This window comes from Amblyomma maculatum, chromosome 1 (assembly GCF_055883805.1).
Source record: "Amblyomma maculatum isolate TAMU_Amacu chromosome 1, ASM5588380v1, whole genome shotgun sequence".
Lineage (NCBI taxonomy): Eukaryota > Metazoa > Arthropoda > Arachnida > Ixodida > Ixodidae > Amblyomma > Amblyomma maculatum.
Genome location: NC_139344.1, coordinates 395,622,348 through 395,679,644, shown reverse-complemented (window position 1 = coordinate 395,679,644; position 57,297 = coordinate 395,622,348). Strand labels below are relative to the sequence as shown.

The 57,297-nt window shown below is 46.1% G+C and overlaps 2 protein-coding genes, 1 long non-coding RNA gene and 2 pseudogenes across 4 annotated transcripts; 3 read left to right on the top strand and 2 right to left on the bottom strand.

Annotated features, from left to right (window-relative positions):
- Positions 1–5,636: 5,636 nt before the first annotated feature.
- Positions 5,637–44,064, bottom strand: Ifrd1 (Interferon-related developmental regulator 1). Of its 2 annotated transcripts, none has more exons than XM_084595525.1 (12): positions 43,860–44,064; positions 35,221–35,352; positions 34,647–34,734; positions 34,470–34,550; positions 32,116–32,317; positions 29,708–29,761; positions 28,591–28,751; positions 24,194–24,302; positions 22,220–22,351; positions 21,117–21,245; positions 17,704–17,793; positions 5,637–7,558 (listed from the first exon to the last, which is right to left on the bottom strand). In XM_084595525.1, the coding sequence occupies exons 1-12, from the start codon at positions 43,888–43,890 to the stop codon at positions 7,475–7,477; spliced, it is 1,293 nt and encodes a 430-aa protein (XP_084451651.1). In that variant the 5' UTR covers positions 43,891–44,064; the 3' UTR covers positions 5,637–7,474. The 2 variants fall into 2 exon arrangements, with proteins under 2 accessions (XP_084451651.1, XP_084451656.1); XM_084595530.1 differs by having other exon boundaries at positions 24,194–24,299.
- LOC146208632 (uncharacterized) lies at positions 7,602–11,667 on the bottom strand (annotated as a pseudogene).
- On the top strand, positions 10,631–13,382 carry LOC146208631 (uncharacterized; annotated as a pseudogene).
- A 1,016-nt stretch (positions 44,065–45,080) lies between the features above and the next one.
- On the top strand, positions 45,081–47,967 carry LOC146208628 (uncharacterized). Its single transcript, XR_014705230.1, has 2 exons — positions 45,081–45,442; positions 47,645–47,967. It is a non-coding gene; the product is annotated as an uncharacterized LOC146208628 (long non-coding RNA).
- On the top strand, positions 45,441–46,851 carry LOC146208629 (uncharacterized). Its single transcript, XM_084595508.1, has one exon. The coding sequence runs from the start codon at positions 45,605–45,607 to the stop codon at positions 46,568–46,570; it is 966 nt and encodes a 321-aa protein (XP_084451634.1). The 5' UTR covers positions 45,441–45,604; the 3' UTR covers positions 46,571–46,851.
- Positions 47,968–57,297: the final 9,330 nt, after the last annotated feature.

Below are 57,297 nucleotides of genomic sequence, written 5' to 3'. Positions count from 1 at the left end.
GTGCTGGTATTTTTAGTTCTAGAGTAAAAACTATCATTCGGCACACACTCTGGTTTTGGAGAGTTCGAGACACGGAAGACACACCGGAGAATTTCCATGAATTTTTTGTTCTGCATTTCCACCATGGCTTAGCGATCAATCCTCTTTGCCACATTTTCCACAGCTGCTGGCAACATAATGCAATCAATTTTCTGATGAGAAATTCTTGAAGTATAGACGCAAAGTTTTGGTTGCACTGTACTCGTCAATGATGTGCAAGATATTCCTGTATATAGAACACCACATAATTTCTCGTACGGCTGTTAAATAACTTATAATTGAATTTTCTTCCCTTGCCTTTTCGGTTTCGGTTGCAGCAGCACAGCTCGCTGTGCTCGGGATGAAAGCAAACAGTGTTATAACTGTTGACTGTTCACACGTTGTGGTTTTTGCTCTCGAGAAAATAGAAGCTGGCTTTAGCATTTTAGTGAATTCGATCGGCAGAGTAATGATTATATTGCTGGTCTCGTCCTCGCATGACCTAGACTTGACTTGGCTGTGACGTCAAAGTCAAGCTGCTGAAGCCAGAACCGAAACAGGTAAGAAAAGAAGTTCAATTATAAATTATTGTAGTCATAAGCAAATATTACGTGATTCGTGTACGGTACTTGCGCATCATTTCAAAGGATAAAACACAAACTCAAAAATTAGGTGTCTGCACTCCTTTAAGCTTTAGGAACTGTATTTCATAACTCTTCAAAAGTCATTCTTGCCATTGTTAGGCCCAGCCTTTGATTCTGCAGGTACTGACCACCATTGCTTGGTTTAGCTGTCAGTGACATCACGAATCTTAATCACCAATGACAAAGGATGAAAAAATAAATTTCATAAACATTTCTTGCAAAGTATGACCTCAAGTTACCATGTGAAAATTGACACGGACATGCATTAAATGCACCTAATCCCTGTATACATGGACTCGACAGAGTCAGGTCGAGTAAGCCTGTCGAGTAAAAAACCAGTTGTCGGGTTCATGTATACCCAGTCGGGTCGAGTAAAATAGCCGCGGAGCGGGTCACGTTAACTCGCTAGCAGGGTGTAGGTTAACTCGCTTGACCCGCTTGTCTAAAAGCATGTAGACGCTGTCGAGTCAGCGAGTCGAGTTATGGCGAACTCTGGGATTAAAAAGCAACCGGAGCGGCGAGGAGCGTCAGTGAAGTTGAATGCTTTTTAGCCCTCATCAACGATAAAAAAGAGTAATCGAAGCTCTCAATAGTAAAAGGCAACGGAATCAAATACGAGTAAGAAACTTGCACAATAACTACAAATCTCGACGCTACGCGCCGCTACGATACTTACTCGCTAGAAAGCGAGTTCATGTAGACACCAATCGGATCGAGTAATGGTGACCTCACTTACTCGACGCTTACTCGACCCGGTGCTGTCGAATCCATGTATACAAGGCTCTAGAGAAGTATGGAACTAAAATGGGTCTCTTGTCTACTAGGTCACACCTCTTTTTCCATCCCATTTGCAAATGCGGTTTGGGCTATGTTGCAAAACATGAAGCACACCAAGTGTTCAGAAACAAGAAACTCAATATTGAGAACATTAACAAAGTGTGGTTTTACTAAATCACGCGTGAGCACCTTGACAGAAACACAATTCAGAAGCTTTCCACCACGCTGCGTGTTGCTGCTTGAACATGACATTCTTATGTATAAATACCCTACCTCTTTCATCTCCCATTCCTTAGTGCAGAGTATGTGGCCGGGTCACAACCCTTGATTATTTGAGAGGGGATTATTTGATGGATTATTTGAGAGGTATTCCATTGCAGTTTGGGCATGTTTATTTGTAATATTTTGAAGTTCCGTGCTTATTGTTTTAACATCTGGGGAGTAGTTAAAATTATCTTTATTTTAAGCCATGGCTCATGCTACTACTGAAAGGGTATTTTAGCATTAATTACCAAATCCCCATCAAAGACATTAAATTTCTCACATATTTCTGGGAATGGTGGGTGATGCTTAAAAAAGGCTGGTGGAGTGCATGAAGTTGCAATTACGAAGGAACTGCGGAAATATGTTTGTCACATGGAACCTTGGAATTGATGAAACATGAAGCTCGGCAGTCAAGAGAGCTGCTGACTAGACATTAGCTTAGTCATGCAGAAAAAGTTTTAGGCCACAAATGACATCACATTGAAATCAAACAGCCTTAGAAAGACTGCAAAATAGAAGATGCAGGAGCTTGGAACCGTTGACCGTGAATCAGCAGAAAAACTTCCTTGATGTACTTCTCCAGCAGCCAGCTCTGGATTAATGTTGGGGCAAAAGAGGCAGCAGCCCAGGGCCTCTCCTCTATAGATATGAGGAGGGGACCAATTTATTATAACCTGCTTCATATATGTAACCGCAAACAATGAACTAATGAGAAAAAGGTATGAAGAGAAAAAAACAGAATAAGGAGACGGAGCCACCGCCTAATCCGACTTTGTGCACTTACTGAGAGACCCTGTCGAGCTAAAAAAAAAAATTGTGGGAGTTTAGGCATGGCTTGAACCTAGTGATAGAGCGAAAGCCAGGTAGCACCGAACATTTATGTAATGTTATAAAATTGTTATCTAAGTTGCTTGAATGTTGCCCAACATTCTGTGACATGAAAATATCATCCATAAAACATTCAAAAGAAACATTTTATTTATGATGACTTTTGAATGTTATGATAATGTTATATAATGTTTTATGTTGCATTATAATCACTATTTTAATGTTACAAACGTTTCAATATTGTCTCCTAAATGTTAAAGTAATATTTAAATCACAACTATAGAACAACATAGCATATATATTTCAAACACAAAGTCTCAGCACTTTTGCGCTGTTTCTTCCAGTAACCATGTTTTTTTCAATAATACTTCTTTGCAACTAGAACTTTGAGATGATGCACACTGTAGAATGCAAGCACAGCCCTAATATTTTATTAGAAAGTCTTCCTTATCACATTTGCCACTACTATCACTCATGGAGCACCTGTTGGCAATGAATATAAAAGGTTGACTCTATGCTATTTGTTCAGAGGCGAGTGTAGGAATGGTGCTGTATTATGGAGTTGCGTGCAAGCTGTGTACCATCACAAGTGGTGGCCCTACATGCTCATGAAAGGTTGCTCTACATTTTCACGAATGTTACATGTTACGTATTAGGCTTATGTTGTTTAAATGTTTATGGAAACATTATACCAATCTTTATATGTAACATTGCTAAAGCATTACAAAAAAAGGACATTAACATCAAAATAAAGTTAGACTGAAACAAAAATGTAACATTGCTTTAATATTTCAGTGCTACCTGTGATGAGTTGCATTGATAGCCTCCTTAAAACCTCAACACCCCCTTTTAAATTGTTCTTTTTCATAATATTTATTTAGTGGATGCCATAAAATTGTGGGCACCTAACCTTGACCTGGTTAGGTGTCCACAATTCTATGGCATCCACTCAAAAGTATAAGGCTCCTTCCTTTCCCCAAAAGCCAATAAAACCTATCATGTTTTCATATTTTTTCTTATCATAAGGAAAGGAGCAGTATCTGCCAGATTTGAGAGAAGGAAGATGGGAGTGGAGAGAAAGGGGTCCTGTAGTGGGGGGGCTGCACAGTATTATAATTTGGTCACTGTGGACATTAGCCCAGGGCTGCCTCCGTTGAGTTAGGTTTTGGGGCACAGTATACATTTGGGTGAATGCCAAATCATGGACACCGACACTACATTAGGGCAAGGTCATTTAATAAAATGATTGATTCACAGGAAATATGTGCAGTATCTGTCAAACCTGTCCTGTGGACACCTACACCAGGCCTTGAGAAGGAAGTGAAAGTGGATAGAAAGAGCTGTAGTAGAGGGCTCCAGAGTAATTTCGAGCCCCTGGGAAGCCAGTGGTCACACGCCTCCATTGCCACCTTATAAACCACAATTTCGTCATACCCCACGAGCTCCTCGCTGCCCATAACCGCTAAGAGCGAATCCCTGATATGACTGATATATACACTGACGCTTCAATTACTACCGAATGTGCATCTATGGGCTGAGTATGCGATGACAACCCTTCCCTTTCAGGCGCTTATGCCTGCCACCTACCTCAAGGTACCCCTCTTCATGCTAAACTCATCGCGATTGGGGGAGCCTTGGCAGGAGTGCCTTGCACTGGAACTGATTCAATTCGTATTCTCACCGATTCCTATGAAGCCTACAAAGAAATCGCTACTCCGGGTTCGCAAGATGCAACTGCTATGGCCATACACCGGCTTCTTAAACACCACCAACTTGCGATCAGAACTGTCGTTATTCAGCGGATCCCAGGTCACTCGGACAAATCGGGGAGCAATACGGCGGCACACGTCACGGCTGCCTTGGCAGATGGGATGTCCACATTTACTTCCCCATCCCCCTTGCTTCATCCTTACTCGACCTTGGGCGGGCAGCACACCCATTCTCTTGCCCTTATGCACTACACACGGACCAGTCTTCGTAGCCTCAGTCAGCACCGAATGCAGGTGGCCACACCAGACCCACCTTTTACGCGAAAAACCCATCTCACCCAAAGTCAAGTCTTCTTGAATAAGCTCATCGTCCATGCGGCTTACACACCACATACTATGACCCGCTGGTGTCAGTACACAGAGGAAATGATTACGTGCCCCCACTGCACGACTCGGAAGCGCGGCGGCATATCTCATCTACTCTGGGATTGCCCTGCTTTATCTACTGGACGCTCTAAGTTCGAACCCTACTGCCTGAACTACCGTTTCCTTCTAGGAAGTGACGCTAACACACAAATTATATTTGCAAAGTATGGCTCCCTTAGTGGCCTGGTCAGAACAATGTGATTTGGCTGACGACCTGTGCAAACAATGAAGATTCTGCCCACTCCCCTTTACCCCCTTACATGGCTATGAGCCTTCCTATTCAATAAAGGGCGTTCAAATCAAATAAATTTGTGCACAGACATGTCAAGGTCACAATTTGTGCACAGACATGTCAAGGTCACTTGAAGTGCAAATTTGTGTCACACGAAGACCTGCTATATTAAACTGGTTTATAAAAAAAAAAGGCGCAGTATGAAGGTCACTTGAAGGTGAAAACCTCTGACAACGCTGACGTAGTGAAGCTTCTGCTTCAAAAATGAATTCCTGATCATTCCAAGACGTCCCTTTCTTGCGAGGCAACCTGCACTTGTCCACTTGTTAAGTGACTGTAGAGGAAGTAAAATATGCTACATTTTAATTACTAGTGTGCTTCAAGGCAATATGTGCCTTATTTCTATATTTTTATATAATATTCAGGGAACATCTCAAAGGCACCAAACAAGTAACTCGACTCCTTGAAATTACGCCAGGGCCTGAGAAGTCCTTGAAAACTTTTTTTTAAACTGCTATAAAACCTGGTCGAACCACTTTTATTGTTGAAGTAGCCATGGCTGCCAAAAGCATCAGAACCATGTCAAACACAGCTACGTGGACTGGATAATAATATGGAGAGCCAGGAATCGGTTGCAACTCTTCATACTAGCCATTTTCAAATTATACACTTATCATATATGCAGGTTCACATTATATGTGGGTTTCTATGGTGTTACTACATAAAAATTGCCTCCAATCCAAGTGACATTTTGAAGTTTATTATAAGTTTTTCTTCACAAACATGTACAACATCCGATCTGCATAGCAAGGCAATGCAAGAGCATTTCATTAGCCGCCTGTGCAGACAAACAAAAAGGCATTAAAACCTCTAAACAAGCGTCCATTATAAGCAATATAGTATACAACATCTTAAAAAATAACAAAACAATTTTTTACTCAAACAAGCTGTACACAATTAAGTTCTCACAAATAAAATGAGAGCACATGCACACATCGCAGAATATTTGCCAACGCTTTAAACTTTGTTGCAGCTAATAAGATAAATTCTGTGCACAGTCATGGTCAGAATAATTATTTGCTCGACACGAGCTGGTGCACACAATTAACTAGTGTACTAATTAATACACTAGTATGGCTGGTTAAGAAGGTGCCCTGGCTGACAAACTGATTGAAATGTGCCCTACTTGTTAAAAACTAACCAGGCATGATTTGTGCAATACAAAATGCGCCTGTGCACTAAGCATTTGAGCTGTTTTTTGTTCGTAACATTTTTACAATGACTGTACATTCGTTGCTCCCAGAATTTTTATTTTCTAGTTAATTTGAAACATCAAAACGCATTGCATAGAACCGCAGAGTTTTCCAAAATAGTCAAGTTTCCCTCAAGACTAGATACACAAACTGAAAAAAAAAATTATCAAAAGGTATCTACACACCACACTAAGTGCATCAGTCTTTGCTAAGGGCTCGAAAATTTATTCCACACCATGAGAACAATGTAGAAAACTCAGCTCGGTGAAATTTTATGCTCACCAATCACAAAGCCATTCAAGCTACTTTTGCTTCCTGCTTTAACATATAAGCCGAGATCTTATTTCACAGCACAAGATAGAAATAGCACTTTTTTTTTTTTTTCAATTTTAAAGAGCCCACATGGAAACAATTTTTCAGCAAAATACCAATGCCCTATTGTCTTCAGTGACATAGTTGAACAAGGTCCCTTTCCTGACAATGGAAGTGCACAAAATTTAAAAAAAAAAAAAAAAAAAAAGCTAAAGGAGAGCCCACTGCAACAAAAAAAAAAAAAAGTGGCACAGTTTCCTCGAGCGGGCTGCACCATTCAAAGTCCGTCAGTATCCTTAATGTCAATTGTGAACAAGGTACAGCACTCTTCGCAATGTCTTCCTTTCTGTACAAACAGACAGCTGCTGTGAACAAAGCATGCCAACTGCAGCAATGCCTCGCTGACTTACGTTTTACGTCGTCGGAGTCTATCACAGAACTACCGGCCTCTCTTGTCAAGCCAGTTCACCACACACCTCCCGCATATAGAGTCCTTACACTTTGCCAACAATGACATCAAGGTCGGCAAACAGATTGCGCTCATGCTTCCTTCCTCACGATCAACACGAACATGTCACCGGCAATAACGCAAAACTGTTTCTTTCACCAACACTTCCAGTACAAGTGGCTACATGTGCAGACCTAGTAATGCGACAGCTGTAACTTGTTTAACCTGTGCCATGTCCAAACATGATATGCACAGCCCCGTATAGATTGGCTTTCAATTTGCAATGCTACACAAAGAGCTCATGCCACAAAGGAATGCAAGAAAAAAAAAACCGCGTTGACAATGCTGTCAGGGAGCACTGGCTGCTGCTTAGTAGAAGCCCTGAGAATGGGGTACATCCATTTCTTCGATTTTGCACGCACAATTTTGACACGGGATATCAATTTTTGTGGGCTGATAAGGACAAAACAGGTCAGCGCCACGGAGCCCATTCCGCAATGCTGCTGCTGCTGCTGCGAAGTTGAATTCCTCCTTTCCCCAGCTCTTTCCGTCCACAGCTGCCGTCAGGCATAAACATCTGCTCTCTTGTCACGCAGCCTGTTGCGGGTCTTCGTCCGCGCACGACAGCTTGCCATATTCACCATGTGCTGCAAAGAAAAAGGACCAGTTGACTGCACCACCACCCATGAAGACAGCGTTCAATCTAACCCCATCCAAACAATGTATGGCCCATAATATTTCTAGTGCACATACAAGGCAAGTAAACATTATAAAACTAACTGGCATTCACTAAACAATGAACAATGCAGTGGCTGAAAACAAAATGAGAAATATGTTAAGGGGGGACACCCCTCTTTGGACAATTTTTTTTATTTGTTATTTGCAGATCGATTGCTATGGAACTTTACTGTTTTATGAAGTTTTATGCGCTGATTCTAAATCTGCACTTATTATTTATTCGCAATTTTATGTTTCTCATTGGGAGTTGGATAATTTTCTAAACAATTGATGCCATGATAAAATTTGGCATACCAAAGTAAAGCTTAACATCTAAGGAATGCAGTAAAACAAGAATGAGCCTCCTAGGCCAATTAGGTCTAAAGCTAGAGGCTGCCAAACCCATTGCAACAAAAGTTCCCGCACCTGCCTTATACAAAGTATCTTTTTTAAAAATGTTACTGACCAATATGTGCAGTGAAATTAGCCTTACTACTGAGAGTAAGAGTTCCTGTCTTCAGGAAAAAAAAATTACTACGCTAGCACAACTACAAGCAAAATTATATTCACTCCAAAACTGCTAGTGTGTCAAAATTGTAGTTTTGAGAAAACGAAGAAAAACGGTTTCAAGCATCTTTATGAAAGCAAAAGCTCCTCAAATCACTAGAATGCACCTGGAGAATAATCTGGGTGCATCCCAGACTGGTGCTTCTTTTTTGCCATCATCTGGAGGCCCCAGTGATAATTCCCGTTTCTTCCTGGAAGCAGTGGTGCGACGCAAGTCTTTTTCTTTGGCTCTCTTTGAGCCAGAGTCTGTTATATTAACATTCATTTCTTGAAGAATGGCTGTTGCTGCATATTCAGTTCCAGTGTTGAAGCGTAGCACTGCTTCTGCAACGGCTGCCTCCACAGCAAAAAGGGAGAAATGCTGCTCTTTTGAAATCATACTCCAGATGACAAAGTGAAACGATTCATTAAAGTTTTGTGTTCTCCCTCGCTTGCACCTCTCCAGCAGCTTTCCATCTGCTAGGCGCTCGTACACAGGCAAAAGTGCCTTTGCCACATCCGCTGGCAAGTTATACTTGTGCCTTGGTTGTGGCTTACCTTTTGCTGTTGCCGCATTATGACGGCACCAAGAATCCTTGCCACTTGGGCACAGGCTGTGGTCAGAGCGGCTGTCAGTTGACGTGACATGGTGGTAAGTTGCCATTACCGCTCTCTGCATGGCGTCAACATCACCACAGTGAGACTTGAGCGTTCGACCCATAATAGGCACTCAGCTTGTTGGTGAGGTCTGCTGTGAGCCTCCCCTTCCTGCCAAGGCCCCGCACGGCTTCACTTTTGTGCTTCTGGACCAGGTTTCGAAGCGCTGCACCCATACGTTTTTGCACATGATTGATGCAGTCTTCTTTCTCTACATCCGTGAAGCCGTACACCTTTGCATCCTTTATAGCATTAAAAGTGCGCAGCATGGTTGTGTATTTTACTTTGTTGCGTTCTAAAGACCGCTGGAACAAGATCAATCCAGCCTCAACTTCCATTTGGCCAGATTTACAATCAGTAGTCTTCTGGCACTGATGGGATTCCCTCCACCCAGCATACTCATCAGAGTCAGGTTTGGGTCCAACTTCACAGCCCAAACAAAAGTTTGAAAGCACTACGTAGTCCAGGATGTAGCCAGTAAATAGCTTCGCCACTGCACCTACTCCTATATGCGAAGAATGGCCCCGCGTCATCCAGGTGCCGTCAAAGCAAACAGCAATGTTTCCTTTGTGTCCAAAACACAAGTTTTCATAGACTGCAACCGCTTTTTCTGCGCACCGCACCATAACAGTCTCAGCTGCACGCGTCGCACCGGGGTTCAAAGTTCTTTTTAAATGCCGCTGAAACGTCTTGTTGTGGAGACCTCGGCTAGACAGGCCCATCGCTGAGAAAATGTCATTCATGGCTGTCTGGCCATTACCTGTTGCGAGCATCGCACGCCCGGCAAGGATATTAATTTCAAACGGGTTGCATTTCTTTTCACCTCGTACCCGTTGCGAACTCCACTCAGTCGCTATCTCGCCGCACCGCTCGCAGATCAGCATCAGTTTCACCGCGAGGCCGTATTCGCGATCTCCTCTCACCATCTCCACGCGTTCTTGACAAGTCTGGCAGCGCAAAGCTCCGAGGAGGGAGTTTACCGCACGCATGTCGACGGCGGTAAACGCTGCCTTACGTTCGTCTGTGACCGATGCTGTCGCGCCGCTCAGTTCCGTGAATGGCTCCATCTTACGCGTCGTTGCTGCCATTGACCCAAGCTGCTCGAGCGAAGCCTTTTCACGTGCGCTTGCCTCCCTCACGTCGCTGTCGGTGACATTTTTTGAATAAATTCTCACTCGGCCGGAGACTGCAGACGTGTTGGGTGCGCTGTCCGGCGATGCAACTTCCAGCGGGGCGTTGTCTGGTTCTCCGCGGCAGCCGGGCGGTTGCCCGTCCGTGCGTTGGTCGGAGAGCCTGGCGTCCGCAAGCGCGTTGGCGTTGGGTGCACTGTCTAGCGAAGCATTTTCTGTTTCTCCACGGCTATCGTGCAGCTGATGATCCGCAAAAGTGATGGGTGCACTGTTCAGTGATGCGTCGTCCAGCGAAGCATTGTTTGCTTCTCCGCGGCTATCGGGCGGCTGTTCGTCCGCACTTGCTCCTCGTCGATCGCTGACTTCAGACGGAAAAGAAGACGATTCCCGTACTTTCCTCTTCGTTTTCCTTCATCTCCGGCTGAAAACATACACCGAATGGTGCTTCCTCGGTCCCCCGGGCATAGTTGCGTTCCGTGCCGTAGCGTCAGCGAGGACTCGCTCAAAATGGCGACATGTGCAGCTCTCATGCCAGGTCAATGGGCCTAAGCCTATCAGATGATGCCATTCAGGTCACGTGCTTTTACCGACCAATAAGAACGCGCGTTGAAGAAAATTTTGCGTGTTTTATTTCATTGCTGCTGGCACATGGTGGCTGGCTGAGAGAGGATGGAAAGCCGGACGCGCGAGCTTTCAAACAAGACCAAGATGGCATAGGTGCGGCTTTTCGTTTTTGCGCGGCACGCTGTCGAAACTAGCGCTGTCTGTCCTCAATTTAAAGGGCGCTTTTGGAAACTACACATTTTTAAATCGACATTACTGCGCAATTACGCATCAGATTTAAGTGAAAATTTGCTCAAAGGTGAAGAATTATGTCAGGAATCCAAAAATGAAAAGATATAAGATCGGGTTTTTTGACCGATTTTCGGTCCCAAAGAGCCGTGTCTCCCCTTAAGGGGGGACACGGGTCTTGAAGGCGGAAAAATCGCCCAAAAATCAATTTTTAGAAAACTGAAGTATTAGAATCTACAACTATTATTCTCTGATTCCACCAAGTTTCTCACCTCTCGTGTCAATATTTGAGGCGTAATATCAATTTATAACAAGTCGGCTGGCTCATTTCAAGCTGATGTTTTCACTAAAATAGCGCATTTTCAAAAAAGTATAGCTTCCGTTCCACGGCCGCGCTCACGGCGATCTTGGTCTCTTTCGAAAGAGTGGCTTTTCGCCTTCAAATTTCGCGCTCCTGCGCGTCGTTTCACTCATTGGTTCGATACAAACAAAGAGAAGAAAAAAAGCCACAGCACACGTTCCTATTCGTTGCTTCGGTGCATGTGACAAAAAGGGACCCTGTGATTGGCCGTTCGCGTCTCGCGTCGTCTGCTGCGCGCGTCAGGGCAGTCGGAGCCGTGCCCTTAGACGCCATCTTGCCTAGTGCTGTCAGCCTCGAACGCCTCGGAGATCTCGCAGCGATGTCTACGCCAACGAGAAAGTTTGCGATGCGTCATAAATACGGCAAAAAAAGGAAAAAGTCGTCGATCGGCAATGCTAAGAAAGGTGCTTTGGTGTTGCGAGACGCCGAAAACGAGCAGATTCCTGCATCCAGTGACCGTGCCGACGAACCTACGGATCAGCTAGGCCTAGCGGGCCCGTCAAGCGAGCACACTTCAGACGTCGTCAGCCGCGTTCGTCCCGATACAACGCTTCTGACGCCTTCCGATCTGGCAAGTGAAAAGAGAAAAGCCGACGCCAAACTGCGGGAGTTGGATTCAACGCCAGCAACGAAACGTAAGACAGACTTTGCCGCCAGCGATGCCGCGATCTGCCCGCTTGATGAGACGAGCTTCGCCGTGATTTGCATCGAGTCGATCAACAGCCTTCTCGACGGTGCAAAGTGTAAAACGTGTGGAGGGAGTGTTAAAATCGGCCGAGGTGATCGCGAATACGGCCTCGCTGTCAAGCTTTTCTTGACATGTGTCAACTGTGGCGACAAGGCATCGGCGTGGAGTTCGCCGCGTGTGGACGGAAAGCAAAGTGTAAATCCTTCCGCTGTGAACATTCTGGCTGCGCGCGCGATGCAAAGTACCGGCAACCGGCGGACTGCATTCAACGACATCTTTGCCGCGATAAATATTTCCCATCGTGGACTGTACACGAAAACGTGGCAGAGCTACGTAAAAGAAAAGCTGACGCCTGCCGCGACGCGTGCAGCCGAGAAAGTGACCGTTGAATGCGCGGAGTCAGTCCGGAAGCTGTACGATGAACTGAACATTGACAATCCTGGCAACGTAGCCGTGTCCTACGATGGGACTTGGATGACTCGTGGGCATTCTTCCCACATCGGAGTCGGCACTGTCATCGAGCTTTTTACGGGGCTTGTCCTAGACTGCGTTGTCCTGAGCAATTTTTGCACAGGTTGTGAGCGGGGACCGAAAGTGGACGACCCCACGTACCAAGAATGGAGAGCAAGCCACATCTGCCAGAAAAATACTGATAAAAAGGCTGGTGAGATGGAAGTAGAAGCAGCCCTAATCCTATTTAGAAGATCGCTCCAGAAGCACAACCTGATATACAACAGTGCTGTCAGACGGCGACAGCCGGTCCGTTCCTCGCCCTGAAAGATGACCAAGTGTATGGCTACGTTGAGGTCACCAAAGAAGATTGCATTAACCATGTTCAAAAGCGGATGGGGACAGCTCTCCGCAATCTGCTGTCAAAACAAAAAGGGTCAGGCTCGGAACCACTTGGTGGTAAAGGCAGACTAACTGGTGATCTAGTCAACAAGCTAGGTTCTTACTATGGCTGGGCACTCAAGTCCCACAGTGGCAACATAGAAGAAATGGCAAAAGCGGTGATGGCTACCTATTATCATGTGACATCAAATGATCAGGAGTCGGATCACAGCCTTTGCCCAACAGGTTCAAGTTCCTGGTGCCGGCAAAATGCTGCCAGTGCCAAAGGAGAGCCAGCCCCAAGGCACCGCTACAGCCTTCCTAGTCATGTATGCAAGGCATTGCGACCAATTTATGAGCGCCTCTCTGACAAGAAGCTCCTTGAGAGATGTGCAAGGGGAAAAACCCAAAATAATAATGAGAGCCTGCACTCTCTCATATGGGCACTGGCACCAAAAGAAAGGCACGCATCCCTCTTCAGTGTTGAGGCCGCAGTTGCAGAAGCAGTCTTGAAGTTTAATATAGGGTACCAAAGGACCTCGGTAGGAATTTTGAACGAGCTGTGTTTGAATCCTGGCCAGAGAAGTGTGCGGCGTATGGTACAAAAGGACAAGCTTCGGTCCGTTGCATCCACAAGCAAGCGTGCATCGGCAGAAAATTTGCAGCGTGCTCTGAAAAAGCGCCACAAAGGTGGTAGTGCTCAAAATGACTATGGCCCTGGGGCATATTTAACAATGTCTGGTAGTTGACATGTACATATTTTTTACTTTTAGTGATTAAAAATGACTTCCGTTTGTTTTTCTCATTTTCTCAAGATGTGAATTTTGGTCTCCTGTCAAGTTGGTGAATGCGATATCTCAACACCCATTGCAGATACAGCAATGATTCTTGTTTCAGCATTAAGCCAAATATGTGGAGCACACAATGTTGCAAGCAGATTTCTTAATTATTGCTTTAAAATTTTTTAAAATGGCACTTTTTGTGACCACTGTGTTTCCATGTTACGACTACTAAACTTCAATGTGCAATAAAATGAAAAATAATCATTAAATCAAAAATCTGCTTGAAACATTGTGTTCCTTATTCATTCTAGTATATAGCTATATGCTAATAAGAAGTTTTTGTGAAGTGGTTTTTTTCCTATTGTTTTCACAGCAAGTGCACCATTGTTCTTAATTATCTCAATGCCTAATTGGTTCAGAGAAAAACTAATTATATTTTTGGAATCAGCACCAGGAACTGCACACGTGTGCCAAGTTTCATCACTTTAGTTTAAAAAAGTAAAGAAAATGGCTTTAAGACCAGTGTCCCCCCTTAAGGGGAGATGCGCGTCGAAAAAGCGAGTTTTCCGAGTAATTTTTCAGTTTTGAGTTTTTGCCTGTAAAATTATCTTTGAACATTTAGCTACAACTTTCTAAAAGATCAAGGCAAAATTCGATCGTGAAGTTAGTAAAAAGTCCATTTTATTCAACCACGGTGGCTCGAGAAAGTGCTATTTTCCGCGCAAATCGTCAATTTTCGTGCGCCTATACCTCGAGAACGCCGCGTCGCCCGCCATTGCCGTTTGCTGGGAGAGGTTGAGCAAGCCTTTCTCTTGTAGATAGCATCTTCGCAGTTTCGTATCTCGGCTGCAAATAATAAAAAAAACGTTTTCCGCGCACGCTTCGAGCGTCCCTACTGGACCTTTTAAATCACGTGGTGCTCTAGAGAGGCCGCCATTGGCCTAGACTGATACGACGCTGTGGCGAAGCCTACCTCCTGCTTTCGTTTTGTGCAGCGTCTGGATCGCGCTACATCGTGCTCTGCTAGTTCTTTTCAGCGGCCTTTTAGCATTTGTTGAGTTCGCGATGAACGACACGCAAAAGCGCAACTTCCGAGCTCGAAAGTCTCGGTCGAAGAACCCGTACCGAGGACGCCGTCGCGGACCTCACCGGAAAACTGCAGCGGGAGACGCAAGCTAGTCCTAACCAGGCCAACGTGCACTCGGACGAGATCGATGCCGCGGTGAACTTTGTGAGCACCTCGGAGGTGAAGATTGGACTCTTCAAGGAAGATAGGGCAGCATGCGGTCATCGATATTCTAAGAGTGTTGCGATATGCGAGATTAGCACGCTTACGGTGCTGGTAAGCGGTGCTGCTTGCCCTACGTGCCGCACCTGTACCCTTGCGGTACGCGAACCGGTGGAAAAGCGAAAGGGGATTTCGGCCTTTCTTGAGCTGCACTGTGAAAGTAGCGAGTGCCTAGCATCAGTGCTTTCTGCTGTGCACACCTCGAGCCGCATTGTGCCCGGTGGACTTGCAGATAGCGCCAGTGGAAATCGGGACTATCGGAGTGGAAGCTCTCGCGACAGCTTCGCCGTCAATGTGAAGGTGGTGGTGGCTGCGCGCGCGATTGGCATCGGACACGAACAGCTGTCGCGATTTTGTGCAATTCTTGACCTGCCGAACCCATTACAAAACAAGAACTTTGCTGCTATCGGCAAGAAAGTTTATGGTGCGGCCATGAAAGCAGTGGCAAGAAGTTTCATGTGCTTTTGTTGTGTTTATGAAAAAATAAAGATGTTTGAAACTTTCAAATGCAATTTTCTCCATTCATAGTTTTCAGCATTTTTTACATTTTGTGCAACAAATTTTGAGTACTTTTAGTGGTCAGATTTGGATGAAATTTTGCGCACAGCCTCTTCAAAGTGTGTAGAATGTTGTTATCTACCTGGTTATAAAAAATCTCTTGAACTTTTTTTGAAAAAAATTCAGAATGTTGACACATGGTGCCCAAAATATACACATTGGTGTTCCTGAATTTTTTTTACAATTATAGGATAAAATGAATAAATTTGAAGTAGCTGTCGACATACTGTATTACCAAAGCAACATAATGAGCTACTGCAAGCTGGTCTAAACATGCATTTCATTATCAAAAAAGTGTGCACAAAAGGCCCTATATTGTGCTTTTGCCGACACTTCTACACAAAAACTAATAAAGATATGTGAAAAGTAAAAACATATTTGGAATCAGCATTAAAAACTCTATAAATGGCCAATGTTTCATAACCTTAGGTTCAATATTAAAGAAAAAGTGTTTTCGAGGAGCATCTCCCCTTAAGGGGAGACACTGGTCTTAAAACTATTTTCCTTATTTACCAATCAAAATTTATGCAACTTGGTGGGTTTGTGTAGTTCTTTGTGCAGATTCCAAAACTGCAATTATTTCTTTTGTGATACAATTATTTCATGAGATAATTACATCAATTAGTCTAATTCTTACAAGAACAAATACAAAATGACCACTGAAGAAAAACTTAAAATGAACACATTGCTGGACACTAAAAAGAATGATGAACACAATGTTGCAAGCAGTTTTATGATTAAGCAATTATTTCTTGTTTTATTGCATAACAAAGTTCAAAGGTCAAAATATAGCATATAATGGTCACAAAAAAAAAAAGCCATTTTAAAAATTTTGAACAAGAAATTAAAAAATCTACTTGCAACATTGTGTGCTCCACATATTTGTTGGCTTCATGCTGAAAAAAAATTATTACTCTATCTGCAATAGGTGCCGAGATATTAAGGCCGCAAAACTGCAAGTGGTCGACAATGCATGTTTTGAGAAAAGAGCAAAAAAGAAACAGGGCATTATTTAACAGACATTCACTGGTGCAATGCACACATTTACAATGTAAAATGGCTAGAAACCTCCAGGAATGTAGTCTCTTTGCTTTCCAATCTCCAAGTGTCGCCTCTTTCATTTTGATTTGCAGTTGCAGCACATTCATTTGTCACTTTTTCGGCTGCGCGAGTCGCATGCAGGCAGCGTTTTTTTTTTTTTTTTTACGTACGTGGTTTTGCTATGTTCTCGCATCAAGGCCACGGTTAGGAACGTTTATTGCGGAAAAGAAATGTAATTTGGAGCTGTTTGCTGCTTCCCAGTGCTATGCATTGCACTGGAAGCAAGTGCATTCACTAAGGACTATGAATGAGGTCCGATCGGCGCAAACGCGCGGCGAGCTCTACAAAGACGACGTGTCCCGCAGTTTACGCATTGGAGAATAAGTTTGACGGCGATTTCTTTTCCCCGTTCACTTTTTTAAATGCCAATATCGCCGCTGTATGTTTTACGCTTCGTCAATCTCGGCAAACTGTTTAGATCTGACGATATGATATCGCCTCGCCAAGCGAACAGCCCGCCGCGCTGCCGACATCGTCACGAAAACAATCCGTCTACCGCTTCGTTGCTGGAGTTGGCGCGAGGTCAAGCTTTTTCCGTTTTGAGCTTATCTTTCTCCTCATCTGCGGCCAGCGATATCACTGTCGCGGCGGGTGCGACCGCTGGCAGTAGCAGTCTCCCGTGCCGGGGAACACGCTAGGCCTACTTCAGGCTCGTACATACGATCGTTCGGCGCACGACTTTCGTCAGCCTGAGCGCGCACAGCCGGGGCAGGGCATCACTTGAGATGATTATTCAACTATTTTGTTCACTTATTTCACAAATTCTTGCCGTGAACGCACCTCGCGGCTCGGAACCAAGCGTGGCCGGCGTCACGTCTCCGCCGCCTCCCCGTGGCTCGGGCGCGCCGAGCAGACGCAGTCATCTAGCTCCACCAATGCGGTGACGCCTTATCGTCACGTGCACCCCGAAAGCCAATGGGATTGCAAATGCCACGTTTTCTTTTTCTGCTATTTTTTATGCGACCAATGGGCGAATGTAAGCAGCAGAGGCGGCAATTTGAAGACGAAAGACGGATCTTTCGAATGAGACCAAGATGGCTACGGTGCCGCGCACTAAATGGGAGCTACGCCTCGCGGAAAATGGTTGTTTCTGGGGTCGTTTTCGGCCCAAATTTGGGTGACATCGATTATATAAATTGGCATTGTGACTAAAATACCGACCCTAGAGATGAAATACTTAGCAGATAGGTAGATAAAGAGCTACTGATTTCGCAAATCACATTTTCTAAAAAGTGATTTTTTCGCGATTTTTTGGTCCGAAAGACCCGTGTCCCCCCTTAAATGAAAGTATGCTAGGCTAAGCAATGCCAGCAACCAGATTAAAATGAACACCCTGCTTACCCTCTCGAACTTCGTTACTTTAGAAATGATGTGGTCATCAGCAGCGATGACAGGACCCAATTCAAAAATGTCTCTCAGCAGCTCATTAGCCTGCAAAGACAAGACACGGGTCAATATAACCTCACAAAATCACATTTCAACACAAGGAGCAGCAAGCACAGAATTCACTAAAAGCAGTCTAGCACGTCGTCCCCACTTCTGACACCTTCATGTACAGCTTCATGTACAAATACAAAAAAGCCGGAAATACTATTCCAGGTGGGTGTGTCATGAAGCCGTGCAGCTACTGTACACTTTATCGCGCAGGCATGCACGCACGCGCACACACAGGCACATACACACAAAGGAATACTGCCCTAATGTATTTTTTGCATTGTGCAGCAAAGTCGACACAGAAGGAAATTATTCAGGAGTCTTGAGCGCAGAGTCAACTATCATAGTGATAACCACAATTTGCAAAACTTGTTGTCTGCTGAACACTCTTTGAATCCAGGAACTATTATCAAATGTCTAATGCTGTGTGTGGATTAACTGCAGTAGACCATTGCAATTATATTCCTGCCCATCGCGCTGTCTCGGCTGCTACATTTTCCAGACCCAATCTCATCCAAGCTCCCATAAAAACCTATGCAACGCAAACTTGGCTGCTAGTTGCAACTGTGGCAGCACCATGAGACACTAGCTCGCCATAGTGCTTTAGCCTGCGCCAGCATTTTTATGCTGCGTACACTTATGGGCAACATGAATCTCATTGCCGCTACCACAGCAGTTCCTTTCCTGCTGCGGCATGAGCACAGATGACTGAAGATGCGGGAACAAAACTATACCGCGGCAACCACCTCACCAGCACCACTGCACGAAATGCAGTTAGAGAGTTGACTCCGACTAGTGTTTGTATCTTTCCTTGTCGCCACACCTCTGCTAGATTCCAAACCGACAAGGATGTGGGATCAGAGGGGCCACAAGCAGAGTTGCAGCGAAAACACAAGCCCCTCCCCTCCTCTGTTTCCTTTCTGCCAACAGCTTGCTCAGGCAAACAGAGCCATTGCACTGTGCTCAGGACATTCTGCACACGTGAATGATTGCGTGAGCCACACAGTCTTGCAAATTCCAGCAGCAGAGAAAGAAGATGAGGTATGTTTTTCACATGTGCACTTCCCAGTTACTGCCGCATTATGTGCAATACCACATGACAAACATGCAAAGCTCCGCCTTAACCGAGCCCTATCAAGCTTTCCAGCTGGGATGTCTTTTTTTTTCCAAGGTCCCACAACAAACATAATGGCAAGGTTCTAGCTCTCAAGGCTTCTTATGTTGGACACCACAGAACCACTGGATTCCCGGAGTGTTGTTTGGACTGCGCGCTTCTGTCCCAAGTTTCTTTTACCCCCTTTACTTTTTAGTTAATTGCATCGTGATAGCTTACAGCGGGCCCTTTCACTACACAACCAGCCATCATTACATAAATGCGGTTATTTTTTAAGGGTCGCATGTCTACACACTGTTCGCATGCATGCCTTGCACACAGAGATGGAAGCAAAGGCATGTAGGGTTTCTGAACGTCATTTTAAACAGGCGGAAGTTCCTCTAGGTTAATAAGGTTCAGAGCCTGTGAACTGGCTCGCTCCTGCGGAAGAAAATACCGTAAAAACCCGCGTATAATACGAGTTTTTTTTCCAACTTTCAGCGTTCCAAATTTCCGCCTCGTATTATTTGCGGATCCCAACCAAAATGTCAAAGTTTTGCGAGAAGTTTTGGTTTCGTTGTTGCCGCGTGGCTACGGCTTGGCTTTGTTATCGATGTGCGGCTACGGCTTGGCTTCGTTGCCCTAACGTGGCCGCACCCCGCAGTGGCCACGACGTCGAGGTGTCGTCTCTTTGTTGTTGAGTCGTCGAGTGCGCACAGCATCAGCGCATGTGCTCTCGTGCAAACCACGGTTCGCGAAAAAGTGCACGCTTTTTTCTTTAAGTGAACGAGCAGGATGCCAGGGTCTCGGAAACAGTACTCGGCTGCTTTTAAGAGAAAGGTGATTTTAGTTGCTGAAAACATCGGCAACAGTGCGGCCGGGAGGCAGTTTGGCGTCACCGAGGGAAGCATCCGCGGATGGCGACGACAGAAAGAAGCCCTTTTCGCGTGCAAGGGAATGCGAAGAAGCTTTCGCGGGCCAAAGAATGGCGCATTCCCGGAAATTGAACTCGCTCTGACGGAGTTCGTACGAGAACAGCGAGCATCGCATCTAGCTGTGAGCGTAGAGCTTATGCAAGCAAAAGCTAGGGAGCTTGCAAGGGAAAAGGGAATTCCGAGCTCCGCCTTCAAAGCAAGCAAGCACTGGATACATCGCTATATGTGCCGTGCTGGATTCTCGCTACGCCGGCGAACCTCGATTTCACAAAAGCTGCCCGAATCCTTCGAAGAGCTGCTGGTGGCTTTTCAGCGCCACGTGATTTCTTTGCGAAAGACCAAAAACTTTCAGCTGGGGCAAATAGGCAATGCTGACCAGACGCCGGTTTACCTGGACATGCCATCGCCCCTCACCGTCCATGAGAAAGGCTCTAAACAAGTTTGTATCCGGTCTACTGGAAACGAGAAGACGCGGGTTACAGTCATGCTATCGTGCACGGCAGACGGCCGCAAGCTCCCGCCCTATGTCATCTTCAAGCGCAAGACAATGCCGAAAGGTGAGGAGCTGCCGAAGAATGTCATCGTGAGATGCCACGAAAAAGGTTGGATGAACGAGGATCTTGTCCTCGACTGGGTGAAGTCAGTGTGGTGCAAACGGCCCGGTGCACTGTTGTCCTTTCCATCCATCCTCGTGCTGGACGCGTTTCGTTGCCATTTGGCCGACTCGGTGAAAAGGCTGCTAAGCGACTGCCGCACAGAACTTGTTGTGATTCCGGGTGGGATGACCTCACAACTTCAGCCTCTCGACGTTTGTGTCAACAAACCCTTCAAGGACGCAGTCAAGCGATGCTACGCGGAATGGATGCGGTCAGGTGAGCCTGCAGTGACGCCGGCCGGGCGGCTGAAGCGAGCATCGCCAGCCACGCTGTGCAAATGGATTGTGGACGCGTGGGCAAGCATCCCAGAGGAGCTTGTGCGCCGTTCGTTTAAGAAGTGCGGCATCTCAAACGCCCTCGATGGCACAGAAGATGAGTACCTGTGGGATGATTTGTCCGACAAAGAAATTTCCGAGGAAAGCGCTGCTGAAGATGAAAGTGATTGAAGTGTGAGGTCCGATTTCAATAAATGTCTTGTTTTTTCTCTCTCGTATTATATGCGGTAAAAACTTTTTTTTTCCATTTCGCGTCTCCAGAATTTCACCTCGTATTATATTCGGGTTCGTATTATACGCGGGTTTTTACGGTACCCCTGCAGGCCAGTGATGAATGAAGTCACAAATGCAGCCCACTCACAGCCAGGTGAAGGTTCATTCCCGAGCCAAGCAGCTGGCAGAAAGCATCATACTGCAGCTTGTGGCTCCAGGTGTCCAGCTCGAGCACTTCACGGCCAAACTTCACAGTAATGTCCGGCGAGGTGCCCTCCTGCACGCAACACAAAAATCGAGATGCCACACATGGAGACAAGCTCCCCTGCCTACGTAAAAAGACCAGCAAGAGCTGACGCAAACGCGAGGCCTGCCGAGTTGGCGTACAGGCTCCACCAATGAAGTGCAAGCTGCCCTGAGAAGACCTGGTTACAGCCAAAATTGCCTTTTCTTTCACAATCACTACATCTCAGTACAACAATAAGCGAATTGGTCAGTGTCATGACAGTTCGTTGAATCAACTAAGCCAAAAAAGACCACAAGCAGACACTATCTAGTTCACTGACACATCACAGAGGTTTTAAGGAATTTTCTTGGACATACTCAGGCTCGACGCACTATTGAACAGATTCTTCAGCATAAATTTCAGAAAGCATGTGCTAAGACTTAACAATAACCCCCCCTCCCCCCCCCCCCCGTCTCCCGCGAGAGCGCAACAATTTGCATTTTTCGCAGAACCACATCTTTTTTATGACGCTATGGCTGCCATGGACATGGGTAGGAAACGGAAAATTACTATGTGATTTGTGCAAATAAAACTCGAAAGGGAGTTTGACAGCTTGAAAGAAACTGCACTGATCATAACGAAATTTCAAACTGCACAGGACAACCATAGCAGAAGGCAGATTAAGAAAACACAAACAGCACATTAAAATATGGAAGCAATGGATGAGATGCCATTACTTAAAAGGTAATGCTTCAGATGCGTGTACCACACTTGACTGAAGCCGAATTTTCGATACCTAAACACATCCAGCCTCCCGTGCAGAAGCAGCCACTATCACCGCCTTACCACTGCTACTCAATAGGGCCATTTTTTTTTTCTTTCTTTTTTACCAACACCAACTACTCCATCATGCAGCAGACTTCAGGGGCAAACTGCTGCCTCTTCCTAGCAGACACCCTCGCTTGCTCTGCAATGTGAAGAGGGTGAGGTGTAACGAACTGGGAGCCTGAACCAAGCCAGCTTACATGTACGGCCCGGTAGACATCGCGGAAAGTTGAGCGCTGTTGGCGACGCTCTTTCTTGGCTCGGAATTTCTGGCTGTCAGTAGCAAGCTGCCGTAGCTGGTTGCAGAGGGCATCTGGTGGCTCTTCAAAATTCTGAAAAAGAGAGGGGAAGACTCTACAGAAGTGAACCTGCACTATCTGCCAGCTACTGGCCTGGAGGCAGAACCCCGTCACTGCTTGCAGGTATCAGACACATTGCGCTGCCGCTACAAGAAATGCAGTCTTCACTTGCAACATGAGCGCATTCCTTGTCAAAATTTAAGGTTTTTTAGTAACCGTATGTTGCCACATATTAGTCGTGCCCCCCCACCCTTAGCCCTCGCTAACTAAAAGAAGAACTTACTTCAAATACAGTCAAACCTCGTTATAACAAACTAATACAGGGAGCGAAAATTTGCTCGTTAATCCAACATTCGTTATAAAAGTGGCCGGCCAAGGTCCTGTGAATGTTTTCTAATAAAACGAAACAATATGTGCACTAATATGGACATACAAAGGTGCAAAAACGCACAATATTTTAATTAAAAGCTTCGTATAAGCATGAAATCTCACTTTTTGTTTCATTTTGGAGAGCAAAAATGAATACTCAAGAAGGGATGTTTTGCGCGATGGAGCCAACAGACTCTGGGAGTGTAGTGCACATGGGTCGGTCGCAGTAGCAGAGGCACGGCAGGGGCTCACGCCATGACGAGGCAATGGTGATGGCGATGACATGCCAGCCACATGCTTGTCAGCCGTTGCATGGCCGTTATGACCTCCAAGATCACCGCGCGCAGGGGTGTGATCGCACGCGAACGCACGGGCGATTTAAACGCACTTCTGCGGCGAGCAATTCGATTGATTGAAAAATGGTGTTTCTTGATGTGTTTTCCAGCTCCTTTACGCATTTTTTGCCATTTTAATGAAAGAAGACTGCTTTGTTATAATCGATCTAGTGTCAAATTTTGAAATTTTTCTTTCGTTATACAGAAAGAACTCCCACAGAAATAAACCATAGACCAACCAAACTGATATTAGTTCGTTTTATCTGATAATTCGCTATATCCGCATTCATTATAGCGAGGTTCGACTGTATATGCAGATACAAACCCCCCCACAACAATCCACGGATCCACGGATGGCATCGCGATGCGTATCAGCAAGAAAACATGTAAAAATGCAATCTAAACGCCAGCAGTGAGAGGCAACTGGTGATCAAAGGTGATAACTAAGCTCCACCTTGCCATCCATACCTGCATGCAGCCAGTTAACTAGTGGAAACCAAACTGTAGCGGGTCATCAGGGAAAGCAACCATCAGCATGAACATGTAGGGTCAACGATGCATGGCCAGGGTGCACACGAACTAACCATTCTTTTTTTTTTTTTTTTTTTTTTACACATGGAGCTCTGTGGATCCTGCCAGAACTGGGCAATGACTGGGCCAAAGTTCATCCTATTTCTACCTCAGGCAAAGCCACAAAGCTACCAAAGACCATGCATATAAGTCAACCCTAAGTTTCAAGTGGTTGTTTTGGAAAAAAAAAAAAAAAAAAAGGGCACTTATATGCAGTGACATAAATTACAACATATGGTCTTCAGAAATGAACACCCCTGCCAAATTTTCATAATGTCATGTGACTGTTCACGTCATAAAGCAAAAAGAAGCAATGAGCTATGCAAGAGGGAAAACTTCACTGAGGACTGACGGGAGAGTGAGCGCACACTGACAACAAAGAGGTTCAAAGCACCCTGTGCTCAACTTCAAGCATGGTTGACTTCAAGTGCCGCTCTAAATAAATAAAGAAAGCTCAGCAAATCGGTTGACGCATTACTAATGCAGCCATTTTCCCGCGGCCCTTCACACTTGCTGGGAGAGGCCCTTTCACACAAAGCAGCCGACACTGCTAGGCAACAAATGAATAATACTCCGTGCTCATGAAGAAAAACAAACGCACATCGTCATAGTCTCTTGCTACTTCATATATGATGGCAATAACTTCTCCAGCAGCAATGCGCAGGTCCAGGTCAGGGCTCTCCAATAGCTCCTGAAGGCGCCCAATGCTACTGCACAGAGTTCAAATGCAATTCCAATGAGAATCTCCTTCAGAGAAACACACACACACACAAAGGAGAAACAAGGAGGGAACAGACTGGAAGGGAGAGAGAGAGAGAGAGGAAAAGAAAAAGCGACGTTTTAATACACTCAGGAGAGGAAGCAGGCACTAGCATTTTGGAGCAATAAAACAAGTTTTGAAGCACTCGAGTTATGTTTTGGAGCATGTATATAAGGTTAAATGCCTTGATTATTTGCAATATTATATTCCTGAAGTACAAAGACAAACAAATTTTATATTTTTTATTCCACATTCAATGCTTTGCAAATTATGCACGCACGCCTGACAACACAAGTCGCCAAGACATGTATAAACGTCTAAAATAACAGCTGACCTGAACAATGATTCCAAACAGACTACAGTCAAAACTCAATATAACGAACACACATATAACGAACTATTGAATACAGCGAACTCTTCCGAAACATTTTTGTCAAACACATGTATTTTTAACTTCCCATAGCGAACGCGGTTCGGCATAAAATGGATATTACGAACTTTGCGACGCCAAGCACTATCTCACTTTAATAGCAGGAGGCAGGCTTCGTTGCACTACATGTGTGTTATGCGGCGCAGCAAACGTTCAGGATTACCTTGCAGGCGCTGACAGCGCCACAGATGCCACGACGGCATTGGGAGTTGACAGCCGAAGAAATCTATGGCCTCCGAGATTACCCCCGCGCGCCTGTTTGTGCGCACGGAGGTGATCTCGGAAGCCATAAGAAATCGTTTGCATCTCACAATCGCCGACAGCGTCGCTTCAGTAGCGGCGGCAGCGGCACGATCGAATGTTTTTTGCTTTTTTGGATGGAGGAAGGAAACAACTTGCTCTTTTGGTTTTTTCACCACTCGCGTTTTTTGGTTTTAGTGTTAGCAGCGGCGTGGCCATCGTAGCGTTCGACGGAGGCTGCGTCGGTCGTCGTGTCGAGTGTGGTGCGCGAGTGTGCGTTGTGCTGTGATGGCGGTGAACGTGAAAAAAAGAGCAGAACTGACGTTAAAGACCAAACTCAAGATAAAGGCAGTTTACAAGAGGAGACTGATTGACACTCTTCTCGTGAAGCTTCTTAAGAAGCAGGACTTGAAGATCGACTTGCTGGGAGCATTAAAGCGGCATAGGACAGCGTGAAAGGCGAAACGATTGCCAACTGCTTTGGGCATGTAGCTTTTGTTCCAGCAGAGGCCCGCGCATCAAGTGACGATGGGGACAAAGCAGAAGCAGAGCTCCACGAGCTTCTGACATGAGGTGACATGCCCGCAACAATGACTGTAGAGGACTTTGTAGGCGGCGTCGACATCGCAGCGACCATGGCTGTACTGACGGACGCCGAAATCGCTGTGGAAGTTTCTGAACATCCCGCAGACGAAGCTCAGGCTGATCGTGCAAATGATGAGAACATTCCGACTTCACAAGAAGCGCTTGCTGCATTGGATTTACTGCGCCGCCACTACAGTGCTATTGAGAGCAGTGGGTTTGCCCTTGTTGAGCGTTTGCAAACTGTGGAACAGGGCGTGATACGGAACGCGATCAACACAAAAAAGCAGGCCGCGATAACGCAGTTCTTTGCGCGTAAATAAACGGACGTGACCCAAGAAGGCACCCTCCGAGTTGCTGTGCCTTCTCAGATTGAATTTTGCTGCTCTTGCATGGATTTTCTACAAAATTTTATATCACGAATTATGGATAGAGCGAACTATTTTCCGATTTTTTAACTGTTCCTTATAACGAGGTTTCACTGTATGTCTGGCCTTATCTGATAAATTCTTGAGAATTGGTTATTTGGTCTGCCAAAAAGGCGCCTTCAGACCACAATAACGCGACTTGGTAAGCTTGGTGCCAGTGCCACTCCCATACTTTTTGTCTACCGTGGGATCGCAGATGACTGCAGCACCATTTCAATCGCCTTGTTTGTTTGTAAACATGGAGGTCTGCAGGGGTGGAAGTGGCTCGAGCATTTTGGAGCAACTTTAGGACATAAACAAATGGTATTGACGGGTATACCAACATTCAGCTTTACTTCACTGTCTCCTGCCAACAGTTTATCAGTCTTTACTTGAGCAATGCTGGGGCTCATTTTTATATCTTGGCAGTAGGCCATATTCCCTTCCAACGCTCTTGCGAAGCTTCCTAGTGACTGACAGCTTTGGCGTTCCAACCCATAAAGCTTCAAGTATGATTTTGTCTGACGTAGGCCTGACATGCTTCTCAGGGACAAAGGAGCTCGATGTTGAAGTACTGGCTTGTTTTCATAGTAAAAGCACTACAAAGACTTGTGTATTTTTGCAGCCGGACAAGTTTCCCAACAGCTCGCGGTAGTTTACGCTATCTGCTTCGGTTGCTACTCTCGCTACTCTCTCCACTGGCGATTCAAAAGGCTGGAAGGAGGTGCTACGTCACATGCATAGTGCATTTTTTTCGCAATTAACTATCTCCAATCACCTGTGGCTCATACAAAAATTGCTTGCGAACAAATATTTATTATGCTCCATGCTTCCTTCCCTTACAAAAATTTCATTTGTATTAAGCCCAGTGCAAGATGCATTATATTTTTGCCCCTAGCACTGTGACATTATTCCAGAGTTCTGTTCAATTTGATGGCAGAAAATCAAGGCAGCCAGTTTGGAGCAGAATGGAGCAATTGGAGCAGCGCTTCCACCCCTGAACTATGGAAACTCCCAAATCAACGATGCCCAACTCAAACCATGCTATCAGTCTGCTGTGCTTCTCATGGTTACAGTTTACTACAATACTACAGCAGGTTAACAAGATTGGATCACATTCATTGCAGGCAGTACAATGGTTCACTGTGCAGCAAAAACCAGCCTACCGCTAAATTTGATGTCAGTAAACTAAGGCACCTGGTTTGGAGCAGTTTTGGAGCAATATTGCGCTTTGGAGCAGGATGGGACAGGAAATGCAGTTTGGAGCAGAATGGAGCAAATGGAGCAACGCTTCCACCCCTGCACACTCCGAAGGCAGGTGCAATGCCATCAAATCAATGCCCTTATCAATACCCTCACAGGTGTTGCTCCGAGGCTTAGCTACCTAGCGCAACGATAGTTCTCACATTAGCGGAAGCTTTGCATCATTTTTATAGCTTAAGGAATTAAAAACAAAAAGAAAACAACAAAGAAACAGATCTGCAGCATAGTTATCAAATTCTAATCCAGTCTTGTGAAAACTGAACCATAAGAACGCTCTTCCTAACTTATTCCTTATTCCCTTTGATTACATACAGTTTCCAGATTATTTGCTGCTTCAGGCCTAAAAAACTTCCATCCCTCATTTTGTCTCAACCGCTGTCGATTACAAGACATCAGTTCTCATTTACGAGTGTGCCAGCAAGAACGGGGATTTAGTGCAGTCCACTTATAACTATATTGAGAAAACAGTTTTCTCAATATAGTTACAAGTGGACTGCACTAAATCCAGATACAGCGATACTGGTTTTAACTGATATCTTCCGGTTTTAAGTCTGAAAATATCAGTTATAACCAATACCGTTATATCTGGGCCGGTGAAAAAAAGAAATACACCCACATATTTTCCCATGCATTTAGCCTTGCCTACATACTAGAAATAGGTAAATTGGTTTAAACACTTAATTACAGGATATATAAATAGCCATAAAATGACTTAAGCAAGCTTAGAAGTCAGAAATTCGTGCTCGCTTGAGCGGTAGCTGAAGCTTGACAATAGCTGAGAGCATAGCTTCTAGTAGCACGTAAGGTGGGGCCTTGTTGCCACCACCTTCCACGGATGCACAATCAAGCGATGGCGATTACGTTAAGGCTGCACTCTTTGTGTGGCGACAGGCAGCGAATGTGATGATGATAGCCAGAAACCTATTGTTGTGTCTGACATGGCATTGATATCCGCTCTTTATATAAATTTATTTTTACCTAGAGGCTACGGGAAAACTGGCAAATCCCTAGAATCTGATCTTTATAAGAGATGTATCGTTACATCTGGTATCGGTATAAGTGTATTACACTGTACAGAAGGCACAGTACACTTGACACAAGTGGATGATAGATGCATCCACTGCATTCATCATCGAACCAACCCATGGCTTCTTTAGCACAGCTTCTAGAGGCAGAAGGCTAGAGAAGCTTTAACAGCTTCGCCCTTTCAGAGTCCTTCAAATTCACTACTGAAAACTTCACGAGAAACCAATCTCTTTTAGCCCTTTCTACGCAATAAACAACAAAAATGGGAAAACAAGGGAGGAAACCATCACCTTTTGGCCAGTGCCAGCAGTCTGTCCACAGGTGCAATGGTGAGCAACAGGCCCCAGGCCAGGAGGGAGGCGCCGTGCAACACGCTGGCCGGTGTGTTGCCAGTTGACGGCTTGGCGCCCGACAATGCCTGCCACAGGGATTCCATGCAGCTCTGCACCACCTGCATGCGCCAAGGTGAGTGTCAGCTCGGGTATCAGGGTGTACAACCCTTGCCATATTTGACCGTGCGAGTAACGAATTGCAACCATAACACGTGCTGGACGGAATTATTCATGCTTGCCTCTTTGCCAGGGCTCATATTTCGCACATTCCCCTCGAAGCACGAGCCCGTTCCTCTCCCACTCAAAAGATTCTACACAGGGTTGTGCTACCGATGCGCAGCAAACACACAAACAAACAAAAGAAACGCCACAAAGCAAAAGTTTTTAATGCAACAGCAGATGGCAGTTGGCAGGCGACAAGGCTGAACATTGGCTGGTCGTCGGGCTGTCCGATGTCATGAGGCCTGAGTTAGCAAGAGCCACCAACTTGGGAGCTGCTACTTCCCACAGCTAGTTAGCGCAGCACCGGTCGAAGCACTCCATACATGGCTTCGCACCACCTGACACTATACTTCTGAATGATCCCCAACAGCAAATATTTAACTTCAGTGAATGCCTCTTCCCAGAATTAGCGGGACACTTGATGAGAGGAAATGATGCTCGCCTCTGGTGATTATCTCGAGCTACTGAAGCATCTTAATATTCCTGTGTAAATTAGCAAATGTGGTTGGTGACCAGAGTGCGATGTAACATGACACTGTATCCAATGCCTGCTCATTGTTTAACATGCGCAATAAGCAAACAGCACTGACAATTGCCAAAAGGCTTTCAGAAGTTTTCTGAACCAAGAAGTAATTGCATGCATTAATTACTATGTCTGAATGGATGGGATGAAAAAAAAAAAAATCATGCCACATTTTCAGTTTTAACTCCAAGATAGTCCTATCATAAAACAAATCACATCGCACGGATACGTGCACACAAACAAAGGCCCGAAAAGAATGCACTTTTAGCTTTACGACATTCGCTGCTCCACTAAGCAAACATGACAAATAAACGATAAAAGCTCACTCACTGGATAGTTGTCTGACTCGGCCACAAAGCAGCATAGGCCAATGGCTGTTGCACACTGCAAGGAAGGAGGGCGGTAGAAAAGGAAAGAAATACTGTCACACTACCAGTCACTGCACTGCTTAATAGCAATCAGAAGGGCAACCAAAATAGCAATCATGAACCAAAATAGCAATCATGAACTCTCAGTAGCCACAAAATTTTTTCCTTATAGTGTCATATATCACATAACTAGCATTAGTAACAACATTGAAATATACTGCTAAAACAAGAACTCATTTTGTAATCTTAAAATGTTAACAGCAAAAATTTCTACTTTATCTTGTCCTAAATTTATTCTTAGTTTCCTTGTTATAAATGAGTTTCAAACCAAGCGCTTACAACCTTGCCACTACCACCAGTCTGTTCTATGAAGAAAAAAGAAAAAAAAAAAAAAAAAAGAAAAGAAACTGGGGCCATATCCAGCGGAGGTTCCTTTCGTGAACCGTTCTCTTTCAAGATGACGTCAATTTGACGTCAGCAAGACAGCGGGCGCCACCTCACAGTGAGGACGGGAAAGACAGCAGCCAATCAGCGATGGCGACAGATCGTAGGCGTGTCCACCACGAGCATGTGGCTTTTTCTGGTACCAAATACTTGTGCCAAAGTGGTGTTAAGCATGAACTAAATCTAATAATTACACAGTAATGCAAAATAGTGAATAATAGACTGAAATATTCTTAGAAGCTTCGTGTTAACAACTGCCACGCAATTTTCTTGGCTCATGAGTACCTTTTTCGCCGCTAGATGGTGTCGCGTGCGCGGCGGCGTCGTCTGCTTCCTCGCTCGCTGTGAAGTTTTTGTAAGTTCTGTCTTTCGCACAGAATGGCAAATATCCTAAGAACGAGGTCTACAACGCCCGTAGTATGCAGTCCGAATCACGCTAGCTCTATGACGGAGGAGTTGCTGCCGCCGTTGCAAGTATGGACGAGCTGCTTGATACCGGCACCGTGCCGGCGCGTCCGCGCCTGCCAATGTAGCGGGGCAGCGTCCGTAGCCTTATCGGCCGCTCAAGCATCGTGAGTATGCGCGAACTTTCCGTGAATAGCTGTCAATGTAGGACGCAGCCAATGACATATGGAATCCGACCGCACTCGATCCAGTCAGCCACCGTCTGCTCCCCTTCCGCTGATGTAGGAAGAGGCAAAAACTCATCCTGCACACTTACGGACGCGAATTATTTGTCTCTACGACTGCCGGATTCAAATGGTCGCACTGCTGTTGACCGAGAGCTCCCAATCGCAAAGTAGCGATCGAAGCGCATAGAGCACCTTTGCTTCTGACGGCAGCCCGGCATGCGCCCCTTCGTCCCCACTTCGCTTCGCGATCGGCACAGAGCCTTAGCCAGTGTTGCCGCAAAACCTCCAGAGACATGTAGAAGGCATCGTCTCATTTTTCTTTTACTGCGTCAGTTTACTAAAACCGCAAAAGCGCTGCCAAAAAAAAAAAAAAAAAATACCATGGCCATACTCAAGCAGCTGCGCGGCGCGCGGCGTCGCTCGACTTCGGCCATGAGGCGCCACAGTGAGCACAGAGCGGTTCCATCTCGAAGCAGACCAACTCGCCGCGGTTCCTGCGCCGGCCGGCAAAATGGCTCCTTTCGGAGCGGTGGCCCCGCCCCGTGACGTAGGCGAAAAACGCGGAGCCGTCTCCGGAAGTTTGGGGGGTCACACCGGACGTGACGCAGCAACCAATTAGGAGCGGCAAAAGGAACCAGTTCCCGAACGGAACCGTCGCTGGATCTGGCCCCTGGATTATACAAGATTTTTACCAAGACAGGCAAAATCCGAATTGGTGACTGAAACACTTATTTGCTCCCCTATCAACGTCCCTTTTTGCTACAGATATAGTGTGATTGCACGAATAAAGTCCCAAGCTATGAAGTCTCCCTACTTCCAGCAATGACTTAATTAAAATTAGGGTTTCTGCATCCCCTTGAACAGTGGAGCAGCCTTGAGAGAGCACACAAGCCTTCGGTCAGCGAGGTTGGCTTCACTGCGTGACAGTCATGTCATTTTTAAAATAAGCATGTCAGACCACAGGCACTCCCAAGCACACCCCACATTTACCCTGTAGTACGTTTTCGCAACGCTAGTGCTGCCACCAAGTGCCGAAGACCGCACAGAAGACCGCACAGGAGAAGCGTCACTTGGAGTGCAGTTCAGTGTATACTAAATGTTCTTGCATAAATGTGGGCACCACTATACTTTTACATAAAATCTTAGTGGATATTCCGACAGTTTGAAGCACTCCAGATCGAGCGGTCACTACTTTAAGAACCTGTATATCATGCTAAGTTACTTTTGTAACTTATTCAACAGACATTATACAACAAAACAGCTAGGAATGCCCAACCTGGACTCTAGTGCATACCTTTGCCCGCACAGACGGCGGCTGTGCTGCGTCCAGGAGCAGAGTGGTCAGTGGCTGTCGCAAGGTCTGAAAAAGCCCGGCCGACTCCTCGCCTGCCCCATAATGGACACAAGCCAGTGCCGCCAGCGTCGCCGACACGCCCTGCTCCTCACCCCGACCCTTGCGTAGGCCACGCTCCACAAAGTCGCACACGGTCGTCGGCCTGCACCAAAGGCAAAAGCAGTTATATTGACCCCTGTACTACGTTCAGGATGCCAAGGAATGCACATGGTCGAGTGAGAGGTCATTGAATTCATGACACCAATCTGTTTCACACACAGAACAAAAAAAAATCTTGCAGTTCTTTGATGCCAAAGGGACACTGTCATTCCCTGCCATGGCACCTAAATGGCTACAGCACTTTGCTGCTAAGCTTACACTTGCCACAGTGCGATGCATGTTGACGGAGGCGAAATGCAAAAACAGCCATCTGCCATCTGAGGACAGGGCTTGTTAAAGAACTCCAGACGCCCATGATTAATCCTAAGCCCTTCACTACAATGCCCATTATGCTCAAACTGCAGCTATGGGGCTCCAAACCCCACAATACCCCCACGCTCTAACGTTTTATTAAAACATTTACTTTAGCTGATAAATTTACCATGTAAAGCTAGCACTAATGATGGTCTACAGGTTCTTACTGGAATCCCATTTCCCTCCAAAATTGCTGCATGATGCTTCTACATGCATATACGAAGCTCTTGCTACATGCAATAGGGATGATTTACTGCCAAGTTCATGAACATGCCTGGACTCACACTTTTACTTCAAGTGGTCCTCGAGGCCTGCTTCGCATTTCAAGAACAAGCTGTTCCTTGTTGTAGAAGAGTCTCAAATGGTTTCCCCGAGAACCTCCAGGTAGCATCAATGTTACGCGGAGGACTCCTCTACTGATATTTCACTCAAGTCCTGAATAAAAGTACCGTATTTACTCGTATGTAACGCGAAAGGCAACTTTGCATATTGTCGAATGAAAAAAAATAAAACCCAGAGTGTAAAGCGAGATAAGTGCTTGAAAAAGTACCTTTAATAGGCACTATGGCCATTGGAGTCAAATAAAGAACGCTCATACATCGTCGTCGTCGGAGGCCGAGCTCTCGGAAACAGTCTTCCTTTTCACTGTCGTCCTCCCAGACGATTCAGAAGCCTTTACGGCCGGGCTCACAGTTAAAAAAAATCACCTCTCGCTGCATACGCCACCCATGTAAGGAAAATTAGTAGCGTCTAGCCATTGAGCTGCCGCAGAATTTCAGATTTCTTCTGCTATCAGAATATCTTTTTTGAGGCGAGCGTCGTACCGTGCACGGCGCGTTGCCATCGTGCGAAATGCGATAAGAACAGAGGTAACCGGGCTAATCCGTTGCGAAAGATGCGACAAGCTCGTGATCAAGGGGACAACGCGATTTTAGCCCACGAGCAAAAAGCTGAACGTGTTGACTTGATGGATTGGGATTTGGCTGATCTGGCTTCCCTGGTACCCATGTTGCAACATAACATAGTAAAACTGCGGAAACTGAAGCTGGGTGGTGGCAGATTAAATATGGCTGCTTCCGGCTCTGCTTTAGATTAATCGAATCGCAGAATTCGATTATAACGCGAGAATAAACTTTGAGAGCCAAAAATCATGAAACTCGCGTTATATTCGAGTAAATACGGTAACCAAGTTCTCCGCCACTTCCCAAAGCCCTGCATCACGTCCGACGTTACATCACTGACAGCAACCAGTGCCAGATGCAAAAGTACTGCCAGCCTTTTTTCATTACTGCTTCCTTCATGCCGTCCATAAAACATGTTTTCTTAGGCTCTAGGATTGTGAAGGTTAATTGTGGCTAGACATGAAAAAGTGAGCATGTTACAGGAAGCAGTAGCAACATGTGGTTTATGGACCAAATTTTAGCCTTAATCCCTTCCGCATACGCCATTCATGCTTCCTTGTGTGAAGTGCAATTTCTCGAACATACCTCGTATGAAGAAGCCCCCGAGAAGCGTTTCAAGAATTTCAACCAGGCCTCAAGAGGAGTTAAACGTCAAGTTAAAGCACATTTGCAATTAAGGCATTAGTTCACAAGCAAGACCTTTAGTTACTCATAAAAAAGAAAGATAAAATACGGCACACGCGCACAATGCAGTTGAAATGCAGCAGTAATAAAGGCATTTTCTTTCATTCCTACTGCCACTGTTGTTGATTAACATAAGATAACTCGAATGGTGCATGCTGAAAGTGCGCAGGCTGAAATTAGCTTTCTCAATGTTTTCACTAAACGATTCGATATGATTGATTAATATCAAAGCAAATGCTCAAAAAGGGACTTTACCTGTCAATGAGAAAGTCATACAGATATCTGTTGGACAGAGCCTTGCGAATGGCTTCCAGACATGAGAGGCGTCCTTTGGCACTGCAATAATGAAACCAGCAAAAGAAAAACAAGAATGCTCAGCGAATGAACAGGTCTCGTGTGAAACATCCGTGATCCCAGGAATGCAAAACGCACCTTTTCTGAGATGTTCCTTCAATGGCTTCCTTTAGTTTGTCTTCAAAATCGTCATGAAGCACAGCTTCTTCCACGTCTCCATCACCAACTAGGACGAAAGAAAGGTGTGTAGGTGTTAAAAAGGAAGGGAGAGTGAGAAGTTGTAGCCACAATATGCAGTGATATCACATCAAGCAAGGACAAATGAAGATCACCATATTAAGTAGTGAAGAGCAGTTTGGCCAAAATAAGCGACACATCGCTATAGCAAAAAGAATCAAAATATTTTGATATAGCTCTAACTCACAACAAGGAGTTCCATCAATAACACATGCAAGAACAGTACATTCTATTTTAGCCAGTGAAGTAACGGCAACTTGGGCAACGTTACTATAGAATAAATGAGACCGTTTCCGAAGTTTTAGCTCCATTCTGATTCTAGATGCCGCAAAAGAATAGTGCAAGTGAGGTTGGATTCTCCACACTACGAAAACTGCAGAGCACGGCTGCTAGTCAAGCAGCAGCATGATAGCAATGTAGAATGAAAAATGGCTCCGCCTTGCCAAAGCTGTGAAATGAATTTGGCCCAAATTACCAGTGCCATCACTGCCGCACCGGGACTCTGATGCACAGCTGAGCACACTGGCAGTGTCGGCATTGGACTCATCATCACTGCTCGATGGTGCCAGGCTGGCCTCAAGCCTGGATGAGCCTCGAAAGGTGCCACCTGCAACAAAAAGAGCAAGGCATGTTTCCCTCGCCGAAAATGGTCCCTCCGCACTTCAATGTCGTCAGGGGCACCAATGTTAGGAGCGCTGTAACGCGGTTGCTGCTGAAGCAAGGCATGCGGACGTGTACCAATGCCTCATTTCTGCCCTAAGCCTGGCTTCCAGCAGGCCATTGAGGACAGAAGAAAAGCTGGAAGCATGGCCGAGAGTTAATAGTCGAGGGCGTGCATTTTGCCGCAATCGCACGAGGCGCCAGACAGCATCGCCTCCTTCCTTTTCTGCTTTAAGAAGGTGCAACTCAATTTAAATTTCCTCTCTAGGCCCTTCCATTCTGTCAAAACATTTATTTATTCGCAAGCTTTCTCTTGGGATGCCTTCCACCTCGTACTATGCATCCTAGTCTGCTATGCAGGCTGCGTCACGAGTGATCCTACAATACCCTCACTAGTACTATCCGCTTGATGGCATTGATTTGCTAAGCAATCACAGTGCCTCTAGAGAATGCTCATTGCCTATGCAAGTTATACAGTGAAACTACAAATCAGTAAGTTAGGAAGAAGCATAGAAGAAACAAAACTGAGCTATATGTTACTTTGGATGGAGGCGTTTCCTCTAAGTTATGCAAAGGACAAAGTGGGTATCAAGCACAGTGATTTAAGGCGAAGTAAAAAGTGCCCCTTCACTATCAACCATATTGTTGATAGACTCCCAGAAGAAGAAGACGCAGACGAGTGCTGTGCTGTGCGAGTGCTGTGCTGTGATCATCCTCAGTGGTGTGGACAACTGCCGTACTGTGAATATTTCCCGTAACATCTCTTGGTGGAGGTGAATCTTTCGGTCCTCGTCACAAGCTGGATCTCCGCAGCGGCCGACGCATCATTACCACCACTATGACTACTGACGCCGCTACATCTAGTGCCGCCGCACCTGCTGTCGTCATGGTCCATCCCCCGCAGACACGACGCTCGCGTTCTCCTCTTCCTCGCCGCCGTTTGCCCCCGTCCTATTCCAGCCACATACCAGAAAACTAGCTAATGCAGCTCCCGGAGGTGACGCTGCATTTGTGACCCGGACTGAAAAACCTCTGCTGACCCCTGCCCTACAAAATAATCGCATCGACGTCCTTGTGGATGGTGTTCCCGTTTCTGCTCTCATTGATACCGGCGCACAACTGTCCGTTCTCAGCTCCTCATTTCGCCGTCGCCTCAAAAAAGTCTTTACTCCAGCCGTCTCGCCCACAGTTCGCGTCGCCAATGGAAGCCCTGCTGCCGTGGTTGGCATGTGCACAGCGCGGGTTACCATTGGTGGTCGTCATGCTTCAGTGTTGTTCACCGTCCTCCAAGAATGCACCCACGACGTTATCCTTGGCATTGACTTTTTAACAGCCCACTCTGCCCTCGTTAAATGCCCCGCTACACAGGCCCTTACCGAGTTTTGCGCCCCGTGACAGACGTCACGTACGAAGTTGAATCTGTGCCTCCAAAATCCTCGTCCAGAGCGCCATCCTCTGAAGTAGTGCATGTGTCCCGCCTGAAGCCCTATTATGCACGTTCTGTTTCACAAACGTAGAACGCACCAGGCCTGTGCTTTTCCCGAGGGGGGGTAGTGTTACTGAGCGGTATTCGCTGGCCGTGCAGATGAAAAAGAAGTGCAACAGACTCCCAGAAGAAGAAGACGCAGACGAGTGCTGTGCTGTGATCATCCTCAGTGGTGTGGACAACTGCCGTACTGTGAATATTTCCCATAACAATATTAAAGACCCTGCTTGTTAATGTACAATCAACAAGATTGGCTATCTATACAGTGCATCGGTTGCAATACAAACATTTTCGAAGGGACAGAACACTGGAATTTAGGCATTGAATTTTTTTCGGCACAGTGGAAAGATTGCTGTATATAGTGTTTGATTCCATACCAGTTTTGGTAGAAACGCTGTCAAAAATTTTTACCAAGAATTTTTTAATCAATGCATGCACCCATTTTTATGTAGCCTGATGATGGAAACCATAAGCAGCGACCGCACTGACGACTGATAGTCGACAAGAACGACGTGCAGAAAACAAATATAAATTTTACTTGTCGGATAGCAGGCACACATTTTTTTACAGAACAGTAGCTTCCATTTCAGTTTCCACACTCAAGGCTGTTATGGCACAGTAACGTACGTCTCATTGGTGAAAGCTCATTGGTGAAAGCTTTCGTGGACCCTATCACCCCTTCATCTAAACAATTCAAAACACTGTGGTGCCACCAATTGACAAAAGCTGACAGCATGCAAATCGCGATGCACAAAGAGGGGCGATATTTATTTAAGGGCGCACTGGAGAGAGCGTAATATATTATATGACAAACACTCCTAAAACAACAAAGAACAGTGTGCACTTGTGACAAATCAGTGACATTTTGTTGAGATGTATTCACGTGGGGTATTACAGTGATAGTAATAGCGTTTCTCGGCAAGATGTCGCCTCAGTTGCTTTATGCGATTTTAAATGGCAAATTAGAATTTAAAGCCTCTTTGATATCGTAACGCTCGATCCATGCTATAGATCTTCTTTTCAAAATAATCTCATTACATATTTTGGCCAGTGTTCTGCCCTTTTAATACAAGGTCAATGAAAAATGAGTGCTTCTGAAGCAAGAAACCCCAGCCCAAAAGTGCAACCTCAAAGTACTCCGCAAAAAATAGATGGGCATTAGCAGCAGAAACAGATAGTTTAGCAGATTATGAACAGCAAAGAAAGGGAGAAGAAGCCTATCACCCAGAAAAAAAAAAAAAAAAAACTGTAGGTACTTTGGTATAATGGGTTGGAATAAAAATTGCTGCAAAGTTGGCAAAAAGGTAAAAGACATGCTTTCATAGTATGGGAGGGTAGTGTTAGGTGAAAAGGAATGGGGGAAAAGTTAAATGGCAAAGGCAACAAACATGAAATAATAAAAATAATAATAATAATAAGGAACAAAAGCGAACTAGCCATAAGGAGACCTGCACAGCAAACGGGAAACAGAAAAAGGATTAAAACTTTGACGGCAATCTGGCACTAAATCAGCACCGAGGAGACACTAATGCTAGAAAACTCTTATTTGTATCTTCCTTTCGAAAGCTTTCAGAAGCCACCTCACAGAAAATTCCAGATACAGTCTTCGCTAATGAAAACTGACTGTGCCATAGAGAGACAACGATGAAACAAACTGTGATGCACTCTATAACTGCTCCCTGCTGTGTACTGTTTTCATTCTTTCATTGCCGTTAAAATGTCTAGGCTTTTTTTCATAATATTTACCTCAGCTCAAATTAAAGAATTTTATATAGTGTCATTAAGGCAGCACTCAGAAAAATCCGTTCTGGGGTTTTACGCTGCACTGACTGATAACTGCTTGCAGTTTTTATTTTTTTTTAGACAGCGCTGACGGATGCAATTCATTTTCATATGTACTGAAATCTTTGCGCAAGCTACATAGCCCAAGCGGTCAACATTAATCCAATGTCCTTCACTATGACCTGCCTTATAACCTTGAAACCACAAATAAAGTAAAAAATGCCACAGTGTCGTTTCGCCCATCTATGCATATCATTCATCCTATGACAAGAGCTTCAAAGGGGCTTCATGCGCAAGCATACCTTCTGTTTCGTTGTCGCGCTACGCGCTTGCCTATCTTAACTCTTAACGATGAGCATGGCATTTTTTCGTGTTGCCGCTGTGGCCCTTCTTTTTCCTTCCTGCACATCTGCCGCTCAGTGTATTCATACGCTCACACTTTGAATACATGCTAGTCGGCGCTCGTGTTGTCTACTTCTTTGTCCTGTCTCTTGCAGTATTTTCTTCTACCATGGGACTGCGAGTGTTCAGCCATTTCTTCCCTTCCCTATTTCGTGCCGCACTTTTTGCTCTCTGCTCTCTTTCTGAACGAACCGCGCCACCATCTTTCCATGTTCGCAGCCAGCTTTACTTTTTTCTCCTATGCGGCGCATTCTTTCCCTCACAGCTCAAAGGCCCATGTAATGATGGCTTTTCCTGAGAGCTGGTGTGCATGCTGGTAAAGCCATACAATAAAAAAAAAAAAGACTCGTTTTTGTCAAAAAGAAAAATTGCCTCCCGACGGTAGCGCGCGTTTGGCAATGTAACTTTGTGGGAAATATGTCACCGTGGCCGGACACACTTTATTATAACTGATTTTTATCAAAAATGTCTTTACAATGAAGGAAAAAAAAAATGTACAGTTGTCTATAGGAGAAGATTTCAGACTTGAGTTTCACTTTAATACATACAGGTTTTTACTATATCAGAGTATACTATAAAGAGCTTCTACTGCATTCCTAAAGAGGAAAAATAATAACAGCTGTATCTTGCTAGGATTCGCCTATAGGGCAGGAACATGATGGCTAAAGAAACGGGTTCCACTTAAATTGAGGACAACACAGAGCTATGGAACCAAAAATGGCAGGTGTAACAGTACAAGCAGCCAGCAGTGTAGGCCAGGGAACAAACGCTAGTTAATGACATTCTAGTGGAAATCAAGATGCACAAATGGGCATTGGCAGCGCATGTAATGTGAAAGGAGAATAACCAATGGTCACTAAGGCTAGATTTCAAGAGAAGGCAAGCACAGCAGGGGACAGCATAAAGGTAGGTGGGTGGCTGAGATTAGGAAGCTTGCAGTGATAACGCGGATGCAGCTGGCACATGACCGGGTTAGCTGGTGTTATGTGGGAGCGGGCTTTGGCCTGCAGAGTGTATAGACAGGTTGACAATGATGCAACCCATACATGCCCCTCTCATTGGCCAAAAAGCCAGCTGCTTAAAAGAACACAAAAGGTCTAAAGGTTTTCGTGGGTCAAGACAAACAGGCAAACCACAGCGAGATATCGGTACAGATCTTTTGCAGCCTTAATGAGAGAATTTGGTATTTACAACCTGCCAAAACCTGCACACATTAACAATCCATAGACCTATCCATGAATAAAGCATTAATAGAATGAGCAGCTTAAGGAAACAGTCATCCTGAAAATGAAAGGAACATTATGCCCCAGCTCCTACAGTTAATGATGATGATTAATTTTTATGACACAAGGGCAGCTTTGTCCAAAGAGTGCCATAGCACAAGGTACTTTCGTCTATGAAAGTTGAGGTCAGAGACCCATTTCCCAAGCATTTCACCCTAGATAAGCCGAGCACTAGGCCAGAGGAAGAATAATTCTATCCACTGAATTACAGGAGATATCTGGTGGCACTGGGAATCGAACCCTGCACCTCCTGCATGCAGGACAGATGCTCAAATCCCTAGGCCACTGCTACAGTTCATTTTGCACAGATGACAGCAAAGTAACATTGGCCAAACACGTAGAGCCAAACTCATGAGGTGAATAAAATAAGATGTAGCGGCAGCTGCAACTTCTACTGAGGCGGTTCTGAATCCTGGCAAGAAAGGCGACATACAGACGTGCGCTCACAGCAAGAGGTATACCTAGAAATTCTATGGCTTTATCTTACTCATGGTACTCATTTCAATATGGAGTGAACTTTCATGCCATTGTAGGTGTATGTGTTCTTATTCTCTGGCCCCGCTTTTCACCCGATTTCACCTTGCTGCCTAGACAACCAAAATACATATAATCATGGTGCTGGAAAGTGGCAATGATGGTCTGCAAGGTTCATTTCAGCCCATGCTAATTTCTTTTGGAGCAGCAGTGGTAGATATCGATTCTGAATGACATAAATTGTGAACAAGCCCAGACAAAAGTAATTTTCAGCAGTGGTCGCTTGATAATCGCCGCGGTTCCGGCTTTAAAACGAGAATAACTACAACTTCCTGGTTACTACAACGGATGTCGCCGCACGTTGTCCTAAATTCAGTACATACTCCAAATTTAGTGCACATATGGTAGTTTCTGACTGCAAGCAGTGACACAAGGAATCACACGAAAAACATGCATTTCACTTCTTACAAAGAACCTGTACGGTCTTTGCTGCAGCGGTTGCCGGTAAAAAAAAAGAATATGTTACGTTGAAGGGTAGTTCACAGTTTACGTACATTAGAGGTAACTGCTCCACGATGATTCACTATATAAAATAATCACAGCCGAAATGCGTACCAAAAACTGTCACAGCCTTGATCTCAAGCTTTTCGAAGCTAACCTCTATTACGCAGGAAGCCTGAAGTAGCGCAGGCTAACAGTGACGATTGAAGGTACAAAAACAACAAGCAGCTCTAGTAACCTCACTAGCGCATTTATTCTTCGTGCCCGTCCTTCTCAACGCTGCTTTAAACATTGATTACTATGCAGTTTCATGTACGCATGCATGTATGCAGGTTCACGTCGTCTTTCATTGCATGGTTCGAGCGCTGCGCGAAAAAAATGTGAAACTCGGCGACTGAATTTCCTGTGTAACCTATATTGTGTGCTTTACATGCATGTGTGGACAAAAAACAACACTCGAAACAGAACGGCACGCCGAGACCAGTATGCGTTGCGACTAGTAGCATAGATGTTTGGCGTGAGGCGCCTCTGCAAGCAGGGCGTCCTCCGCCGCTACCACCCTTCGGGCGTTTCCAGAAGTATCCGCATGGCGGCGACACCATATGTGGAACTTCCGAATATTTCTCAACTTGTGCCTCATTCCTGACACTTTATTGCAGCCATCCCTGCATAAGTGGGAAGCTTATATTATAAATGGCTAGATGTCAAAGTGGCTGCAATCACAGAAGACTTACAGAAGCTCCTGGTTGCACCATTGAAGCTATACATAGTTACTGACAACAGAGAACCTCCTCTTTGGCTCCAGAAAACATGAAAAAAGCAGGACATTTTTCCCTACCCAATTATTGCCAACCAGTGCTCATGCTCACTATGCGACATCATCATGATCATCAAGCTATCCATATGTGGTGCACAATGTCACATGAAACCTACCTTAAGACCCCCCCACAATCACTATTTTTTCTTTACATACCCTCCCCACTCACTAACCAGCAAGTAATCACGGTGGCATTAAAATATAAACCAGTAACAAAAGCATACAAATGCCATTCTGTTATGTCAGGCACCCACAGTAAGACTGCAATAAATGCTGCTGCTGATCACTTTCAGAAGGCCTTGCTACTCAGTACTTCAGGTACTTTTAAAACAACAGGAATTCTGACACTACAAATGAATCTGAATTATATGCTGCATTGAAAGCTGCACATAGGCAACGATTCCCCACAGCCAGCTACAACTTAAGGAAGTTATCAATTACTTTTACGATACCTCTGGTACCTGCATGCCTAGCCATATTCAAAGCAGTTTTTGTTGATCAAAGTCCTGTTTGACAACACAGCACATTTACACAACACAAGACTAAAGAGGAACGCTGCTTCAAATGGTGCATTTGAAAAATGGCTCAACAAAGTGTGTCTACTGTAGTTGTTTGTGTAGGAAGTTCTGTATTGCTTACGTCAGAAAACAAAACTTAAGTCGCATCTGCAAGATCGCCTCCACTAAAAAAAGAAACCGAATTCCCAGTTACAGATTGAACTATGCCTCAATAACCTCCCCTTAAATTTCACATTAATTTTTAGAAAGGTTCTCCAATTTGATGATATTCTGATAAAGCTTTTATACGGCACAGAATAATGCACTGGTAATATAATAAGCTTCTGGCAGAAAAGGTTTGCACGAATATTAAGGTGAGAACAGATGCGCGTGAAAAACTCCAGCTTTGCTGTACTTCACATAGCATAAATTAAAAAAAAAAAAAAAAAAAAAAACGTGGGGAAGGAGGGGTCAAGGAAAATGCCATCGCTCTCGTACGTCAATATACCCAGATTCGTAGCGAGAGCCTCGCCACCTTCGAAAATTATATCTGGTTCTAAGCTGCCTTCGTGGACTATTTATTTTAAAAAAAAAAGGAAAAAGAAAAAACATCCTCAGCATCTCTGCTCAGAGTCAGTGATTAATGAATGGCTAAAACTTGTTCCGTTCAGCAGTCGCCTTCGGGAGCAGAATGAAGCACTACACCTATGTCTGCAGGTGTTGAAATATAACAGAGACCGACGCCACGGCAGGTTTCAAGTTCCACGGGGAAAAGGCTCGCACGGCAGGCAGCAAGAGCGAAAGTGGCTCAGCGACCTTGAATGCACAGCTACATGCGTTTCGGCACGTTGAAGCTGTTGTCACTCTGCACACTGTCCGCAGCCCGAGCTCGGCTAACTTGCTAACCTTCGCTGTACTTAAGATACGAGCAAAAATTTAACCCCACAACCGAAAGTCGAGTCAGACTCGCCAACATATGGGAGCCACTTTTCATTCAAACTCCGCTACAAGGTCGGCCGATACCCACGGCGACCCGCACGCACAGTTCTGTTCTGGGGTAGAATACGCCAGTGTAGGTTAGCTCAACAAGTGTCCGATTCCAGCAAACGATGGATCGAGGACGGTGTTGACATTTAAGTGCGCGTCGTCAAACCCTGACCGTGACATAAAGCTGCGTGACTAGCACTAAGATTAGGCTTGATCGCCACTTACCTCCCTTAGATTTCTTCTTTCCTTTCGGCATTCTGTCCAATAGCCTAGCCTAAAAATCCTAGAAAGCTCCTTGATCAAGAAGGGCAACACACAGATATCGATCTAAATATGTAACCTTTCTCAAAGACGCAATATTTGTTTACAAATGCGAGAGGCTGTATCCACATGGTGAGATGAACGACTGATGTGACAAATTCCGAGAACGTCCAAAAGCGCACTTCTGCTGTGGCGCTGCTGGTAAGACTCTACAAAAATTACAACAAAAAGTTTTTGTCATAAGAATAACACCTTATAACATTAATAAAATACAAAAATAGCTTTAAATATATTAAAAAAAAATTAGCAAACTTAACAAATCGCTAGAGGGCCTAGTAGATAACTCGGCAAATGTATTCAACCCTGTCGCCCTTGTCTCATTTTACTGGTTCTGTGTGTTTATTTTTCCCGTTATTTTTGTCCATGCAAGCTTACCTGCTTAGCGCTTTGTGCCCCAACAATTCCGATAGTCTGCTTTACTTCGCATTTAGACTTGGTAATCGATGAGCACGTTTATTCGAAGGATCGTTTGTCCAGTTAACCGCATTTTGTAAATTGCGAAAGGGGGCAAGGCTTGGGCGTGTCACTCTGCCTCCCGCGGCCGCAGGGTTTTGAGCGAAAAATGACACGCTGGCAGTTCATATTGTAATGCTATGAGCAGCTGGCTACGCGCACACTGACCTAAACGAAAACTGAAAGGTCGCATTAGATTGCAATGTCCAGTATCATCATCCGCATTGTTCTCGCGACACTTAATTTTGCATATCAGCAGCTTTACGTTCCTCGCTCATTTAAGTTGCCTAACCTTGTTGCTAGAGCGCGCAGGCACAGCTTCAACGGCAGAAAAAAACCTCTTCGCCAACGAAAGCGAAGACGGTCACCCTCGTCAAAGCATTCGGTGCCAACCATCAACCGTCTCCCTAGAGCACTCCTGTTCCCAACACAAGCATGAGCAGGGCAAAGCATAACAAATAAAAGTCAATAAGCAAAAAAAAGAAGGAACCAAACGCCAAACGCTCTGTTCAAACGCCAAATTCGCAGCGTCGGTTGTATTTACAACGCTTGCGCTGGCTTCGTGGCACGCTCGAGACGGGAACGAAAAAGAACTTCGTGGATAACAAATAATAAAAAGAAGAGCTCCCCGCCCTTTCCCTTTATTATACCGCCCCCTCGAAGCGCCCAATATATCCAGCGCTCGGGGATTGGTCGACAAAACCTCCGTAGCGGTGACGTAACGGGTGGTATAAAACCGACGTCACCCACGCAAAAAACGTCAGTTGAACGTTTGCCACTGGCTTGGGCATGTCGCAGCAGCGCTCCGCATCACGTTTTTCGTTTGTCGTGCGTTTTCTGTCAACGGACTGCTTCAAAGACAATTCACGGTGGCAGGAAGGCTGATCGGCGCCGAGGGAAGTGCCGCGTCCTTTGGATCGAACCACAGCGCTGAAGAGTGACTATATCACGACGGAGGAACATCGGCGAGCGAGTTTGCCACCGGCGAAGCGACGGGGGTTGAGATCGGCCCGGCAACTTCAAGTCACACCAAGGTGATACGCCTTTCTCTCTCGTGTTGCCTTTACAGGTTGCTCGCGTGATCACTGCTGGATTCGCGTGCCCGCTAAAGCAGCTGGTCGGAATACAGTGTGTACGTTTAGTGACCTGTCTGTTAACGCTTTGCGATCCGCTGGGAGAAATAGCGTAAACACCGAATGATCGCTAGCATTGCGAGTGCTCCGTCACTGTCCGCGAACGGATCTGCGGATACATCGATGACTTTAGACAAAGACATGACTGTCGCTGCCGAGCCCGCCGGAAGCGAAGCGCTGGTTTTGCCCTCGAGCAAGCATCGCAAGAGACGACGCGGCAAGAAGCGCCGTCAAGGCCGCGATGATCCCGACGCTGGGCTTTCGTCGTCCGATGCGGCTAGCCCGGCTAAAGGGAGTCCCACCAAGCGGCGCAAGAAGCAGGTCATGATACGTCCCAGCGAAGTGCCCAAGGCTCCGGCCAACTTCACGCAGTTCATTATCGACGATCACGAGAACTGCGCCCTGTACCAAAGCTTCGAGGCGGCGTACCCGAACGGCCACTCCGATGTTGTAGACGGTACCGACTGCCGGCCAGCGGACCTCCGGCTGCAGTCGACAACGCCGCTCGGTGTTTCGCAGACTGACGAGTCTGGCGAAGAGGAGCCGCAGTCGTGGTTTCCTGCCGGTGAGCACTACGAATCCCTCGACTACGGCAACATGATGAAGTTCTACGAGAAGGACTTTGAGGCGGTATACAGTAGCGCACGCATTGACGAACTCATGCGGCTGCCTCGCTCTGAGGTGGCTGATATGTTCACGGCGCTAGAGCGCCGCGCGGCTGAACTGTATGACGAGCTTCACAAACTGGACCCGCAGAACTGTCTCGACGAGCTTCAGCGGCAGCTACTGCGGTTGCAGGATGAAAACCAGGCGCTGTTGAAGTTGAACTTGACGCTACGCTCCGCCGCGACTTCGAGTTTGACCACGTCTTCTTCGTCTTCGGGACACGACGCGGACGACAGTGACCACTGTGACGACCAACGCGATGAAGAGAGTGATAACGAGTCGGACGACAGTGGTCATGAAGAGGACAGCGGTGACGACGGGGGTGTTGTTAAGGGTGTCGGCGAAGACTGCAGCCGGCCCTAGTTCGCGCTTTTTTCCTGATAGGGCCGCGTTCACTGTAGATACCTGCCCTGCGGGGACACCGTCACTTTTTTTGTGTTTAATTTAAAGCTTTTTGTTTGACTGCTGCTGTTTTTTTGGCAGTCGGCGGTACGCGATGCCCGCTGTCGCGGTCTAGTCCTGTATATATAATGAGTTTCCGGCAGCGCGCTCGTCATTGAAGATGCTGCATCGCTCATTAAAAGAAAAAAAAATGAAGCGATAAATATCGGTGAAAAAAAAAAAAAAACTTGTGGACCAAATTGCCACCAAACAGCACTCGACCTTGTCTTATTTTGTTTCCAAAATTATTTCTACAAACGGAGCATATTTTTGCCCGTTTTCTTCTCCCTCTTATACACTTGGTATTACATTTATCCTCGCTGAATTATGTCACTCCAAAGCTAAATATAATCCAAGTACATGGGTGTATAGAGGCCATTAAGTCGCCTAAGGTAAGCGGTAAGCGGGCCGAAGCCTTGCCATGTCCAACGGGATGGCGACGGTGGGTCACTGAATCTCAAGGCCTGTCTAGTTAATTCGTCGTTAAATGTATAGTCCCAGCTAAAAGGCGTTGAAGGAACACATTCCACTGGGTGCTTCTATGTTCAATAGAGCAGTTTGGGGCCTTCGCGGCTTGTTTCAAAGCTTTTGCTGGAAAACTGACACAATAAAATCTCGCGAGTGCTTTTTTTTTTTTTTTTTTTTTTTTCCCAGGTAATAGTACCGCTACATTGACCACAAGATCAATTGGCCTGAGTTTGCTCACACTTCGCTATTCGTGCAATGCGCATATTTTGGTTTATGCCACAGGTTTTGGAAAGTAGGTATGGAAAGCACTTGTTGAGGTCCCTATGTCTGCTTCTTTTGGTCGAGCAGTCAAGCTTGTAAAGGGCATGACGTACAGCTGTGCACAGTCGGATAATGGTGTTAGTAAGAGTGGTACAGTGTGTGTGTGAGCTTGGTTGTGGCCAAAGCTGCAACAGCGAGAAAATGAGAGGAGGCTTGCTAGGGCAGTGCTGATGCCCCTCCCCCACTGCCTGTCTTTGCTGCTGCCAGGTGCGGGGAGGAGGAGGACAGCCTGGTGTGTTGGGTCCCTGCGGCGATGGCGGCGGCGGACTGCAGCCTGGTACCGGCCACAGCAGCTTCCTCCAGGGGCGCCAGAGTCGCAGCACTCGCTCGAAGGGTCGGAACACTCGACCATGGCCCACCACCTAAAAAGGGAAGGGGGCCTGCAACGCTCGCTCAAACGTGGAGCTATCTGGCCCCACAGAAAAAAGAAAAAGGTGTTTGAAATAGACATTTTCACACAAAGCGCAAAGAAAAAAAAAAAAAAGAAAGAAAGCTGGCGGCACTGCTTTTCGCTGTTTCCCACAACAAGATCAAGTAGTTGGAGACAGTTACTGCGTATGGGCCGCTTATGACATCCTAGCGCTAGTTCGGTACGTCGCTAATTCCTAACATGGGAAAAGTGCAGGATGTCAAAAATTTAAGCGCAACAGAGAAATTTTTGACAGCTATGCACCAACCTGCCCAGAACCACCTAGACTAGGTGGTTCTGACCTGCCCCGCTAAGTGTCTTACAAAAGTGCAGGAAGGCACACTTTGGCCATCCTCATCTACGGGCCGCAGTATGTAATCAGGCCTACTGGTCTTGTTAGCGCTATTAACCACCAGCACGCTAAAAGTAATTCCCTACAAAATAAACCCACAGGCTGTGTAAGATGAAAGCGGTGTTAGGGCGACGTGTAGTACGTAAGAATAACAGCACTGGTTGCTGCAAACTCGCTGTGCACTCGTGCACAGCTGTTTCAACCTTAGTTGCTGGGTTCCGCTTTGGAATGCGCGCTTATTGTGAGGCCGTTTTGAAGTCTGTGTAAAGCGACTGCTGGGGCTGTTGTACAGTATCCTGGATTCATTAGGAACGCTAACCCCATCTTGCTGTGAAGTGCTAGTTTCATCATAAATACGGTGATGAACCTTGCTCAGCTCCTGCCTCCGGCACAAGTACAGTGAGCTAGGCACAAGCTTTACAAAGGTCTTTGAACGGATTGAGTACCGACTCAAATGCCTATTGACTGCTGCCCTCCGGGCGGCCTTTGAACGACGCCTGTGGTACAGACCCTGAAATGTTTTTGAAAGACGAAAGAGCGTGACCACATGGAAAATGAGCTGGGACGAACGCTGGAGGCAGGATAAACGCAAATGGTTTTCATTTACTCATGAGCGGAGAAAGAGGGCGCGGAGGATAAACAGACGAAGTGATTCGGGAATATCGCTAAGAACTCGCTCCGAAATTTCGAGTGCGCAGTCGTAGAACGTTCGTGCAAAACGACAGCACACGGGAGCGCTTTGCGTTTAACCTCCGTCGAGATGGGGCCGGGTTCGAATCCGGACTGGTTCCTCCCTCGTAGCGTTTGCTGCTTCAAGACAAACTCCACATGTAACATACCAAACCATAAAGTTCATTCTAGCAAGTAAATAGCATGCATAGAGGATGTTGTCGTGTATCGTTAGCAAAGATTTAACTTAAAAAAAAAAACGCACTTGCTAACTCTGGGCCATAATAGGCAGAGTGCGTATTACTCCGCTGAACATTCAACAAAATTTGTTTTTGAGATTTGGCCATAGTTAAGAAAACAGGGGCCTTGAAACTAATCTAGTCTGAGCTGCTCATTTAGGTAACCGTAACCGCGTTAATAGCGAACTACTTTCTCTCACAGAGGAATTGTGTCTGTTACTGCAGGAAAAACTGTTCTGCAGAATCACACAACGACCACCGACAAACAGTAGCGGCGTGTACGTGTGAGTCACCATACAATTTAATACGATTTGAGTATCCGACTGTCCATAAACTGGTTGGCACATTGAGCCTACCTGCGCGTTATGTGCGCCAGGGTTGAATTGCAGAAAAACCCGAGACGGGAATGTGTGCGAAGCGAACAGCCACCATGAAAGCACGATACGTGTCGGTTTTTTTTTTCCCCCCTTTTTTTTTTTTTACACGTGATAACATGTTACATACACGAGCTGCGTGGAAGCAGGCATGTCGCATTAATGAGCGTTGATTCATGTACCTATCACCGACGCGCAAAACTTCTGCGTAGTTAAAAGCAGACGACGCCACAAATTGGACGGCCACCGTTTCGTACCAGCCACTGTTTCGCACGGCGCTGCACGCTTGATGTTGTTAAGATGAAATTAATAACAACGCTGCGTTGAATCGCATTCAGAGAAAGAAGCGTCGATGGTGAAATCAGCAGAGTCCAGACAACTGCGCGATGTCTTACTGATAGTCTGGTGCTGAACGCTTAAAGACCATTTCAGCAGAAGTTATGGGGTCGCTAAACTTGACGCCGAAAGCTTTCGTAGCGGCTGTCTGTCGTTTCCGTTGAAAGACAATGGGTTCGGATGACGGCGCAGCCGGTTGAGTGTGGCCCACTGGTAAACTAATGCCCCCGTCACGTTATACACACACACACAATGGCGCACCTCACAGTCGGATGGCACACGGAGCCAAAAAGCGAGCCCGCCTTTTGTTGTAGTGCGCTACGCGGAGCTCGTACTGCGGCGCGAGAAGAAAAAAACCGCCGTCTGCTAGCGGTCGCGTCGCCGGTCCGAGTAAGAACACTACCCCGTAAGGCGGTCTCAGGCTGAGGTAGACGTCTCGCGACGAGAAAAGTTTGCGTAACGCGTGTGTGGAAAAGATAAATATAACGTGTGTTCGTACGCCGCACTACTTCGTGGAGTGTGCGCCGAGTGCTGTGAACGTTCAGATTTTCAATTGCGTATATGCAATATGAAGGAGTTGGGCCAGCTAGAAGAAAGAGTTGGAGTCGCTGTTTGAGTTGCATTATGTAGGAATCCGCGGCAAGGTTCAGAATGATAAACCTGTATATTGACTAGGCATTGCATGAGTATTCCGGCACTTATTAAAGCATATATGGAAAGATCGTATCTTTCTGCCGTTTTGTAACTCGATTGCTTGATCCGATTTCAAAATGCTGTTTAAGAAAACACAGAAAGCGAAGCTGTTCTGAAGGAGTGCTTCCGTAATTGGCTCCTCAATCCGGAGAAGCGGTGTATATTCTCACTTGGACCCCCCCCCCCCCCCCGTTTTTTTTTTTCTTTTTTTTTTCCTGCGCTCCGGGAGGTATCGATTCTTCACTCCAGTTTAAAGTTCTTTCTCCGATTTATTTTAGCAACGTAATATAAGAGTTCGGCGCCGACGAGTTCGTTGCGTTCTCGCAAGCCGAAGCTTCCACAAGCAAAAAGAAAATCAGTATGACCGCGCAAGGCCAGTTAAATAGCCCAGCTTGTGAAACGCTTTGCGGATTTAAAATGTAGGCCGAGGTCGACGAAGATAAGGGGTAAATCAATAACAAAATAACTGGAAGACACCGACTTCGCAAACAAGCTAATTTCTCTTATACCAACGTAAGAGAAGAGGCAGTCATCGGGGCTGGAGAGAGCGGAGGTGGTGTGGAAGATGATTTTGCATTCGCCATGAGTCTAGCCTCAAGCAAGGGCGTCGCGACTCGCGGGCAGCCACCGCAGCGGGGGGTCGCTTGCGAGGAAGAAGCGGCCGGATCGGCGCCGGTCGTCGCGGAGAGGCGCTCGGTCGAAGTCGACGCCGCCGTTCGTCTGACTCCTTGTGTGCTGTGCCCCGGTTTGAGCCGACGCGTTCCGTTACCTCCTCCGCCTTTTAGTCTGCGCCGGCTTCCTGTTGCAGCGCCGTCGCGCGCAGGGTCTTGCTTGCTCGATAAGCGCTTTTGGTGTTCACGGGGTCTGCCGCCGTCGCCGCCTTTGCCCAGGTACCCCGGTTGTGTGCGGGGCTTGCTGCTGCGCGGCTTTTTTTATTTTTCTGTTTTTCTATTTTTTTCCCTGTAAATTTGGATCGAAGCCCGAGTACGTGCAGTTCGACGTTCGAAATTGGACCAGGAACAATCGCGCGCGCGAAGGAGAAGGAAGAAAAATAATAGGCGTGTTTGAGGAACAGCAGCAGGAGGCCAGGCTTCCTCGGGTTACAATAGCGAGGTGACCCCTCGAAACAGCTGGCTCATATAGAATAAATGTGTTCTTTTTATTTTTATTTTTTTCACAGCTGCGGTGTACTGTGGATTAAGATATTTCTGCGCCTTTCTTTCTTTTGCTTAACGTTTTAGCTATGTGCCCTTACTGAGAGTGGTGGAGTTTATCTGGCGAGTGTCTAATTTGAATGTAGACCTGGTGCTGGTGATTCAAATCGAGTTGTTGATGTCACTCAGGCAATGTCTGGTGAAGGAAAGTCAGCTTTGTATCCCTACCAGAGAAAAAGAAGCGTCAAAATAGCTAATTTTTTTATAACGTTGTTTATTGCCTCAAGGCAATAAAGGGAGTTGAGAAAGAAAGAAAAAAAAAAAAGATGAGGTAATCTTTAGTGTGGTGTCATGTTTGATACGCTCGCTAGAAGCTGTAATAGAGTCAAGTTTGGCGTCATACGAGCGGAAATTTGGTCCTTATTATTCGAAGTTAGCGCCCCCACTGTGATTTTATTGCACTGTCTATTCAAAACGTCCTTGTCGGCTGTAGTGCTTGTACTAAGCCCGCTATACCTAGTGGCACGGGCAGAGGCATATTATTTTCTATTACTTTTGGGCAGCCTCACCATAATATATATGTTGTGCTTGTACGAAATCCAGGCGGGCATGTGCTTGTTTCCACAGTGTTTGCAGATCTAAAAGTAAAACAACATAAATGACTAGTGTTTGAACACGTCGTGTTTTAACTGACCTTATGGTTCTCAAATTATTTTTCGTCATGAGAGTTTTTTTATTCAGTCATCTGTTAAACAAACTAAATCATCAAAAAAATTTTAATGATCGTCGTGACCTACTGCTACTTCTCGCAGCTGTCTTGCAGGTTAGACACGCTATAACAATTGTTTTGAGCCAGGTCTATAGTGTAAATGGGGGGATGGAGGAGCTAGCATTTTTGCGTATTACGTCAGCAGGCACACAAGTGCGGCTGATCGTGTATCAGCAGCTTGCCGCTTCCGTTCACGCCTACGATTTCTTCGGCAGTTGAATGACCTCTCCGAAAGGAAACTGAAACTACCGGTTTACCTCGTAACCAATGCGTAGAATACACTTATGTGCACAGCCAAGTGCTTTTGCGTGCGAGCATTCATGGTTGTTGGCTGGGGTGTTTATAGCAGACGCTTAGCTTTGAGTGGGCGGTTTTGCACAAATATAATTTAAATTGGTTCACAGGAAGGGAAAGGCGCAGTAACTGTCACACTTGCTCTGTGGACACCCGAACCGCGCCGTAAGGGAAGAGAGGAAGGTGGGAATGAAAGTGGACAGAGAGAAAGAGGAGCCGTAGTGGAGGGCTACGGAGTAATTTCGACCACCTGGGGATCTTTAACGTGCGCTGACATCGCACAGCACACGACGCCTCTTCGTTTCGCCTCCATCGAAACGCAGCCGCCGAGGCCGGGATATATATAGTATTCGAAGTAACGGCGCCGAGATACTGTTCACATTTACCAGTGCGAAGCCTCGCCCTCCAGTTTTCTGCCGTAATTGTAACAATGCTTTGAATGAAACACCGGTGTTTTCTGGCATCACGAATTGACTGCACGCAACATTCAGTTAAATGATTTCGGTGCCTTCCGTAGTCGCGCTACGCCTCAGGCGTTTCTGCACATAATTGGAAATTTTCCGGCCTCGACCCAATCGTTCGCCTCCAGAATACAGTAACTGCCATCTAGCTAGTCAAGGAACCACCAACACGTTAAGCCGAATAAAAGCCTTCTGAGCTGTCCGGAAAATCCGGCGTTGGCTACGGGAAAGCCGGAGGCAATTCGACGCGAAGTTCGGAAGGAATTCGTAAACTTTCGAGGGTGGTGCATGCCGCGGTGGCTCAGGGGTTAGGGTGCTCGACTACGAACTGAAGGATGCGGGATCAAATCCTTACCGCAACAGCCGCTTTTCAATGGAGATGAAAAGCAAGTCGGCCGTGTGCTGTGCGATGTCAGAGCACGTTAAAGGACCCCTGTTGGTAGAAATTTCCGAAGCCCTCCACTATGACGCCTTTTTAACCTGTGTCGCTTCGGAACGCTAAGCCCTATAAACCAAACCAAACCAAGCAATGAAAACAACATTGAGTATTCGAATAACGAATTGATCGATACGCATTTATCGTGTCAAAGCAGCGCTGTGAGCGTCAAAGCTCGGTAATGTTACGGGGTAATTTCAGCTACCTGATGGTTAATGTACGCTGAAATTTCAGTAAGCGGAGACATCCGTGCGCTGTGCGATGTCAGTGCACGTTAAGAATTCCCAGGTGGTCGAAATTATTGTGCATCCCTTCACTGCGGCCCCTGTTTCTCCTTTGACTCCCACCTTCCTCCCTTCCCTCACAGTGCGGCTCAGATGTCCACAGAAAAAAAAAGAGATACATAGTGCACGTTTCCTTGCCCCCAAACCAATTTTCCAATCTGCACTATTTCCACATCCCCTCCTTCAAAATGGAGCGAAACTGGGCTCGGCCTATTTCGATAGAACACCGCGTCCTAAAGGAGAAATATGCTCTTACTGGAAAAAGCGCAGCTTTTGTAGGCTGGGAAGGAGCCAGAACGAATGACGGGTTTCATCACCTTACGCCATTGTCACCAACTTCAACGGAAATCGCGGATCTCTGAGGTTAGGCATTTCCTTTCCGTTATGAGAATTTCGCAATGAACGCAAAGTAAAACGATAGTTGCCCTCTCCCCCGTGTCCGTTCATCAAAGAAACTGGCCGGCTCGTTCTGTATTTGAGCAGTCGCAGCAACAACAACAGGGGTCTGCTGCTCCCGGGATGTGCCGCTTGCAGTGCGGCGAACAGCGGCCACTCGAACGAGAAACCCGGTCGGCCGGCGCGATGATTAGGGCAGGTCAGCGAGAGGGGGAAGCGGGATCGACCGAGCCCTGCTCTCTGGGAGCAGCAACAAAAGAGAGACTGCTGCTAGCAAGCTGTCGTCGTCGAAGAGGAAAAACGCGGCCGAGTTGAAGCTTCGCCCAAGTGGCGCAGTTCTTTCACCTAGACAGATAGGAAGCAAAAGGAAAAAACGTGATAGTATATAACTGACCGCGTAACGTTCGCGTCATGCGACGATACAGACGAATGGGTCGTGCGTTAAACCACACACACCAGGTTTTTGCATAGCAAAGTTTCACGCAGATTTAGACGGCCGTGAAGCATGTGAAAAAAAAAAAAAAAAAAAGTATGCGGTCTCCTGACTTCGGGGGTACGGCATTGGAGCTGTAGCACTTTGTTCCAAGTGATCCGTTCCAGAAGGCTTATTTCAGTTAACGAAGATAACACTGAAGCGGCCCCGTGCTCCTTGAGGGCAGGAAACATATTTTAATGGCTTGAAAAAGGGAAAAAAAGGAACGCAAAAGATCCTTGTCGACTATTGAGCGTAGTCGCGATCTCATATAGTTGGTTGCTTAATTTTCTATATATTTGTTTGCTGGTTAACCGCAACCTATGTAACTGCCTGTAACTGTGCAACTAACTTGTCTTCACACCCTAGATGACGAGTATGCGGAACATGTGCAAGTAATGGAGTGGTGCCATGTCTTGTTACGGATGCGAGGCATTGCCTTTTTATAAAAGCATGCTGTTTCGAGCTGCTGTTGTGCTTATATTAATTGGTACTTTTTGTTTTGGTTATTATTTTATCGATAGGCAGGTTAGTAGTTATGCAGGTAGCTATGAAGATGTTGTGCTTAAAGAGAAACACCGTGAATTAATTGTACTGATGTTGTTTCGCAGGTGCGCCCATAACAGCACCCGCGCACTCCAGATGTTCTGACGAGACTGGCTAGAGTAGCGTACACTACCGCTAAGAGCATTTGGTCGCAGCACAGGACAGTCGTGTGCCCAGAACAAGGCGCATTTACCCGAACGTTCCGCTCCTTATACCTGCCTGGTCGGGGATGTTGGCTTCCGCTTACTACACAAATCTGTGCGTTGCCGGGCGGGTCGGGATTCAAATCCGGCACCTGACGTGTACGAGATGGGCGGACTTTGATTTATACGGACCGATGTATATATATATATATATATATATATATATACTAATCTAGGAACGCGCACGATTTTGATGGTGGTGGTGTTGTTTGTTTCTTTGGCGAGAAATACGAAAGACAGTACGCCGTTTGCTATTGCCCTGCCAGTTCCAGTTACCACAATGCCATTAAGGACAGCATTCCGATGGAGGTGAAACAGTTCCTGTTCGCTTGCTTTCCTTGTCACCATTTTATTACTATGATTTTTGTCGTCGTAACCATCAGGTCAGTGCAGTACTGACGCTTAATTGCGGTGTCTAATTAAGAAAACATCTCACTGTAAACTAGCATAACGATGGTGGCACTTAAGTTTCCACGCACTGATTGGGCAAATGCATACCGTACTGTATACTACATACACCACTGCCGGAAACGCAGCTGTAAGGCTACCCAGCATTCGACGTGAAATCACAGGGTAGGGGGAAGTTTGCGACGAGCTTCCTTCTTCGTAGCAGCGAGGCACGTGTAATACACTCTCGCACTAGCTTGTTACGCAGTTTTCGGGGTCGCGTCAGCTCGGCGCTTGCCGAGAAGATGCGGGCAGTCTTGGAAGTGGGGTTGGTTTTGCGGCCCCCGTAATAAAAGCGCATACGTCGACGTCGTCTTCGCCCTAATCTCGGTGCGGTGCGCGTACCCGGATTATGGGACCTGCCGGTCGTGGTGAGGCAGACAGCTCGAGTCAAGAGGTTCGTCGTTGCGGTGAAAGAACTGGGCTGGGCGCGCCGCCAGCCGCATCATTCGAGGAGTCTTGCGCCAGAAAAACATCTCCGCGAGGGTTAGCCCAGCTCGCGGCGAGCGGCCGTGTCCCGTGCCTCCCCTCGCTTCACAGCGTCCTTCCTCTCATGCCTCTCTCGTCGCGCGCTCTCAGAGGGTTCTTTCTACTTGTTTCTTGTTAGTTCCTCTGGCGGCTCGATACAAGCTGGCGGCCGATGCGGTGGTGCCCAGGGAGGAATTGAAGCGCGTTCAGAGTCGCTGTACGCGCCCATCATGTGCGTAGACTTCGGGACGTGGCAGTAGCGTTGTAATGGTGTACGCACTTGCGACCCGGGACTCGAGTTGGAAAACGTTTATTGGTTGCAAGGGGTTAGTTTTGCGAAGGTTTTAGTTTTGTTGCAGGATCGGGAGGGGACCTCAGTCCGGGGCTCCTCAGCGGAGATGGGAGTAATCTGTACGTACGAGTCGCCCGGTCGACCAGCTGGAGCTGGTCTTCCGGTAGGCTGCACTCTGTAGTGCGGATAGTTTGATGACGTGTTGCGCGTGGCCGAATTGGGGAGTTAATCTTGTGGCTAGAACTTGCACTCCGGTGCATACGATCTCAGCCTCGTACAACAGCCCTTAAAGTATTTGCGATCTTTCGAACCTGGTAATTGTGAAGAACTACCTGGAATATCTTAACCTCTAGTACATACTATAGGGAAGCTCCCCCTTCCCATTTTTTCTCTCAGCTGATCGATGAAGCTGGCTTTCTTTTTCTTTTCCTTCACAGCAAAACTGTTCTAGGGCTAGTGTAGCTACATATAGCCTAGCAATGAACATGGAATTTGCGCCGTCATCAATAAACCTTATTAAATCAATTTCGATCGATCGAGTTAAATATAAACCACCCTGCCATGTT

Excerpts from the sequence above, each read along its gene's own strand:
- LOC146208629 (XM_084595508.1), top strand. The coding sequence starts at position 45,605 with ATGATCGCTAGCATTGCGAGTGCTCCGTCACTGTCCGCGAACGGATCT.
- Ifrd1 (XM_084595525.1), bottom strand. The coding sequence starts at position 43,890 with ATGCCGAAAGGAAAGAAGAAATCTAAGGGAG. Across the intron at positions 34,735-35,220 it reads GTGCGGCAGTGATGGCACTG|TTGGTGATGGAGACGTGGAA; the intron begins GTAATTTGGGCC and ends CTTTCGTCCTAG. Across the intron at positions 29,762-32,115 it reads CGCCGTCTGTGCGGGCAAAG|TGTGCAACAGCCATTGGCCT; the intron begins GTATGCACTAGA and ends CCTTCCTTGCAG.